The following is a 72089-nucleotide window of genomic DNA, read 5'->3' as shown; positions in this document are numbered from 1 at the left end:
TTGTGTGTGTCTGAATAAGTCCAATGCTATGAATTCTATAATAAATACCAGTTTCAATATATTTAATGACATTTCAAATTATTCATGAATTAATTTTACTGAGAAATTAGAAAGAATTACTAATCTTTCTAAAGGTACTAACAACTAAATTTCAATTTCAGTTTCAGTACAGGTGCCTCAGATTATATTGAGGCTGTTTTCATGCAGAATACCCATATCAGTATGCAATAGACAATAAAAACATGTATATTAGATGCACAGTTCATGTAAGCTGAAAACTGAACACAGTTCATGTAAACTGAAAAAGGACTTCTTAAGTGTTAAATTAAAGTGTTATAAACTTATTGGCTACAGATATAGGCTTACTTATTGTAGGTGGGTGAGTGAGGAAATGTATATCCTATATGTTGTATAAAAGTATAGCAGTAATGCTGGTAAGTCACTTTGGGGATGTCTACTTGTACACCTGAATGCTACAACATGTGTGATGAATTTGACTTTTGTATTTGTCTTTCTTCCTTTTTTTTTCTTATTCTAATGCCAGTTGTTTGTGTAGTTCTATAAATTCAGCATCATGTTATCAGTTACTCACTTTTTATTTCCTTTTTCCCTCCATGCATTCTGATTAGCATACTTTCATTACTGCTCCTTATAATGGAAAATTATGAAAAATGTCTCCCCGTAAGATGTTATTGATTATATAATGAGAAAGAAACACTCATGGCAGGATTGTACTCTTTTGCAATGGTCTTTGTGTTTTTATTTACACTTCTAAAAAGTGAGTACAAAGACACAAAACAAGATCATAGGCAGCTTTGCATTTAATTTACAAATATTTAAATTTCTATTAGAAGTTCCAAGGAGCAGAGTTGGCCATGTAAGTAGTACTGTTATTCGTTTAAATATTTGTTTCCGTTTCTGAGTTGAACTGAAAATGATGGCTTATGTTATAGTTTGAAATGTGAAGAAACAACTGTTTGGTGTATTGTACAGTTTAATTCTCCACACAAGAACTCAAGAAAAAGCTTCAAGGTTCAAGAACCCAGGAAGGTTTGTCTTGCCATGGAGAACACGTCATTAATACAGTTGTGCACTCTCATAATGCTGGTCTCTGTATGCATAGATCAATGCTATACTGGCATTAGTGTACATGTATATATATATATATATATATACACACTAATATATAGTACAGGTCATACTATGCTGGCAATATTACAGATAGTATATGATATTCTGATATAATGGGAACTCAGGTCTGCTTAATTTACACATAATGAGCTAACACTTTTATTCTGTGTAGTCAATTCAATAATACAACAAAGATAAAAGATAAGATTCTTAATAACCATTTGCTTATAGTAACACAAGAAGAAAAATAAAAATATTTTATTTTTTTAAGTAAGATGTTCTTTTTATTGAATATCAGAAAGAAAGTAGAGATCAAATGAGAGAAAGGATAAAAATACATACAATCAAACTGATTATAAGAAAGGGTATGAATTAATTACACTGAAACATATTTCAGTTTGCGGACATCTTCCATCTAAACTAATAAATATTAAATGTGTGCTGAAACTAACATGCGTGTATGAACTTGTCTATGCTTACAAATGGAATAATTTAAACAGGACATGGCAAGGGAATTAGCAAAAATGAAAGAAACAACCACACCTACTCATTTAAAGCATGTAAAACTGAGTAACATTAAAGAGCAGCACTGAGTGAAAGAAAATTGTCTGTGCGTGTGTATAAGCTACTTAAGGTGGTGATATTAAATTAATGTATCACCAACACAGCGTGGATGAGGTGGACCTGGTCAGCTTCCTCTCCCTGTTACAGACTAAGATTTGATCAACGCAGTGATTAAATAAGCACTTCATCTGTTAATCACTTTGTTATTGTAAGAGTTTTGACATTTCTTGTGAATGCAACCTACAACCTTCAGATTTTACAGGAAAAAATCCTTATGGGGTTATAATTTTACCTAAATGGTACACAACACATTTTAGAAATCACAAAGTCTTTTGTGGAAACTTCTGCGGAACTGGAAATTTATCTCAGCAGGAACTTAGTACATGTGGTCTTCACCACCTGTAACATTAGGAACTGAGATTCCAAGTTCAAAGCGTTTCCCTAGCAGTGCAAGGTTTATTTATTTATTTATTTATTTTTCTTCAAGCACATATTTGCAGATTTGTGGTTTTTTTTTTTTTTGAGCATTATAACATAAATTGAGGAAAAAAATGATCAAATGTAAGCAGTCTGGAGATAATAGGCAAAGTAAAATATGTGAGCTTATTTAAAATATCCTACGCCCTATTAACAGGTGAATACTTATATTGCAATTTGAAAACAGTTTTAAGTAATATGACAACTCTATGTACATTCTAGCACATATTGTGAGAGTCTGGAGAGCTACCACATCAAAGAGAAAACCTCAAGCATGTCCTGATGAAAATCAAAATCACCCTAGTATCCCTTTTCCTCTGTGTCCTGACTGACTGGAAGAGAACCTGTGTATGTGGCAGCCCTTTGTATGTCCTTATGCTACATATTTCTCTGTTTGGGCAAGCAACAGGCCAAAAGTGCAGGAATTACTGTGGACACTCAAGCTCAGTGATTAAATGCAGCATTAAACATTACCAATGCCTGCAGAATTGCACAAATTTTATTCAAAAATAAGGAGGATGTGCTGTTAAATATTACTGAAATTATGCCAAGCATAATAATGTTTCTTCTTCAATTTTCACTAAAAATTTCATTCAAGGTTGGTTTCTTCTTTTTATAATTGTACACAGAAAGGAACAGCCAATCTCCATTCAGTATTCAGAGAACCTAATGCCAGAAATAACTGCTACATCATCTGTTCTTTTGACCTTTTTATATCATAGTTTGTGTCTTCTACTGACTATCAGTAGGCCCAGTAATTTGTGTTTTATTAATGCTTAAATATACTTTGAAAAGTCTATGGTCTTTATTTAGGAGCCTGAGTCTTCAAACATTTTTATTTTTATTTTTTAATATGCTGATATTTAAAAATCTTTCATAATGCAGAATATCTGCCAGTTCTCAAATAATTATTGGAGCTTTTAAAGTGTTTCCATTAAAATGTGACCATCAGATTCAAGCACTTTGTTCTAATGCATTACTATTGCTTACAAAAGTAAATATATATATATATTTAATTGACTATGTTTTCTTCACAGTTTCTGTCTGTCAGAGGTTCAAATTAACTCTGCTATGTTGCATTGGAAAATTCTGTTCACTTACTTCTTCTAGAGTAATTCCTACACCAGGACATGAAAAAGACCAAGGTACTCAATACCTCAAAGAAACTCAATAGTTTCTTTCCTATTCTTTCCTTTCTTTCTTTGGTTCTGCATTCAGGAATCACACATCCCTGAGACCAGAGGGAGTCTGAAGCCAGGAAGGCTTACCCTCAGTGGAAGAGTAGCAGGTTATGGAACATTTAAATATTTAAACTGAACATGGGATCAAATGCTGAGGGAGCTGGTTGATGTCATTGTGAAGGCACACTTGATTATCTTTGAAAAATTGTGGCTATTGTGGGAGGTTCCTGAGGCCTGGAAGAAAGCAACTGTTACTGCTATCTTCAGGAAGGGCAAGAAGGAGGATCCAAGGAACTAGAAGCTGGTCAGACTAACCTTGATGCCTGGGAGGATGACTGATCATATAATCCTGGAAGCCATATCCAAATATATTAAGGACAAGAAGGTAACTGGGAGTAGTCAGCATGGATTCATGAAAGAGAAATCCTGCCTGACCAACCTGGTAAACAACTATGATGATGTGACCAGATCGTTGGACAAGGAAGGAAAAATCAACCAACCAACACACACATACACACACACACACACACACACACACACACACACACACACAAAAGATATTGTTTGCTTTGACTTTAGTAAGGATTTTGACAATGTTTCCCACAATATTCTCAGACAAAATGATGAAGTATGCACTAGCTAAGTGGACAGTGAGGTGGACTGAAAACTACCTGAACAGTTAGGCTTAAAGGGTTACAACCAGCTGTACAAAGTCCAGTATCTAGGGGAGTACCTCAGCTGACTACACTGTCTGATGCTCTTTAGCATCTTCATCACTTACCTGGTTGATGGGATAGAGCATACCTGCCACAATTTTGCAGATGACACAAAACTGATAGGAGTGACTGATGCACTCCTAGAGGGTCCTGCTGCCCTTAGAGGGGCATGGACAGGCTGGAGAAATGGGCCAAAGGTCAAAGAGTCCAGAAAAGGGCCACAAAGTTGATTAAGGGCTAGGAGCATCTGACATGCAATCAGAGGCTGAGAGATCTGTGACTTCAGCGTGAAGTATTCCTAGGTGGGATCTTGTTAACGTGTGTAAATAACTGATGTCAGGAAGAAAGACAGTGAAGCTAGGCCAAGCTAGCTCTGTGATGTCCACTTACAGGATAAAACACAATGAACAGAAACTGAAACACATGAGTTTCTCACTTAAACTTAAGAAGAATATTTTTTTGCTCTGGAGGTAGTCAAACACTGGAACAGGTTGTCCAGAAGGATTGTGGAGTCTCCATCCTAGGGGATATTCAAATCCAACTGGACACAGTCCCAAGCAACCTGCTCTAGGTACGAATACTCTGAATATAAACTGAAAACTCAGAATATAGGGGTTGGATCAGATGATCCCTAGAGGTGCCTTTCAACTTCAGCCATTCTGTGATTTTTTTCTGTAAATCATTACTTGACAGGAAATAGTATGACACTACAAGTATAGTTGAATCATATTTTTTCAACAAATGGGCACCTTCTATTTTTATGTAATTTATGTTCTCCTTCACATATGGTTTTGATATGGTCCACGTTAAAGAAAACTTTAAGTCTTCAGGGGTAATTTACCTAGAGTTATAGAACCATAGAATATCCTGAGTTGGAAGGGACCAACAAAGAACATTGAGTCCAACTCCTGACTCCACACAGGACCACCCAAAAATCAGATGACATGTCTGGGAGTGTTGTCCAAATGCTTCTTGAATTCTGCCAGGCTCTGCCCATGACCACTGCCCTGGGAAGCCTGTCCCAGTGCTTGACCACCCTCCGGGTGCAGAACCTTTTCCTAACATCAAGTCTGACCCTCCCCTGTCCCAGCTCCATGCCATTCCCTTGGGTCCTGTTGCTGTTACCAGAGAGATTAGAGAAAAGTTGCTTACCTGACCCTTACTAGCCAGCAATTCCCTTCACAACAGAAAAGGCTGTTTTCTACTAATTTGAAGATGGTGTTCCAGCCCCACATGAAATTGTCACAGAAATGCATGGAGTAGTGCAAAAATGTAAATATTAGACCACATTAGGGTCAGAGTAAGTAACAGGACAGCAACAAATACAATGATGAAGTAGAAGAATAAAAGAGCTTCAAAGCTGGATACAATATAATTCCATTTAAAGTGACAGGAAGAGTAAAAGTGATGTTACTAAAAAGCAAATTTGGAAGTAAAGGTATCTTTTCTTTCTTTCTTTCTTTTTTTTTTTTTTTTTCAAAGCAGGAGACATAATGACCTGGTTTCATCATATCTAATTTAGGAAAATAAGCTGAGACTGCTAGGAAAGGCTAGTAGTAATTGGGAGCAAAGAAATGCATCCTACAAAGGTGAATCCCCTCACCACTAAACCCTTCTGCAGGAAGAAACTTGTGACATTGTGTTCAGGTCTTAATGAGACCTCAGTATCTATAGTGTAGAAGACTCTTGGGCAGTCTTTCAAATCAGCACACAGTAGAATTAAAAGCTTTTCATAACTGTCAGGTAACCTAATAAATCGTCTTCCTTACAGCAGTGTAAGGACTGGATATTAACAAATTTCTGGACACATATATCTCAAAACTATTTATAGAACTGTCCTGGGGCACCTCAGCAATGGAAGCAAAACCTAGTGGTGGCATAGGGCATGTCACATGCAAGTGGAATACGATAGGGGAAAATGGGAGTTTGGTGGGGCATGGGGGATCTGACAGGGTAGGAAGGCTGAGGGCTTCATCACCTGTGTGTGATGAGATAGGGTTGAGATACATGAGTTACTCAGGGAGCTGTGTCAAAGGGAAGAGGAAAGGCCTGCATGGATTCTGGGTCTGGAATAGCTCAGTGACTGTCCAGGCTATGAAGATGGGGAGAGGCTTGGGACAGGATGTGGAAGATTCAGGAAGCTGTACAAAGTGTCAGAGAGGCCCAGAACCTTCTTTTTCTTTTCCATTTTTTTTTTTTTCATTGAAAATTCCTCATTTATCAGATGATTGGATTAAAAATCCGGAACGCCCTTTCCCATATCCTCCCATATGGAGTTATAGAGGGAGGGACAGGTATGCAGTGTAGTACAGTCACTCATTTCCTCTGCTCCTTACAAAGTCTTTTTTACACTGTCCCAGAAGTTTTTCACCATAAACACCTGTGTTTTTTTTTCTCTTTCTTAAAGCTAACTACCTAGTAAGTACTTGCAAAACTTAGAAACATATGCAACTAAAAAAAAAACAGCCATTGGATAAAAATTATCATACATCTACTCTTGTGTGTAAAAAAAATGGTAAGAGATTAAGATTCCTAAACACCAGTGAAGTCACCCATATGACTGCATGGATGCCAGAACATTACATGGCATTCCCTGCAAGCTATGCTGTGTAATACAATACATCTTTATGTACATCACTAAGAATGCATGTAGGACTCAAGACTCCACCTGATTGACTCTGAATACTTAGGTGACGTTGTAACAATTCTACATGCCCACAGAAAAGTAGTACCAAGAGAAGTAAAGTACTGGTGGTACATGTACATAACAAGCTGTTATCTGCATTGGTACCATTATTCTGTTAAATTGTGCTTACAGCAGCTCTGAATGACATTTGATCAAAACACATTGGGCACAGGCACTTTGCCTGTTTACACTATTCCTATTTACACTATTTCCTATTCCTGTTACACTACGTTCGATTTACACTAATTGGATCGACCTAATGACAGTAATATTAACACATTTATGGAAGTTCATACAAGCTAAGAGTAAAAAAACTTAGAAAGCAAGGAACATTTTGTAAGAAGTCAAAACTGTACTTGTGAAATGAAAGGTGTGTCTATTTTGGATCTTTCACACCACCAGTAAATCACAAAATTACCAGTTTAGGAGTGTATGCAACCTACTGTTACAGAATACATGAAATAGAAAACCATCCTGCACAGTTTCAGCAGGACATCAGAATTTTTGTCTCAAAATTCTCTGTTCAGTCATTCTTCTCCTTGAGCTAAAGAGTGATCTGTTTACTTACCCTCATTTCTTTGCCCCCTCAAAACTCCTGGTCCCCTGCACAGAGACTTCCAGATTTTATATTTCTCAGAAATCCTTTGTACGTGTCTGCATATTTTCCTTTTTTTTTTTTTTTTTTTTGTGGGGGCACAAAAGGGAGGAGGCAGGAAGTAAGCCCTTGGCATTTATGTTGTTCTCAATTGGAGGGCATATTCAAGGACATTTTAGAGAATGTCCTTGTAAACTGATTAGATTCTAATATTTATCTGAGAACAAAATTAAGAAGCATGTCATTGTTGCACAGATTTCCCAGTATCAGCCACAGGAACATCATGAATTGTTTCTTTCTTTCTTAACCAAAGATAAATGCTGTAATATAATGCACTTCAAAAGCAGGACTGCCAACCTCTCAATTTGCTACCTTCACCTATGAGAAAAAAAAGACTCCAAAATATATGAATTTCATAGAATGAAAATGTCAAGGCACGGTTGCTGAAGGAAACGCCTTTTTAAGTAAGGAATGCAAATGACTATTTTTAGACTCGGGGCTTGTTTAATGGATGTCATGTGTTCTCATTGCAACTTTTCAGTACTTGAAGGGGGCTTATAAAAATGATGGAGAGCCACTCTTTGCTCAATCAGATATGGACGGGACAAGGGGAAATTATTTTAAACTAAAAGAGGGGAGATTTAGATTAGGGGTAGAAGGAAATTTTTCACTGAGAGGGTGGTGAGGCACTGGAACAGGTTACTCAAAGAGGCTGTGGATGCCCCATCCCTGGATGTGTTCAAGACCACATTAGACGAGGCCTTGGGCAACCTGATGGCGTCCCTGCCTATGGAAGGGGGATTGGAACTAGATGACCTATGAGGTCCCTTCCAACCCTAGCCATTCTATGATTCTATGATTATACTTCTACAACAGCATTACACTTCTACAACACTTATTTTATTTTCTATATATTATTTGCACATCTCTCTTTAATACAGTTATAGATACTCTTCCCTAGAATATTTGTATCTGGCAGAGCACAGAAACAGACCAGATGTTACAGTATTAAATGGAGTAGTACTAGATGTAGTAATAGAATTACAAAACAGTATAGCTACAAAACTAGTACTAGATATAGTAATATTTTCAAAACCTCTTTAGTCATTCTGCTTTCTTCCCTGTGTCTGAAATATTTGTTTATTTTTCTGGCATGTATATAAATGCCTCCAAATTATTATGTTTTGATAGTATTAAGATAATATGTATATATATATATAAGATTTGAACACATGCTTGCATTTTAAGATTCATTTGTAAAACTAATTCTGTAATTTTGTCCAAATAATTGTATAATATAAATAATCAGTTCACACAGAAATGGAAAGGAGAACAAACCAAAACATTCTTGGGCAATTCTGTTTCCAGAGAGAATTCCAAATGTTTTTGTCTCATTTTCATTTTGGCTTTCATTTGTAATTGCTAAGGTATTTTGTTTGTGTGCTTTGTTTTGTTTTTGATATTACCAACATATAAAAAAATTCTGAAATTTCTCTTAGAGAGCTCACTTTCTAGGAAACTTTACCTTAAAGGAAAAGTTTTGACCTGATGATGCAGGAAAGAGAACTGGAGATCATGTCTACAGTTCAATGATATGCACATAGATTATAGTTCTGTGTTCCCCACAAACCAGTCTGAAAGATAGACTAATGTAGTAGAAACATAGCCAAATCTTTTACCAGAAAAATAATAGCATGCAGCTTTGAACCAGAGTCCTTAATTTGCCTGAACAAATTGTATTTGATTCATTAAGTTGAGTTAAACAATAGTTGTTTTGGCAAGCTTTCAATGTCAAACGGTCATTTTAGCCTTTTGTTGTATTTCAACAGTGTTCTTTTGTTTTACTTGTCTGATATATTTTGATCTAAACTCTGTATTGTTAAAATACGTTTTTAGGTTTAGGTCTATGATACTAAATTTTCTTAGCCTTCCCTGCCCACATCATAATTTTGCTATTCTATTACCTTCTTTGTATATTTTTCTATTTTATTGATGTACCATATTAGTTACCATGTTGCTATACTGAGTGTATTGAAAACAAAAAATATTATAAGAGAAGTTTGTAGGTTAAATGTTAATGTTTCAGCTGGAAATTATTCTACAATAATCCACATTCTAAAAGCTCCCTTAACATTATTAATTCTACATTGTATGTCCAAATAAGCATCCACTTAAATGAATGTGTATATCTATAAATGTATATATCTCATGTATATATAGATACACAATACAAATATGTATTGGACATATTTGAGTGAGTCCAAAGGAGGGCCATGAACATCATCAAGCGGCTGGAGCACCTCTCTTACGAACACAGGCTGAGAGAGCTGGGGGTGTTCAGCCTGGAGAAGAGAAGGCCCTATAGCAGCCTTCCAGTGCCCAAAGGGGACCTACAGGAAAGCTGAGGAGGGACTCTGTCTGGGAGTGAAGTACTAGGACAAGGGGGAATGGCTTAACACTAAAAGAGGGTAGATTTAGATCAGATATAAGGAAGAAATTCTTCATTCAGAGACTGGTGAGACACTGGCACAGAATGCCCAGAGAAGCTGTGGATGCACCATCCCTGGAGGTGTTCAAGGTCAGGCTGGATGGGTTTTTGTGCAACCTGGTCTGGTGGGAGGTGTCCTTGTCCATGGCAGGGGGGTTGGAACTGGATGATCTTTGAGGTCCCTTCCAACCCAACCCATTCTGTGATTCTATGAAATTGCACCAGACTAAAAGACAGATGGCTTATGTCCTTAACTTATCTATCTATCTATCTATCTATCTATCTATCTATTTATTTATTATTATTATTATTCTAAGGCATCTAATAAATTTTTAAGCGATGTCCAGAAAACATATAGAGCCATGAACTATGGCTCTCATATTCTGGTTGTAAAAATGTCAGCAAAACATGGCTTACTACTGGGTTAAGGACATACCCTGCCTGATGTGGTACCATCAGCAAATCAGAAAGAAGGTGAAGGTAAAAGGGAAGGTGTGGGAGACAAAGGGAAAGAACAAACAGGAGGTAAGAGTATGATTTAGTCAGTAAAGAATATTAAAGGAAAATGAGCCATATCATTTTACAGAACAGCATAGCAATATTTGTATTATGGCTGTAATATCACATTCACAAAATCCCATTCCCCTGTTTTGGTTGCCTGCTTAATCTGTCCTGTTAGGCTTGACTTTCTGTGGCTTTGGGAGCTAAGAAAACTCTGAGTTGCTCTATCATATCACTATGTTTCACCAAATGAATGCTACAGTTGAAGTCCAGGTGTAAACTCCTGGGCTTTTGCCAGTGACTGCTGCAGGGACAGGTTTTCATACCTGAAGCCATGCAGAGTCCTAACCATCGAGACCTGCACAGCCGGACTTCAAAGAGCAGAGAGCTTAGGCAGCCATCCCCTTGTCTTCCCTAAAACCACAGCTGTGGAACAAGCCCACACCACTACAGCAGCTCTCCACTTCTAGCCTGCTGCCTGCTTCAGCATCTCCTAGCTGGCTGGGAAGCAAATAAATAATAGTTCCTCTGAGGGTAACAACAAGGGACAGGAGATCAGAAAAAAAAAAGGCAGCAACGAAGGGCAGGAGATCAAAACAAAGGCCAGCAACAAAGGGCGTACTGCAGAAAGCAACCAGGTACCTTGGTCAGCCTCAGGGCTGGCCTTGCAGCACAGCCCACCATCACATTTAGTTTTGGCAGCCTGAGCATCCCAGGGCAGGACTGCAAAAAACCTTCTAAAGTAACATAAAGAAGAGTACCTGCTTTTCTCAGGAGCCAGTCATGAAAACAGCAATTTGTAAACTTATCTCTCTGCACAAAACTGGCAACAAAGTATTTGTTAATAATTACATTAATGAAACAATGTAGTGTCATATATGTAAGACAGGATTAGTAGTGATCCAAAACTTCAGCATTAAGTAGAAAGAGGTATCTGCACATTAAAGATGAAAAATATCAATATCAGATGTGAAATAGATAAAATATTATTATCTGACATACGCAATATATATTTGGTCAAAATTATATAAAAATAATCAAAACTATGCAAAATCTGTCTTTGGTGTTCAAAGCAAAGCTGTGTTTGCCTCAAAATGCAGTAGAGCATTGCAGAGACCCATTTGTATTGTAAACTCTAATTAGCTAACCGTCATCACAGTGAAAAACACCATTACAGTCTGTAGTTACAATATTAGTTGCAGAAGAATCTATTAGAAACTGTATTTCATCTAACCTTACTTGCTTTTCCACTGTAGGACATCAGAAAATTCCTGAAATTTGTTATTAAAAATTTAGATTTTTAGCATAAAGCCATGTCTCAGGGCATATTCTCTGTATTAAGGGAGAGAGAAAATGTTGTTTTGGCCTCTGACACCATAAAGATTGAGAGCATGAAATAATCTTAAATGATCCAAAGAAATAAAATATCACGCATTATTTAAAAAAAAATATGCAAAAAATAAAGGAAGAATTCCAAAACAAGGCTTTATGATACTGGAATCTGAGGGAAAATTGATTTCTGCTTCTAAATCCAATGCCTGATGATATCTTATTCCTGCCTGTTGCTAATCTTTAATACATTCCAGTCTACAAAGGAAGGGAATTATAAATCCTCTGCAGTCAAAGTTGTGCATCAAAATTTGTAAAAGTTTCTTCCTGTCTCATGCAAAAACGAAGCAAATACAAGATCCATGGGATTAATTGGGAATAATAATAAATCAAGTGCAACAAATACTGCCAGAATATTAAAAGCAAGTAACTGTCCGTAAAACACTTCATAAACTTCACAATCATCATACTTAACCCATTAAGGTTTCTTGCCTGCTTTACTTCATTTGAAAAACATCTTAAGTTTCAGTCATTTAGTAGTTACAGACCTTGTACAACCAATGTCTTTCATAAGTTTATTATGGGTAAACATTTCTCTCCAGCTCCAATGTTTATCCAGATGAAGTTTTAAAAGAAATCTTAACAGCTCTAAAACTTCCACTTTGATAACATAAATAGACTTTGAACCTTCTGAAATACCTTCTCCTATTTTATATTAGTCTTTCAAATTCAATTCAAATTTATATTATTCTATGAGCATAGATGTAAGAACTTAACATGACATTTTTAAAGAACGTCTTGATAATATTATGTACCATAATACTATAATTCCCTGTTTTTTACTGGAAATAGTTCATCTTAAAATGACCTCCTGATATTCTAGATAAAATAGTCCTCCTGAGACCTGCCAGTAAATCTAGTGCCCACTCTTGAAGTGCCAACTTTGGTTGATAAGCCTTCAATTTAGAATAAAAATTCTGTATTTAGTTTCTATGTGCATTACTTTCTCTTATGTCATTTTTATCTTTCTTCTGTAATTCCAGTTCACAATGTGTGAACCACCTGTTCCTATCATCACTGGCAGGATTTTTCAAGTGTTGCATCATACATACCATAGATTATTAATGCAAACAATCTAATTTTATTATTATCATCATCATCATTATTTTAAAGCAATGTTATGAATAAAAATATTAAGCAAAACTGGTTCTTGAAAAATATCATTGCTCTCCTCTGTTCATCTGGACAACTCTCTTTTCAGTGTATCTCATCATAGTCTTCCCTTTAGCTATCATGTTAATCATTAAACATTCCTCGTTTTAATTTCCACTTTAATTTCTCTTCCTTTGATATTAATTTTAATTGCTTTGAATCAATGTTTTGCTTTAATCTAGGTTACTAAATGATGTACCACTATGCTGACCCCATCTAAATGACATCAAAGAAAGATATATTATTACATGTCATAATTTACTTTTACCAAAATCACTTTGAATTTACATTATTTAATCTCCACGTTCTTGACTACTCTTCCGATAGCCCACTTTTTCTTTTCAGATATGTCTATCATACTTACTGTTCTTTAATGGGAATAAGTAAAGTATCACTCCTCAGGCTGTAGGTTCTTTTAAAATCACTGCTACTGGACATTGTCCAGGATGTTCAGATTTCACACAACACATGCTTATTTTTGTATTCAGTATGCATGTGACAATATCTGTTTCCTATCTCTGTTGTATAATCTTTCCTTAATCCTACATATAATTTCTCCTATTAAAACTGGAGCAAAGCATTGTGATCTGTGGTGTATACTGTCCCTTAATCTCTACTTGATCCTCAGGATATGGCCCTGCTTGTGTGAATAGTATCATGCTAAGAAACCTTATTATTTCCATCAGTGTCTTCAGAATACATCTTCCAGACAGACATTTTACTATTCTCACTGTACTTTTATATTTGTTCACTTTCCAGCTGAAGACCATAACCTTCTCATTTCTGTAAATACCCTGATTTCTAATAGTGTCTTGTAAGTAACAGGAAATTGCCACTCAAGCCCAGGCTATTGGAATTTTCTCTTCATGTGATACTCTCTCTTTCACATTTCAATCCATGCATGCCTCTTAGTTGCTTTGCAGTGTCAAAGTTTGGTCTTCTGAAAACTGAAGCTTTATTTATCCTCCTGTTTGCCTACCCTGTACTTGAAACTACTGTGGCAGTTTTGAACCAGTCTGTGATCACTCAGCCCAAGACTCCTTTCTCAAACAGCTTTTCTCCCTGCTTACTCCCTGATCTAATATCAAGATTCACAACTTTTAAAGTAAACATAGCCTGGCGGTATTTACAGTTCATTGATACTTTAGTAATGAAATCTGTTTGGTATTTCCTAACAATATGTGACCTGCTATCATAGTATTATTGCTTACTACTGTAATCTGTTAGCATTTGGGCTCAGAACTGTATCCAGGATGATTAAAATTTCCTATAACTCAGACTAGTATGTATTTTTTTTTTTATAGTTCCACAGAGGTTTCTACCCATACTCAGATTGGAATAGGATATTATAAAAACTCTCTGTTGCATTAAGGAATGATCTTATTCTTATAAAATAACCTCTTCTCTGAGTGTTTTCTACCTAATAATTCTCTTACATGCAGTGAATATGGATACAGAAAATTTCAGTTATGATACCTGACATGAGTAAAAAGGAATCATAGGATTAGTAAACACAGTACATTAAAAAAATGTGTGATGAATAATACTCAAGCAACTCCCATCAGCCCCTCCTATGCAGTTTTATTACACATCTTTGATGTAAGTCTAAATGAAGCCATGCAGAACAAATAATTCCTGTTTAAAAAAAAAAAAAGTTTGACGACCTGTTTTCATTCTGCTATGCTTCAATTTTTTTTTTCCACTTAGATATACTACTTCCTTAAATAATTTTCTTAGCATGTAACTAGGCAAATCGAGAAGTAAGCATGATACACAAATAAATCCATACTTTGTATATGTCTTAGGAGTCTCAAAAAGTAAGAAATCCCATTTGTGTCTTAACACTCTCATCTTTGTGAAATCTCTAGGAAAGTTCAGCAGACATATTTTATGAGATGAGAGAAAATTAAACTGCTCTACCACATCCCATTGAAAGTCCATGAAATTCATTCTATCTCCAGCAGCAGAATGTAACTGACATTTATGGAGATAGTATAAGTAAAGCATGTGTAGTGTGGTCTTTTCCTTGTACGCTCTCCATCTCTGCCAAACAGTATTTCAAAGTCAGTGTCCCTAGCAACCACCAATGTTCCATGTTATTTTTTCTTATTCTTTTCCTGATAGATATGTGGTTTTGTCCTCCATAATATGACACAGCTCTGAATGGCACCATTTGATTATTTGCTGTGCAAACAGTGCCTGCTTTCATTTGTTTTATTTTGATCGCCTGATCATTTCATTCAATACCTTCCAAATTTTCAGCTTGTAAGAAACTGTGACTAATCCTTCCCTTTTTTTCTCTATATGTCATTTGTGAAACTGCAGATCTGTCTCCTCTTCCACCCACTGCCTCCCACAGCTCCCATTTTTATTTCCATTCTTGGTATTTTTTCTGCCTCTAGTAGCTGCTTTTTGAGACGTCTTGAAGAGTATAGAGTATTCAAAGTGTAAATCCATGTATTTATGCTGTGACATATTGTGATTTCTATTTTGAGTTCTTTCTTCCTTTCCCAATAATTTCTTAAGATTCCACTCATTTTTCAAATGCTCCTGAATAATAGCTTAAGATTTTCTGAGAAACAACAGTAAGTTTCACAGTGAGGCGTTTCTGTGCTGAAAGCTATTTATGCTTTTTTTCCTGCAGTTTGGGACAGAGTGTGTACACTTCTGGAAAACAAATACTTTGATAATAGTGAAGATTATTTTGTTATAAATAGCATTAGTTCTTATGATAGCTACTATTTGTCTTTGACTGTCTACATCATACCATCTAAATATCTAAATTAATTTGATTTGGACCAATGTTCTGATATAATTTAGAAGAAGCTACTTGTAACATTAATTCTTTATTTCCTTTTCTTCTTGGTTTTGGCCTGACCATGAGGGAAAAACAAACAAACAAACAAACCAAACAAAAAAACACCCAGCCACCTTGATTATTCCTTTTATTGTCACTTGGAGGTAGATTGGAAGAATTGGAAGTGTTCCTCACTTCCAACTGAACTGAGCTTCAAAACATGGGAGACACTATTCTTCTGGAATTTCACTTGAAGTTTTTTATCCAAGTATTAGATACGTCCATGTAATTTTAAGTAAATTAATCATGCGTTATCTTTATTTAAGCTTATTTTATTAATACAAAAACTATTTAATTTAGAAATGTATACATTTCTAAAAAGATTTTTTACTTATAGATCTGGAAGAAGAGGTATTTAAATGGTAAATAAATTATGTAGCTTTTGTTTGAAAAATCACAATGATTTTTAAACAAATATGATTACTTCCCAGTTCCAAAAAAATGCAGGTGAAAATCAAGATCTGCTGTGACAATGGGTATGCTCAAGATCATAAAAAGTACACCTTTTGTTAGGCAAATAGTGTTTTTTGTGTAAGAATAATAATGAGAAGTGCAAACAAGAAAAGTTAGTTTAAGCACAGAAGCTGCATTTTATTATTCTGAGATATAAAGCTGATATAACTTAAAATTTAGACAAACTTTTAGCAATTTCAAAATAGATTTCATCTAAACTTTCGGAGGGTTTGCGTTTTATTATAAGAAAAAGATGAGTGTAAAAGCATGGGACTGTAGGCTCCAGAGAGTGACTCCCTTCAATCTATTCAATCTTCTGTGAGAATGACTAATGTGTAAAGCTTCAGACCACTGATAGTAATTATTCTCTAAATTAAGGATGAGCTCTGTCCAATCTTCTTTGATGATTAAGAAAGCCAAATTTTCAAAGCTAATTATTTTCTTAGTTAGGGTCATTGTTGTTTATTGTTCAGACACCTTTAGGGTAATTAGCATGCCTGACCTAAATTAAGAACACTTAGCACATTTTGTTGACTATGCACAATAACAGATACCACCCCCCCCACCACCACCACCCCTGACTGAAATATACTGGACCTCTCTCTCCTGTGGTGTTCCACAGCAGAGGCAAATTTCACATTCAAGAATGCTTCCAACATGAACATTTGACTGCAGGTCCTAGCTTATGTGGCTAGCCAATTTCACTGTGTCGCTGCAAAGGGTAAAGTGACCTCTGTGCTCTCCCAGTCCTTTGTTTCTCCAAGCACTGAAAGCTGACCACAGTCAGCCATGAAACTATTCTAAACTACATTAAGATTTAATGAGAACCGGCTTGCTCCTCTGGCCCAATGGTCTGCGGCCTTCATCAGCAGAAAGTAGCTGGTATTTGGCGAAAGAGTAGAAAGCAGAGCATATTGAATGTTTCTCACGTGATACATACCCATCTAGCTTCCAACAATCATGACTTTCTGAACCAAAGGTGGCACTGCTTTTAATACCCATGGTCTAATTAATTTTCTACTTGGACTGTGAAAAACAGTAAGCAGTCCTTCCAAACTTATCTTCCCTGTATCTTTACCAATTGTATACAACATCATATTCACTTCTGAGACAAAGAATACTGTTCTACTTAGTCTTTATAACTGCAATATTTTCTTGTTGTTTTCTTGTTTATACCTTTTCAGGTTCTAGTACTCTTTTTATGAAATGGATAACTAGAATTGCAAACTATTTTCAGTATATAAATGTACCTGTGGTCACAGAGAATATATAAAAGAACATAAACATTTCTCTTGTGTCTTTCCAAATAATTCCTTCTGTTTTATTTTATTTTGATTGACATTGGTCACTGAGCTCAGGGTATTTCCAGAGAACTACCCAAAATATATTCTTAGTGAATTTGAAATTTCAGTTATCAATTTATCACCTGTTCATTCAGTACAGTAATATTCTTCTGTAACTTTGTGTAGTCAGCCTGGTATTAGGCAGTCATTAATATGGCTAATTTTCTACTGTTACTGTGTTACCGTTAATTTCCTTTTCCACATTGTTTATGAATATGTAGAAAAGCTCAGGTTCCACCTGACAATGTTTTCCTACTGCCTGAACCTAATTCTTCTTTTCTCCATTTTAAACCAACTACTATTCATAGGAAGACTTTTCCTCTTATTGCAATTTTCACTTGCATGTTTAGTGATGGGTTTTATCAAACTTTTTGAACCCTCCAGTGCTAATTAGGTAAAACTTAGCAATCCACTTACTGGTATTAAATTCTGTTTTACTTGTGAGATATGTCTTTCCTCTACAAAAGTCATTCTGATTATTCTCCCCTATTTTATATATATCCATGTGACTACTGAGTCTACCCTTTAATAAGTATTCCCCAAGCAGCAAGAGGAGCTCCAAGCAATTCAAATTACATTATATCTTTTTTCCCCTCTTTTTTTTTTTTTCTTCAAATCTATGACTCATAATGCTACTAAAGTGCTAAAGTTCGACTTCACTGTCAGAGGAGTCATCCTGAAGTAATGTGATTGTTTGCAGACATCTGTATCTGTAGGGCCTCTGTGTCCAAAGTAGCTTGAAATGAGGATCGCCTTTCCCCTCGTGTTCTTGTTCTTTGACTCTAGCCCTAAGAATGCACTCAGGGAGCTTTAAATACAAGCACGTCCATGCATATCCATGGTCAAAAGCTCTGCAGAGGAAGAAAGGTAATTCAGCACTCCAGCTGAATGCTGGATTCCTCACGTTCAAACCAAAGCCTTGAAATGTGTCCATAAACTCACAGACACTTAGCAAATGGGGCAAGGATTTACTGCAGTTACGCAATACAGTTCTTCTGCTGGGCAGGTCAGCCCATTTTCATATAACCTTTCTACTGCACAAATGCTTCCTGGAGATGAAGAAGGAATGAATGACTCTGCAAATGCTGTGACAAAAAGACATTTACTCCCTTGGGTGGATTTTCCAACTGGATTTTTGAACAGCAGAGCAACTTTGACATTACCGACACTGAGAAAGGCTCCTGATTTTCAGGGAGAAGCTCTCAGAATTACAGGAGCACATGAATGGCCATGTTGTGACAGGCCCAAAGTCCTACCCAGCCCAGCTGTGCTTTCTCCAGCAGTGGCTGTAAGATGATGCTGAAGAAGAGTAAGGAGGCAGTCATATATGACATTTCCAACAGCTTTGAGCTAAGGTTACCATGATCCACCTCATTGCTAGTTCTGCTAGTATCTCTCCTGCCAGTATTTGTTTGCTCTTCCCTTGAACTCCAGCAAACATCTGACAACCACAGCAGGAGCTATATGTCCAGTGTGTTACTGCAAGGGCAGAACTGTATACGGCAGTGTGAAAACAAGAGTGCTATGAAGCCAGGCCAGAGTTTTAAGGCTGTTAATTAGGGTTTTGGAAAAGACAGTCTGGGTCATCCGACTCCAGGTACTTACTCTGATAGATGTGGGTTTGTCCCACACTGACACTAAAGAAAGAATTGAAAGCTCAAGAAACTAATTTCTGACCACAAGGCTAGTATTCCCAATTACTATGTTTGGAAATAATTGCAGGTCCAGACACATTCATTCCCTTTCTATGTCCACAATTACTTGAATGGAGCATAATAAATTAAAATGTTTAGCAATCTTCACAGCCTAGCACTTCCCACCTAGCTGCAAAACCCGCCATGGAAAAGTGAATGGCTGTGTTCAGTGCTCTGGATTCCAGGGGGCTGCCAGCTCTTATTGTGTGCTTATAGGAATGCCTGGGGTGGGGATGCACCAGGTGACACTGAAGGCCAGGGACACAAGGTTGATTCTAAAGACAGATCAGGCATTACCAGTTCTCACACACAAAATTAAAATAAATGAATAAATGAAAACATCACAGACATTTTTTTCCCTGCTTCCTCTGAGTCTGTATGATGGAGCCTGGTGCAATGCTGTGTGTTTATGGTGCAACCATCTGCAAGGCCAGGCTGCAACGTCAACGTGCCATGCCATGGGATACTGCAGCACAAAGTTGTAAGCATCATGCATTGGCTATCACAGCACCCCACACCCACGGAACTGTTGTAATCCACCTCACACCTGGGATACACTTGTTTGTAACCAATCCATAGGCATGTACCCTATGGATAACCCACACGACTAAAGGGGAACAATACTGCTGTTTCAGCCATTCCAGCACTTCTCAACCTCCTGATGGTTATGTCCCTCCATACCTTCTTGCCACGTTATCAGTGGTCTCTTACACTTCCTGACTCTATCAGGTCATCGATCCCCCTCATTTAGCTTGAATCAGTGAGAAACTGTAAGGTGCAAAGGCCGTATAAAGATTTTTTTTTTTTTGATTCTCAATTGTGCATTTGAATGTAAAAAAAAAAAAGTATTCATACATTTCTATTGATCCACCTAATCTCCTTCTTGAAGTGCTTTATTACTGGTAGATTAATAATAATAACAAAAAGAAACACAACTTCCTGCTCAGGCTGACAAGTCTTCAAATCCATACTGCTTGGAAAGCAGTGTGCAACCAAATTTCTTTCATTCATCTGAAACTAGGTGAAAAAAATGGTGAAAATAGGTGATCCTGCTCGGCAGGGGGGTTGGGCTAGATGATATTCAGAGGTTCCTTCCAACCTCGGCCATTCTGTGAAACTGCCGCTCAGAAAAGACGCCTGCAAGCCTGCAACAGGTGAGCTCACCTGGTTTGAAAGAGATAGGGAAAAAAAAAAAAAAAAAAAAAAAGATAGGGAGAGAGATGAAAGCCAAATCCGCCCGGAAAGAAAAAAGTTAACCGCCTGGCAATCCTCAAGCAGCCCTGCCGGGAGCCACTTGCGCGCAATCTGCGCACAACTTGCAACCCGAGTTTCCCCGAGGCGCGTCTCCGCGCTGCTCCGCGGCCAGGCGGGGCCAAGCGCGGAGGGAAGAAAGGAAGGGAAGGGAAGGGAAGGGAAGGGAATGGGCGCGGACAAAGCCGCGTAACGCCGCGCAGGTAGGCGGGCGGGGCCGGGCGGGGTGTCCCAGCGCCGTGCCCGGGACGGGCATTACCCAAAGAGAAGGAGGGAGGGATACAAAAAAAAAAAAAAGGTAATTAAAGTCGCCGCTGCCGCGCGCGGTCCCACCCTCCCCACCGGCCGGCTCCTCTGCCAGACGGGAGGGGACCGAGGGAGACGGCTTTCCGCGCAGACACACCGCCGCCGCCGAGCACTCCTCGCCCCGCCGCGCAGCGCAGCGCAGCCCAGCATGGCCCCCGCCGTCCCCAGCCTCGTCCTCGGCCTCCTGGTGAGTGGGTCAGGGGCTCGCACGGGGCTTTGCGACGATTCCGGCTCTGAAAGCCCCTTGCAGGCTTGGGATGGGGCTGGGGTTCCCGTCGGAAGGGGGGAGGCGCTGGGGCCGCGGTGTGGTGCGATGGAACCGGGCTGCGGTTGCAGGCACTGGTGCGGCGGTTCGTGGGGGGGAAAGCTGAGCACGGCCCGGTTTGGTTCGAGTGTCCGTCCCCCCCCGCCTCCTCCGGGACCCCCAGCGCCCCGCCGGCACCTTCCCCTGCCTGCCTTCCCCCTGCTCTGCGTGGGTTGGTGTGCAGGAACCGGCTGCCGACAGGCTGATGCCAGAGAGAGAGCGGCGGAGTTAATTTTTATTTCGTTTTTATTACTGTCTTTCTTTTATGGATGAGTGGAATTAATTCCCCCCCCCCCTTCCCCTTTATTATCACTGCGTTCTTAGAACGAAGGCAGAGAGTACTTTGAGCTCAGGAAAAAAAATAAATCAGTAGCATTGAATCACTGATTTTATTATTTTTGTGTCATTAGATATGTACATTTTAATGAGTGTTACTATTCCAGATGTGGTATGCATTCTTGCCTTGCTAAGTTATTCATAATAAAACCCAAAGAAACCAAAATGAGCTTATTCATTCATCTAATTAAAAAGAAGACAAAATTCCCCTGTCAAGTAGGGGGGAAAAAAGCCTGCACACACCCAAACCTAAAAAAAACCTAAGGTGTCTTAATATAAAGTGAATGGACATCGCAACTTATTTTTACCTTGCATCTCCTTATATCTTGATATTCACAAATACCCACTACTTAAGTTTGTTTAACTCCAGTAGCTCTTCATACTGACATCAGACTACCTTGGCATTACTGATTCAGGAAATATCTTAGAACAGTGTAGTGAAGTTGTATGACTTTAATAGTTTATAGATTTATACAGTAGCTATCAGGAGAGAAGGTTTTATTAAGTATCTTTCAATAAGGAAAATGCCTTCGAAGACATAAGCAAGGATGTTTAAAGTGTTTTGTGTATACATGTTTTTATCTGTGTATATATACGTAAGAAACAGTATAAACTGCTTTTATTATGCAGACACAGCATTTAAATTGCTTTAATGCAATCATTACACTCCACATTTAAACTCAATCTTTTACCTGATCTTAGTTTTTGTAAAGATTGCTAATGCCCTTAAAGATTTTATTTTTATTTAAGTATTAATAAGTTATTTTCAGAATTTCCATTAGCTATTTATTTTTTTATACCTTTAATCCTAAAAAGATGTGCAAAATAAAGTTGAATTTCCTTTTTGCTAGACTTTCATCCTGAAAGAATAAATGTGCTTAAAAGGATGAATATATTTATTTACATTTTCTGTTTATTTGTTTAATTGGCTGTGTGATTTTTGGATTAAAAATTTAAACATATGGATAAAAACTAGACAGAAGGTGTATATCCACACATGCGGAATCTGAGGTCAAGACTAAATTAGTCTGTGCTGAGGAGTATCTTTGTACTTCTATGACTCTTATAAGAAGTTCTGGTTATCTGGATAATGCATCATTTGAATTTTGAGGAGGACCCCGTTTTGTAACTGGTTTTATGGGAGTGGACTGCTGTCATGCACAGTGTTTTATTTATGTCATATCTAATTGCTGAAGCTAGATTTAACCAGTTTAGAATGTACTTTGAAGATGCAAAGCGATACGTAAGTGCAAGTGTCGTCATGTGGTCTTAATAAGACACTTGTCCCTTTAATGTTAGGCATCGGCAAGGTTTTTCCAGATGGAATTAGATGGGTTGAACCTTAACGCTCCGGGGCTTTAGACCTAAATTGACCAGGAGTGCTATTGGAGGAAGCACATTGTGGAGTTGTACTTTATGTTTACAGGAAAGTAGTAGTGTAGGCGACATCTTGTCTAAGAAAAGTCTCACTGCTGTCAGTGCTGCCGCGATTTTAGAAAAAAACACCATTGTGTTGCATGGTACCTGTCTTTTTGGCTGAAAGGTGCTTTCTGGATCTTTTCTCTAGCTCCTCTTTCAAAAAAACAAACAACAACAAAACAACGACAAACAAAACAAAGGCAGCTTCAGTAACAGTAGTTATTATTCAAAATATCATGTAATTATTTCTTTTTCCTAACTTTGTTATTTGTTTTCTAGGTATTGAGTTTATGCTGTGATGCTTGCAAGAAAGTCATTTTTCATGTTCCTTCTGCATTAGAGGCTGGCACATTAGTTGGCAGAGGTGAGAAACTGCAGGATGCCCATCGTAACAATAAAGGATTGTACCTTTTCTGGAGAGGCTGTTCACAGTAGAAGAGTTTTTTTGTTTTTTTTTTTCTTGTTTAATGGAATGAATGGATGACTGGACAGGCAGTTAAATAGCTGGATCAGCTTTTTTATGAAGGATACGCCCTGTATTTGTTACGGGTTTGAACACTGACTCTTTGCATCCATTTGACTTTTGCATAAACAGCTATCGTCAGCTTGCAGTATGTGCTTTAAAACTAGAATGACAGAGTTTAATGTTCTCAAAGTTCGGAGTTCTTAAGCTTAGTATTTAAATACGTGGCTTAATATTCCAAAGTGTACCTATAAACCACAGAGTCATATGAAGAAGTCAATAAGTCATTTGTATAATGGGAAAGGAAAAACTAAGACAACCCACATAACCAAAGAACCCAGAAGCTGCTGCTGTGTTACCAGTGTGAAATACGGCTGTGACTTCTCAGCTGTGGTGGGGTGCTCGGGGCACACGAGGAGACAAGCTGGAAAGGTATCCTGCATGCACACCAGTCTGGGAGAGTGCTCCTGGCTGGCTGGGTTGGTCTGTCTCAGTTAAGTTGATAGAGAGGCAAAGGGGACGCCAAAAAACACTCAATCTCATTTTTTTTTCTGGTCTTTGAAAGGCAGTTTTTAAAGTCAAGGTGGGGGAGCTGTTGTGTCCTGTGCTGCCTGAGACTGAATTTGAGGCTGCGGAGGTACCCTGTGTCAGTCTCAGGAGAGCAGAAGTGCATGCCGCAAATTCCTACAGAAAGAACAAAACCAGTAGATTTGTAATTATTCATAATACAAGTGGTTAGAAAATTTAGCTCTAAAACTGAAAGCTCATTGACCTTCCTGTTAAACTTTAAAGGTTACAGATGTTTAAGTTTTTGCATATTCTCAATATTTCTCTGTTTAAATAAATGAAAATTTTATATAAAGTAAAACTTCTTATTACAGTGTTATGAAAGAAATTGTGTGACACTGGACTTAAACTTTCCAAATATTTAATGAAGGCTATATAGCTTGAATGGCATTCCTTAAACATTTATTGAGAAAGGGTAATACATTTTGCATTGATATCAGGGATCACAGCATGACAACGAAATGACTCATGATTTTTCTTGTTGTTAAGAGATTTTATATGTTTCTGTCTTATGCGATATAGACAAGAGACTGTAAAGAAAAAGATCCCACAAAGCTATGACATACTGAGCATAATGTTGACTCACATAATGATTGCAAACAAAATTTCCATTCTGGTATTTTTGGAAATACAGTGCTCTAATGTGCAGCAGTGCTATAATATGCACCTTAAAGTGAGGGGGTGATAATTCTGTGCAATACTAAATTATTATTTTTTTTTTCACAGATTGGCAAGGGAGAGGAGTCACTGCTACAATACTATAGGAAGTCTATTAAATGTTTAACTGTGCAGTTAAAAGAAGGGCTTAAGAAGAGGGAGAAAGGAGAAAAAAAAAAGCCATATTTAAAGTGATACTTCCCATCAGTCTTTGCATTGTTGAAAGATAAATGACATTTCTTTTATTAAAAATATCATCTGCATACATAGGGTGAAATTTTGAATCTAACCTGGAATCACTTGGCTTTTGTGCCCAATTTTTTTTTTTTTGTAGCAAGACCCAGTATACTACGATACCATTGAAGAAGTATTGAAGTATCTAGTACATAGTTCTCTTTATTTTAAAGCCTTTTGGTTTTGTACATACACACACGCACAGAGCATTTTGGAATTTATTAAGAGAAGAAAAAAGATATTTGACTTGGAAAACATGACACTAACACCTCCATGTACTCTGCAAGGGTGATTTGTGTATAGTTTGGACCTCTGGCCTGCATCTTTTTTAGGGTGCCAAATAATTATTACTTAGTGCAATAGCGTGACGGTGCTGTTGCAGTTCATTATGATTATCCTGATTTTGCCCCCCCCCCCCCCCCTCAAACCGTAGTGAAGAATTACACTCTTCAGTCAAACCAGTGAGAAGTGTATTAAAATTTATTCAAGCCACAAGTTTATAGCAAATGCAATAAAAATACTGAAGAAAAAAAAAAAAGGAAGCATGCTGACCTTACTTGGTACTTCCTGTCAACCCTGTGGGACTCTGTCATGCATATATTTTAAAAATGTCAATCATTTGTTCTAGAGTTAGTCTGTATCTCTCTGATCAGTCTGCCTCATAATTTAAAGGCCTTTGTCCTCCCAAGACTTCTAAATCACATAGAACCAGTCAGTGCTTTCCTCCTGAGGGCAAAGCTTCCAAGAAGTAATAGCTCCATTGGGAATTTGCATTAATTAATCATCTTCACTGATTTTGTGGGGCATGGAGCACAAGACAAATATAATACCTACTGATCCACTAATGAGCGTGTCTGCAGTGCTTATTGCATTTAAACGTATAAGTTTATCTCTGATGCTTCAAGAATTCCACCAGTGGAAATTCAAGTAAACTTGGTCAAGTCTGAGTGCATATTTGGGTACAAGAATCTATATTTGTGGTGCTTACTTAACGAATGACCTAATTTAGAAAAGCTCCAAATGCCAGTAAATGTCATTTTAAGTTTTAATTAGTGAATGATTTTTCACTTCGAGAGGTATGTTATCGTTACATTTATTGTTTACGTCTCTTTTCTTACAGTTAATTTGAACGAGTGCCTTCAGTCTGCAGAACGTATCAGTTCCAGTGATGGGAACTTCAAAGTTCTGGAAGATGGCTCTGTATATACCACATCTGCTGTTTCTTTCTCTGATGAGAAAAGGACTTTTACCATATTACTTAAAGATATTCAAAAACATGTAGAAAAGAAAATACATGTTGATTTGGTGACAGATGAAAAAAAGGTGGGCTTCTAATTCCAAGGTCCCTTCCTTATTTGGGTGCAGTTTTACAGAGGAGTACAGTTTGACACTGGGTAGCTGTAGATGAATTTTTAGAATTCAGGCAGAGTAGTCTTCTGTAGTTTTTTTTTTTTTTTTTTTTTTTTTTTGTAGCAGTTGTGATTACAGTGTGGGTTAAATCAACAGACTTCCATTCTGAAATGGGAGATGCTATCAAGGAGCTTAATCTGGAATGCCAAGAATTTTAAAAGCCATATTTGAGGCATCCAAGCAGATTTTATTTGTGCAAATTATTACAATGAATGAAAATCCTCTTAGAATGCTACAGGAGGAATGAAGATCTTGGAAAAACAAATGGTCAGTGGGGAAAAATGGTGGGGAGATGGAAAAAGCAAGGACAAGAGTTGAGTAAAAATGTACACCGTTGAGTATATTCATGTATCTTTATCTTCTAGACCCAGGCACAGAAGACCAGGCAGGCTAGAGATACAGTTCTAAAGCGAACCAAAAGAAGGTGGGGCCCTATTCCATCTGTTATGATGGAGAACTCACTTGGACCTTTCCCACTACAAATTCAACAGGTATATTTTAGATGGATCCTACTTCTATGGCACAAGCTACTTTTCTATGTGACTGTTATGATATATGAAGAATGAAGTGAGCTCTCTTCTATTCTCCACTGATGCCATTCTTGCTATTACACCCATCTTGTTCTGTCCATTATATATCTTCTGATCTCATACATTAAATAACTTGTGATCGTAGTAGTTGGGATAAACTGGAAATGTGTAAAAGTTGTAACAAGGAGGAGGCATACTATGAGAAGAGAGCTATTATGCATGGAGATCAATGAAGTGTGTAATTTAAAGAAAAAAAAATCTCAAAACAGTGCTTAGAAAAAGATTGCATAGACATGGGGGGTAAAATTTTACCTACTTGTCTATATCCTTTTTTGGCATTTGTGATGTATACCTGTAGAATTTAAGACTTAGTTTGGCCTATGCTATTAGGAAAAGTTCTTACAGTAAGAAAACAAGTAGGCGTAAAAGAGAAATGCAAGAACTACAGTTATCATGGATGCATCTAGCCTTCACTAGATTACAGAGTGGCTGGTAGCAGATGTGTAGAGACAAGTGTAATAACAGAGTCTGTACAGAGCAATCATTCTACTAATCTTATCTTCCTAACTTCTGGCATTTGGTAGGTAAGGAAAGTATTTGGGGAGGGGGTTGTTTACAAGTAGATAACTGCTGATGTTACCTCCTCAGTGCCTGTAACGAGATGCAAAGAGGTTATCTGAATTGGCATGTCCCTGGACTGTGCTATAGGTTGTTTTCCTTTTCTTTATTTCTTCCTTAATTTTTCTTCAGTAATTATAAGCCATATTCTCAGTGAGTGCACTGAAACCAAAATCTTTTGAACAGAGACAAAATAAGAAGCTGTCTGTATCTGAATGTGCTTTGTACGTGCAGCATTCTAGAGAAAGTAGATTTTAAAATTAGATTTTTCTATGCACACTCTTGTTTCTTTAATTGTTCAATAATGCTGAACAATTTCTAAATTTGAATTAATTATCCCTTCTCATGCACCCGTATTATAAAGGAATGCAGTCACAAGGCGAGCTGTTCTATTCTGTGAAGCTTAAGATGATAAAGAAGTAGAAGTAAATTAAGTTTTAATTTTTGTTTTTGAAAAGTTCATGCTTCTGCTATGTGTGATCATGAAAAGGCAGAATAATGTATGAGAATGATGCTGACATTTTCCTTTGCGCTTAAAAATTCATTCTTCGTAGGTCCAGTCAGACACTGCTCAGAACTACACCATTTATTATTCTGCAAGTGGACCGGGAATTGATCAAGATCCAAAGGGTTTGTTTTACATAGAAAGAGAAACTGGAAATATCTTTGCTACTCGTGCAGTAGACCGTGAACAGTATCCAAGCTTCCAGGTACAGGCCTAAATTGTGTTAAGTATAATTTTTTTTTCCTGTCATGCACATGTTTGAAAGTTGGATTATGGAGGAGAAAGAAAGCAGACTAGATCTACAGTTAGCTGTCTGTTTAGAGTAGTATCTCTGGCCTTTGAGAGAGGAAACCAGTGACAAATATCTGGTTATGTAGATCTTGAGAGGAGTTTTGCTTTTCACTGCTTAAAGTCTAATTGCAACAGTAATGGCAGTGAGCTACTGCGTTTACATCACTTCTGGGAAGAATATGAAGTTATCCCAGAGTTTTTCAGGGAGGGCAGAAAAGGTCTGCATAAGAAACAGATCACAAACTCCAGCCAGCTGTATTTTTCGAGCCTGTTTTTCTCAAGCTGCTGTCTTTGCATTTTATTAACAAGGTACACTGCTCTCTCTACTGGCTGAGAAGTGCAAGAAGGCAGCTAGTAAAAATAAACAGCTTCTGAATAGTGAGGTAACTTGCAATACCTGTTATTGCATTTCATCAAAGTATGACAATTTATTACTATTCTTGATTTTATTCTAAATAGTAGTAATTGCATCTAAATTTTTGGTAGCGCTGATGTTGTTTCATAGACACCTCAAAAAATTGTGTTCAGGAGACTTGGAAAATATGTTTGACAAAGTTGGGGGGGGAAAAGGGAAAGTGATTCAAATACTTCTAGTAAGGTGAAAGATTGGGAAGCAGTTACAGTTTTTGTGCAGTTGTCATCATTACATACTGGTCACTTCCCCTTCCATGTGGCTGAAGAGTCTTGTTTTGAGAATTGTGTGCATGACACTATTTCATTTTGTTGACTCCTCCACTGAACTGAACGTATAATAATACCAAATGGTGTTCAAGTATGAAGTGAACTACTGAATTTCTGTTTTACAGATCATTTGCTTTGCAAGCACTCCAGATGGTTATTCACCAGAGGTACCACTTGTGCATACAATCAGGATAGAGGATGACAATGATAATGCTCCATATTTTACACAGGACGTCTTTGAGTTTTGTGTCCCTGAGAACTCCAAGCCTGGTAAGAATTGTTTCAAACCGGTGAACACATTTACTGTTACTCAGCTCAGTTAAGTACCAATGTGATACTGACATTTTTCAGTGGGATTTCCTGAGTAGTGTTTCTTTACAGTGGAGGCTGAATTTTCAAAGGGCAGCCTACGATTTCTTAACTATTAGAGATTTCAGAATGTCATCTCAATAATAGTGAAAAATAATGTGTAAAACAAATGCTTTAAAATGGAGATGATTCGGTGTTCTTAAAGCAGTTTAAGAAATTCAAAACATTTCATTTTATCCAGAATTGCTGTTCTGCATTAAATGTTTAGATCACAAAGAACAAAACAGTTTTCAGGAAACTTATCTGTTAAAAACTATGTTGGCAGTATTCTAAGGTCTAAAACACTTTTGATTAAGCCTACAGTGTGTGTCCAATGTGTTGAATTAAGGTAGGATGTTTCCTGGTTAGGGAGGGGAAGATAACACATGAAAGGCTTGTTTCTGCCTGTACCCATGGACAGGTAGGGATTTGCCTGTTGCTGACTTCACATGTCAGTTTAACAGAGGAGAAAAGTGGCGAGACAGGTGGGGTGTACAGAACAAGTAATGGAAAAACAGTGTTTTACCATTCCTCACCATCTCTTAGACTAGGGGTGCAGAGTGAAGAGGGGTCTAACTTGCTTTACAGAGGAGGCAAACTGCCTTCACATTCACGCCCAAAGCACCAGTTGCTTTTCTTTCTGTGAGCTACTCCACTTTTGATTGAGTGAGTTACGGTTTCAAAATGAGGTCTAGAACCACTCGGGCTGGGGATGCAGGAGAGCAGCAAGCCCCAAGGGGCGGTGCTGCAGTTTGGACTGCGTCAGAGATCACTGAACTTCCTCCTCACCTTCCCTGGCAGCTCCTTTTCATCCGTATTTGGGATGTTCAGTTAGAAGTCATTGACAGAAACTCTCGCTGAAATCAAGGCTTCTAATATTTCTCTTGATTATTCTTTCTGTTCATTTGACAGATGCGGTACTATTTAGACATAAATATCTGTTCAAATAATTTTTGCCTATTTATAGATTTTTCTGGAATTTAAAATTGCTATGTTGTATTCACAGGTGTAATTGTTGGAACAGTGACTGCAGAAGACAGAGATGAGCCTTTCACTCTGCATACTCTGTTGAGATACCGCATTGTGTCACAAAACCCACCAATAATCCCAGCATTTTCATTACATGGTGAAACAGGTGTCATTACTGTACTGTCACCACAGCTGGATCGGGAGGTGATTTTTCTTGAAGCTTATTTAGTTGTGAACACTAGTGCACACAGATAACTTCAAAATGAATTCCTGTCATGGGAATCATCAGATAAAACGTTTCTGTTACCGTTTGTGTTTCTCTCTCTGAGGAGCTTCCAAAGCTTACAACAGAGCTGGTCCAAAATCTTTCTGCATTTCTACTGTTTTCTAGCTAAACTTGGCAAGGGGACTGTCTGCTAATCCTGTTTGACACCAAGCATCTGTCTCTGGATTCCTACTCTTTCTCTGTTCATGAATCCCATGGCTGATGTTTCCTCCCAGTCAAGATCCACTTGAGGTGTTCCTTGGTTATTTACAGGGTAGATGATCCATCTTTTCTAGAAGTAGTCTGTTATTCTGCAATATCTGAATGATAAATCTGAACAATAATACAGTGTTTCTCAAAACATATGCACAAACCATTTATTGTTATCAGATAACTTTCAAGTAAGAAGATAGAGGAGATTTTAGTTTTTATCATGTTCAATGTTTTTTGGATAAAAGGTCATGTGAGTGTTTACATTAGAAACGGCACGTGTAATTCAAAACAATATTTCTTGGATAAGACATAGTAGAAAATGGGTGCAGGCACATATTTTTTAGGATAAAAATAATTGTATTCTGGAACACTTAGTCATTTCATGGCCAAAAATTCGCCTTAATGGTGAGTTGCAAAATTGTATGCTCAGGGGTACATTACTAAGCTTCTTTAGCAAGAGAAAAATGCCATGAATGAATATCACCATGACTGCTAGGGTCACAGAGACTACTGAGGGAAAGAAAACTTCAAAAATGAGTCCGCTACCTGTCTTTTAAAGATAAACTTATGAAATGGAACAGGAGCTTTCTTTTCTCCACCCAGGAAACCTAGTGCTACTTCCAGTTATTCAGAACTGGATTTACTCTCTTGACTTTCAAACTCCCTCTTTTGTGTCCAGCTCCATCTTCCCTAGGTTGTTCAGGTATTTGTAAGGCTAAGGAAAATCATTCTGCTGTTGCCATTCTAGTCACTGATTTGAGTGGGCTGCTTATCAGTGGTCCTGTAGGAACTGCTGAGGGCACCCTCCCTCTACATAATGTATCCCAAACAAAGGCTGGTTGCAGGAATGTTCATTGAAATAACAGGGTGGCGAAGCTTAATGAAAAGCAGTCATGGGCTGAAGCACTTTATAAGTTGGAAATCCAAGAGAAAACTGCCACTCCAATAGGGAGGGCTAGAGAAGAGGGATTGGGAGGGTGGATTAGGGGATGAAAGCACATCATCTGTGTATTCCAAAACATCAGATACTGGAAAACAAAGGTGTCTGTGGCCATTGTGGGGATACTGGGTATAGCTTACAAGTTACTGACAGGTGTGAACTCAGTGCTGCTTAGCCACTGAAAAATATTTTACTTTTTTTCCTTTTCGAAGTATAGGAAAATAGCTCCAAAGCAAACTCATATTTTGTAGGGGACAGCGATGAGTTTGGAGCAGAGCTGGGGAACAGGAATAAAACATTTATTGCTGTGTGCAACTGATTAAAAAAAAAAAAAACATGTCAAACTTCTGTATGCTTTTATTCTTTTCAGCTGGTGTCCACATACACTTTACTTATTGAAGTGAGAGATATGGGAGGTCAACCTTTTGGTTTGTGCACTACAGGAACAGCTGTCATTAAAATTGAAGATACAAATGACAATGCACCAACTTTTAAACAGATACAAGTAAGTTTTCATAAATTAAGTGCATGTAAAGAGTAAAATATATAAAAAACATACCACCTTTCTAATATCCCCATGGGCACTCCCTCAAGTATGATGCCTAGTGCCCTGAGACAGTTCATGCCAACACAAAACTTTGTGAACATGGTTGTTGTGTTATTTGGTAGTTAGACCTATTGCTATATTAGTTGTTGTGAGTCAACGGCTTTATTGGGAGAAAACAAACATTATTAATTCGTTTGCTTCTGCAATATGTTATCTTAGGAATCCTGTAACTTAACCATTTTTGGGGAGGGGACAGATTCACTCTGAAGCATTCCATGAGCCAGTTATCTTTGACCAGCTTTTGGCTAATTGTGTGTTGTTAGTGTCAGTGAAGTAGATGCAAGGATTTCACTGAGAATTTCTTTGTTATTCTAACTTTTTTCTATACATGAATAGTATTTGAACCACTTCTTTTTCAACAATAGCTATAAATCAGCCTTGTGTCTTTGCTTACTGCAGCCATCTAAATTATCTTCCCTTCGTTCACATTTTAACTTAAAAATTGCTAGCTCTTTTTTTTTTTTTTTTCTGTCCCCGAGGAAACAAGGGCCTAGGTTAAATGCCTAATTGCTAGGTTAATTTCTATATTTCTATTTTTAGGACAAATTATATCTCAATAAGCATATATACAGCTAAAGTGCTGTGGGACACTGGTATGAACCATAACCCATGGCCTCTTCTTAATGCTGTGCCTTGATGACGTTGTACACAAATTAGCATCTGCAGCTGATTTTAAACAAGTGAGCTGTGCTAATTTACCATTCCTGGAAGGAGAATTCCAGGCTTCATTATGTCATTGATAGCTGGGAAGTGAAAGAGAGCTATGCTGCCTGGATAGAGTTCCTGTTTCAGTCAGGGTATAAGGGAAGTATGGGGGAAATACAGTAATACATTGAAATGTACAAAGTCAACATGCTAGCTTGGTAAATTGGCTCCTTAGGTTTAACTGCAGGATTGTGGTCTAAAGGTTTAAATACAGTTGTCTTCACTCTTGAATTGTAGAATGGCATTTTCTGATTTAAGTTGATTTTTCGTTCTTTTGATACTTCCAAGTATGAAACACAAGTGGAGGAAAACAAAGTGAATGTAGAAATACTGAGAGTTTCTGTTCTTGATCTTGATGAACTTGGTGCACCTGGCTCCACAGCTGTATATGAAATTATAAGAGGAAATGATGATCGTTCTTTTGAAATTACAACAGACAGAAACACAAATGAAGGAATACTCTGTGTTGTTAAGGTAAGTGAAAATGGGACTGCTAGAGCAAAATTTGTGTCTTCAGGTGTTACTTTTTAAAACCAATAACCTAGAACTAATTTTTATTCAAAAAATATCTCTGTCAGGCATATCATGCTTTACTCCTATTCTGAACTCTATTCTAAACGCGCTACAAATGAGGATCATGTGTAATACATAACTGACAGAATTTGCATAGCTCATCTTCCAGACTATTCCTCTTTGTGTTCAGAAATCAAAAGTCTCCCTTTGCTTTATCATCCAGCTGAGCTTGGTGCTTTTTCCTGATTCTGCAGTTTGAATTGTTGAGACTTAGGGATGTAACTGAAGAATTTTTCACAGGTGAGATTTTAACAGAAGTGGGAGCATGGCTGAAGAGGGGAGTGAGGAGCACCTCCTCCAGCCTTGTTCTTTCTGGGAGTTGATTAAACTTATTACCTTGGCTTAAAACTATCCATGCTTTATTTTGCATGAGTTTAGGTAGTGAGTTTAGGTTTGCTTTTCTGGGTTGCAAAGGAGTCCATGTATGTGTAAGAAGTTACTCTTGTACCTGGTACTTTGCAGCTGTAAGATAGAAGGACCACTCTACCTGGAGTCCAGCACATCCTTTTTGTCTTTTAGTGCCTCTTTTTCATTATCTGTTAAAACTGTGTGATAGCAGGTATCTTCTAAGGAGCAGAGAAAATTAATATTAACATTTGAACATGTAAGTCAGAAGGCTAAGCTACTAATACACTACTATTATTACTGCTAATATACTACTGCTACTATTACTACTACTAATATAATAATCCAGTTGAAATTTCATGTATTTAGTGTAACTCTATAGTAGACCAGAGAGTATTGTAACATCAGGCTATAAATAGGTTTACTGGCATAAGATGTCCTTGGAGGTAGTGTCTGGAGAATTACATATGTAGATACCGACTGATGAGCCCCAGAAGTTAAGACACATTTCAAGTGGGTGAACTCTTATTAGGAAATAAATGTAGGTGCTAACAAGAAAAGTAGTGACTTGTGCTGGAAAGAAGATATTCATAGCCTAAAATAATGGTCAGTTAGGTATGGGAGGAAAAAGTCTCAGGCCACACTTAATTTTTATGTAAATTCCATTTGTGATTCACTAGCAGAGTATTCATCTGAAAAATATATAGTGATGCTGCTTACCTTATTAGGGATAGTTCCTCAGGTCCTTTTCTTTGGCTAATTTAGAACTTTGGGGTTTCTTTGCTTGTTTAAATCTTATCTCTTTACTGTGTCTCAAGCTGGATGTTCCAGAAGCTGTTGTCTTTTGTAAATGAATGCCATACAGTTTTACCTATTTAATAACTGTTCTGTGGAAACACTGCCCATCTTAGTATTAGCTTGAAACAAGGAAAAACACACACAAAAAACCTGTGTTTCAGGGTCTGGACTATGAAGGCGCCAAGCAAAGGATCCTTGTGATTGCGGTCAACAATGAGGCACCCTACATGCTGGCACCACATTCACAACAAGTTGTCCAGAGCACCAGCACTGTTGTAGTGAATGTCTTAGATGTGGATGAGGGGCCCGTGTTTAAACCCTGTTTCTTCCGCATGGACGCTAGCGAATGTGATGAGGTTGGGACAAGTATTGGGAAATACCTAGCAGAAGATCCAGAAACTGGAAATAGTGAAGGCATCTGGTATGAAACAATGTTATCTCTAGTTTATTTGGAGTAAAGCATGGAGGGATACAAGAAGGGGGAATGTTGATGCCATGTGTGTGTGAACATAAATACCTGTATCTATGTGTGTATGTGTATATAGGTATAAATATATGCATGTGTATGTATTTGAGATTCTTACCTAAACACACAAAAAAAAAATACTCTTAACAGCTACAAGATAGCACCTGGACAGTGTAATTGGATCAACATAGATGAAAAATCAGGTGAAGTCAGAACCATTAAAGCCTTGGACCGAGATCTAGGAGAAATGAAACGAGGTCAATGCAATATCACAGTCCTCGCAATAGACAGAAGTGAGTACTAAATGTTGTCTCTGTTATATTTAGCCTGTAAAAGATGTTTATGTGCAATTTTAACTTAGGGGCAACTATACTGGTACAGGTGAGAGGTGCATCCAGTGCATTGTCTTGCCTTTGGGATGACTATCAAATGCTTAGGGAATATTATACAGCAGGGCATACATACCGAGAATTTGCCCTGTTTTCTTATATTTTCGCGTTATCTGCTCCTACTTAAAGAGGGGTTTTAGTAACATGGTTGTATTCCTTTCATTTCCTGACTAAATTTTTGTTTTAACTGATGGCATGTGACAGCCATGAAGTTGACAACAGAGAAAGTAGAGAGAATTTTTCAAAAATAAGTTATCCTTGAAACTCTGTTTTCTCCTCTTCTTGGTGTCTTGTTTCTGGAGACCTTAAATTAAAAGAAACTGTAAGAAAAGCTGTATTCGCTGCTATGTGGTACTGTGCTCTTTTCCTCAGTAGGTAGTCTATGTTCTGTAACACTGTTCATTATTGCTGAGGTGCAGAGCTCTTACAAATTACTCTCATTATAAGGAAGAGTTGCACAGTCAGGTTCTTATTCTGAAACAGATTTTGGTCCTGACTTAAAGTGAGTGTTTATTCTTTCTGATCAATTTGGGTATATGTGCTTATTGCAAGAAAAGACATGGTTTTGCCTAAACATCATGTAGTCAAGATGACTAAATACACTTTTCACATCTAAATGCAAAAAATGTAGCAAATAGATTATCGAACTTTTAATTTTAAAATATGATTAAAAAATAGATTGCCTTTATAAGTCCAGTGGCAGGATTTATTTTTAGCCCTTCTGTGCTAAAGCAGGATTGTATTCCTTTTATTTCCTGACTAATTTTTTGAATACATTTAGAGCAGTTGGAATAAAGAACAGACCTTGAAGTAGCTTTACAGTTGTATTATTCAACTCTGTCCAAAGCTTGGATATTAAAATTAAGTGTATATTACAACAACTAAATTGTTTAGAGTGTCTCTTGTATCTAAAATGTATGATATGTGTCTGCAATTAGGCATTTCTAGAGTCAGTTTTAAAAAGCTGTTTTGATGTAATTTCACTGTAATGTAAATACTAGCATTGAGCATTCCTATATTGGAAAAAATCAAACTAGGAGGGAGAGTCCATTCAGTTCTTACATGTAGACTTCGATGTTGATGTCGTTCATGGGTGAATGCTGCTACTGCATGGTGACAGAAGGAAGAGAACAGAAAAGACATGGTGTTTTTTTTGTTTGCCAAAGTGTTTGCCTTCCCAGGGGAAGGGGAAGTAGGCTGTAGGGAAAGTGTAATGTATTTTCTCCTTCCAGGAGTAAAAATGCTGGAGTCTTTACCTTTCTGCTGTTGACTCTCAGTTTGGCTTAGCCTCCTTGACCCTGTATTTTTAGGGTCCTTGTCCTGAAGGAGGATAAGACTCCTTTTAGACAGTATGCGTGCCCACATAGATATGTAAGAACAATAAAGTATGTTCTGTCCACGTACACAAGTTGTGGAGCTTTGGAACCTTTTCCTTCTGTATAGCTCTTTCTCTTTGTACCAATACACATTGGTGCATTTAACTGTGACCATATTACACTGCTGAAAGTAAATGATTTTCAAAGCAAGTCAAGGAGTTTCAGTTTGGGATCCTGAACTGCATAAAAGCACGCACTTCATGAACATGCAGCTGCAGACTTTCTTTTAGCTGCTTTGTCTTTTCTGTTTCTTTTCCTTCCTTTAGTCATTGTTGCAGAGTTTTGCTTGAGGACAACACATGAATAGGAGGAAACAGGCTGCAGCACTTTCTTCCCTGTCACCTGAAAAGATGAGTTCCTTCCTAAACAAATACAAGAACTCTGCAGAAGCAGCCAAAAGAAAGCTATGAGAAGTTCTTACCTGCTTTTGGCTAAATCAGTAGTTTCTTTCCACCTTAATTCTTAACCTGGATATTACAGTTGATGATAGTCATGAAAATTGGGACTAGAAATAAATAAATGAATGAATGTTTGACTATTTTACCATTTAATTCTTTTATTTTATAGATGGCAAAACAGGCACAGGAACTCTGCAAGTTGTCATCCAGCCTTGCAACAGGAATTTTCCACGAATAATTAAAACTGATTATATAATGTGCAGAGACAGAAAACCTATCTGCCTCACTGCAGAGGATGGTGATATTGCTTCTTACAGCATGCCTTTTGTATATCGCGTGACTGACCGTAACTTGGCTTCCTCGTGGAAGATAACACGACACAACGGTATGAGACTTCCTCCTCAGTTAGCTGTAGGTTGCCAGAGGCAGCTGTGGGACATCTGCATTGGGTGGACTGGGAGATCCCTTGATAAATGCACATTGGAAACTGGTCGGTAGAGCTGATGAGGTAGACTTGATCATCTATAACAGTCCCTCAGTTTCATTTGCTGTATGAGAGATCAAAAGTATAACATGAATAAAAGGAAAACACTAAAGGGGTCTTAGCTGTCCTGGGTTTGCAAAAGTTAGCAGGGTGGTACTGTTGGCATCACAGAGGCAAGGAGAAAGCTACTATATTCTGCCTCTTGTAGCATAAAAAAGAATTTGTCCTCAGCTTACCTGGGTCAGAAATCAGCTGCTGTCTAAAATTGTGATGTAAAAAGATTGTGTGTGAGAACAAAAATCAGTGTATTAAATTAGATAAACACCTCTGGAATAGAAAGTATACATTCATACTTTCATAACTTGTACAGAATTTAACAATGAAATAGCCAAATGAAAGTACAGCTTTTTTGAGGCTGCTGTTATAGTGAAGGACTGGGAAATGGAAACTTTACCTCAAATTGATTAGAGCCATTTTTTTTCCTCACTACTGCTGACAGCCAGCACGTTTTAGGTGAAACAGAGATGGATTAAAAAACAAACAAACAAAAACAAAAATACAACACAACAACAACCCCCAAACATTATTATCTCTCTTAATATGCTTATGTTAATTTTAAGTATTTTCGTAGAAATAGATGAAGGATTTGCTAGAAAAGAAGTAACTGTTCCCTAAAATTCGCTGATACAAAAAGTTATAGCTGGTAGTGGTTTCCTGGTGGGTGCTAGATGATGTCATCAAGAGCAGCATATATATTTGCTACCATGTTGTCATATGTAGATAATTAGCCTGAAAAGGATCCGATTCTGAAGTGTCTAGACAAACATGCACTAGTGAAAGGCAAAAGACAGCGAAGTCTGAGACTGAAGACATCTGAAAGTTTCAAGGTTTATACTAGGCAAATTTAAAAAAAAAAAAAAAAAAAAAAAGAGAAATTAAAAGGGACGTACAATTTCATGTAACTCAACATAAAATAACCATTATGTACAAGATCATTGTACATAATAATTGATGTATGTATTTTTACAAATTATATATTTTCCCCTTTAACAATGACCAGTGACCAGGTATTTTACTAAGAAGAGCAGCACACGAAATGGATTTCACTTCCCATTGGATATAGCAACAGAGCTAAAGAATGGAAGGGGATATGCATTGTTCCAATCACACTGCTGGAAGTGCTTCCAATAAATGTCATTGACAGTCTTTTTTAGTAAATGTAATTGGAGTTTCAGGCATTGTTAACAGTATATTTATTTTTGTCTTTTTTACAGAGAAGTCTGTGTATCTTTCACCAAGGGGTGATATTCCATTTGGAATATACACTATTCCTGTAACTGTGTCTGATAGATCAGGAAAGCAAGGAGTCACCCAAATAAGAGTTAACTACTGTAACTGTGTTGTTCCAAGTGAATGTGAAAGGATGGCTTTTGCCTCCAGCAGTGTTACTCTTGGTGTATGGGCCATCCTTGCTATGATCTTAGGATCATTACTCTTGCTGTGTAAGTATACTTTTTATTTTAATGTTGAGTGCAAAACACTTCATTTTTACAATTACCTGAGGATGCCCAATTCAAACTTGATTCATATAATCATAGAATGGCTTAGGTTGGAAAGGACCTTAACGATCACCTAGTTCTGCCATGGGCAGGGCACCCTCTGCCATGGGCAGGGATGCCACCCACTGGGTGGTATTGGGTGGTGGGCTGACCAGGGCCCCATCCAACCTGGCTCTGAACACCTCCAGGGATGGGGCATCCACAGCTTCTCTGGAGAGCCAGTTCAGTGCCTCACCACCCTCTTGAGTGAAGTATTATGGATTGTCTTTTTTAAAGATACTTCATGCTTAAGCATTTAAAAAGACTAATATAACAAAATTAGTTTTCAAACAAAATTAGATACCATTTTGAGGTAAAGTTCAGAGTATCTTCCTCCCTTATTTCCTCTCCAGTAATCCTGATTACAATCTGTGGTTGTTGTGGCTCTGGGGTAATGCGCAGGCATGTGACTGACGATTGTGCCAATCACAACTTAATCATTTCAAATACAGAAGCTCCAGGAGAAGAAGTGATGGTAAGTTGTCTGTTTCTTTCAATGTAGAAAGACATAATGAAGATTCTTGGTTTGCAAATATATGATTTAGTGAAGGAAATATGGAATGAACACAAGAATCATTGATGTGCTTTGCTATTTTACAAGACTTTGAAAGCTCTTACCTTAGGCAATCGTTTGTACTGTATATATATTTAAAGATATCCTGTGGTTGTTATTCTAGGACCCTCAGCTGTTAATAATAATTCTGAACTTTAACTGATTGGTTGGAAGTTTCAGGTGGATATTTTAATTGGTCTTGTAATTTTCAACAGTGAGATGGAAGCTTACTCTTTGGCCCATGTTGAATATGTGCTCATAGCAAAACATTGTTGCTGTTCCTTGGAGAAGAAATTTTTAATTTAGCCAATAATTACCTTAGGTCTCACAAGTACGATTTCTACTTTTCCCCAAAAAAATAAACCCAAGGATAGTTGATTTTTGAGTCAGTGGCAAAAGTATTGAACAGTCCACATTTACAAAATATGTTCTTGCTTTTGGTGACTAAACTATTTCAAGATTCAGTCTGTTATGAACATAGTCCAGCCCAGGTCTGCATTCATATACAAGGACTTACCTCTTCATAATTTTTCCCTTCTCTGTCCCTCACTCCTTGGCTTTTGCTTCCTCAGAAAAAGGATACTTTAAGAAACATTGAGTTTGCTTACGTTAGAAACCAAGACAAACTATCCTAATTATGACAAATGTCAAATTTGTTATTGCCTATGAAGCATAAAATGTAGTGCTGTTATAAATTGATGCATAATCTTTAATTTATATGATCCCATACTAGTTTTTCCATTTTTCATCTGGTATGCAGACTTAACGTAGAATAAAATAGAATGAAATTTATGAATATGACTATATATCTGGTTTAATGGGTCACAGGTTGTTGACTTTAGAAACCAAGTGTTATTTTGTGATATTTTGAGAAACTAACATGTATGGATTGTAGTGCGTCTTTTGTCAGGATAAAGATTCAGTTGTTGGATCTCGTATCATATCTAATTGCAGATTATTGTTTTCTACTTGTCCTAATGTCCCTCTCCAAAGACTACCCATTGATTTTTATGTATAAAGTGGTAAGGATGGCTTTTTGTTCAAAATGTCACTGTGCAAGACTAAAAACTTGAGTTTTCTGTATTGACAGTTCCCAATTGCTGAATTTTACAAATGCAATAGAAATAAAAACAAATGAAAGGTTTCTCCACTATCACTCTTTTTATTTTATTTTACTTTATTTTTTTTTAGGATCACAATATAATTCCTCTACAAAATACAACTGATCAAGTAGGATGTGGAATAAAAACAGGAGATCAACAAACATTTGAAATGGTAAAAGGAAGAGGTCATACCCTGGAATCAGTCAGGGGAGGTGGACATCAGACTCTGGGATCAGTCAAAGAAGGAGGAGGAGGACAACCTGTGATGGACACATGTAGATACTCTTACTCAGAATGGCATAATTTCACACACCCTCGTTTAGGTGAAGTAAGTATTCTGACTCTAAGTTTGTTGGAGTGTAGGTTATGATCAGTGTATGCAGACTTCTCAAGGAAGACATGTTTTTGGGCTAGAAAGGTGTTTTTTTTGTGTGTTGTTTGCTGTTTTTTTCTTTTTATTCTCTACCTCTCATTTTGGAATATGACTTTCAAAAAGTCATCCTTTAAATATTTTGAGACTTAAGCATAAACAACTTTCTCTTGGCTTAAACTGTAAGCAGTATGCTATTTTACACTAGAGTATTTACTTTCATTAATAATATTAGCCTTACTCAAGTTTTTGTGAGTTTAGTTTGCTTTTATTCTAACTGCTTGCTCTGTACTAATTTAAGACCTTATATTTATCTTAGTGATGTAGGAATGTATGTACAGCATTAGAAATGTAGTTACCCCATGATTTGGAGATCAGAAACTCTACTTACCTAACTAGTTACATGTAAGCCAGTCATTCAATTTTGAGTGGATTTTAGTTGTCTGACAGGCTATTTAAACAGGTTCTTCCTCTATTGTTGTTACATATGTGATTAGTAGAAATGATTTCTTTATTAAATATTTATATTCTATAGTCTTAATGATATAGACCAATCATGTGCATTTTTTGTATATAGGAATCCATTAGAGGACACACTCTGATTAAAAATTAATCAATGAAAGGTAAATCAAAAGAAATTATTTTTATGCAATATGTTTAGGATAACAATTTAAGAAAATAATAAGCTGTGTTCTCTTCCTATGCAGAAGGTGCACCTATGCAGACAGGATGAAGAACAGAAGCATTCTGAAGATTATCTCCTTACATATAACTATGAAGGAAAAGGATCCTTGGCTGGTTCTGTAGGCTGCTGCAGTGATCAGCATGAAGAAGAGGCACTTGACTTCTTAGATCAGCTGGAACCTAAGTTTAGGACATTGGCAGAAACATGTGTTAAAAGATAAATGTGCCTTTCGCAGTGCTGAAAAAAAAACTGTAAATAAGTCCTACTTTTGTGATACTGGGTATTTTGGAATTGAATGCAACAGATTCTTCCACTGTTTGTTTTCTGGGGGAGAGGTTTATCAAAACTAATTTAGAGTGGTGAGAGTGTAAGTAACTCTTACGTTAAATGTATAGTAGATTTTTTTAGTCTCTACTATACACATTCCATCAAAAGTAAGGGATTCAAACCATTTTTTCTTTAGACTATGTTCATATAGTAATGCTAGTTTCTTTTTAGATTACATTTTCTGTTCTTTGTGATTGCTTAAAATGCAGAACTTAGTGCTGTTTATGATTGATTCAGCCTCAAAATTTTACTGTATTTGGCTTTGGAGAAGGAAAGCTTTTTTCACTCACTGTTTCTTTGTTTTCTTTTAATTCTGTAGAAATAAAACCAAAAATATTACTGGTGGATATCAAATACCTTGTTAATTTTCAACATAGATGAATGAAATGTATATGAGATATTTCTCATTTTTCACACAAAAGATAACCAATGATTACATTATAAAATTTTATATTTTGATTGAAAATTAAATATATATATATTGTATATATGTAAAATATTATTCAAAAATATATTTTTCTCCTAATGGGTTGCTACCCATCAAACTTGCTATCCTAAGGGATTTATGGCATCAACACATAGGATATCAGCATTGTATGCGAGTATATATTTTTCTTATAAGGAAATGAGAGATGAAAAAAATCAAGAAACAGGGGTAACTATTGTACTTTACATGAATACAAGACAAATCTCATGTTTACTTGACATAAGTTTGTACCTCAGTTTCTTGTGAGTTTTAACATGGTATCATTACAGAAATGAACATTGCCAAGAGTTTTGTCCAGCATAGCTACCACTACCTTTTTTACTTCTTTAGCTGCGGATGTCATGAGACTTTCTTTCCATAAGTAGAACTGACAGAAGATAGAGCCCAAATGGATTGAGCATGTACTGCATAATAACATGTTTCAAAGATAGCTCTATTTGAGACACATAAATAACACCAGGATAAAACGTCTCTTTTAAGCATATTATGTGGTGGTTGTAGAGGTATGCATTTTCACAGATCTCTGGCAGAAATCATCTGAATCCCATTTGTTGTTTTACTAGATCAAGCATACATATACACTATATATATATACAAAACTCTGTAATATGTATTGCAAATGACAGTAGTGTGACCTGATTATTGTCATAAGCTATTTCTGGAATTCAGCCTCTGCTTCCCAAGTTTTGTATGTTTTTAATATTTGCACTCCTGGTTAAGTACTCCATCCTCTGCACTCTGGGAATTCTCTTGTGCCTTAAAAGAACGTCTTCCTGCCTATGAGAAAGACAAACTTGTGCAATCACTTATTTCTGTATCTGTATTTCTGCTTTTAGGATTTGCTTTGTAAACGTAAGCCTTTGGGAGATACTCGTAAAAATTTACTGTAGCTTATTCTGTGTAAGACGAATTATTTTGTAACAACAAAGAGTCTCGCTACCCTCAAGTTCAGTGCACAGCTGTTGCTGACTTCCAGTGATTGAAGTTGATTCCAGATTATAGTCAGTGAAAACCCGTAACAGTATAAAAAGTTAGTTATATTAAAACCTTCTTCCTTACACTGTAAATGGGCTTATGGTAAGATAAATCGTGGTTATTAACGTTAAATGTATTTTATTTTATTATTTGAAACTGGAAATGAACTACTTTCACTGCCAGCGAGTGGTAAGAGTGATGGTCACCAAGAGCAAAATTTTAGATGAGAAATAAGGTGTTCTAACTTACATTCTGAAAAAATATTAACACTATTTCCATGGACACTATTCTTTATCACTAACATAAATGAGTTTTGCTGTATGTTTAGGCAGACCTGTGGCTGGTGCAAGTCAGGATGGCCTTGCTGATGTCAGTGGAGCTGTGCTGATTCATTCTGGGTGAAGATCTGTCCCCTACTGATTTCCTTAGTTCTTTCTTGTCTTGTATCTTCAGTTATTGGCTATACACTTTTTAAGGTAATGTTGATATCCTTTTTTCTCCCTTTTTATTATTATTATTTTTTTAGTTATAAACATCGTGTAATTCAGAAGGACCTAAGATAAATAACAGAAATGCACTCCTTTTGAAAATTATTTGGGGGTGGTATAGAGAAACCTCTAGAAATACGGTTTCTTTCCTTATACTAGTAGTGCTATTTGAAAGGAATAGACTACATTAATTTGAGCTTTAACGGGCTATTTTAAGTAGATGATTGCCAGCTTTCCAGCTCTGGAGTTGCAGTAATTTATTGAAAGCAAAATAATGTTTTCTACTGGAATTTACATTAGATATATTTTCTTTTTTTTCTTTTACATTTCAACAATCATAATTAGTTATATTCATTTTTTGTCCATTTTTAAACAAAGCACAAAGTTGGAATAACCCACTTGTCTGTCTTAAAAATTAATTACCTATTTTTGTAAAACTAAGAGTAGAAAGGTAATTGAGATGCTTTAAAAAGTGAGCTGTAAAAATACTTTCTGTGTTATCTTCTAATCATGTGAATGGAAACTTGGCATAAATCATTACAGTTTATAAATCCTAAGTACCAAATAAGATTTGTATAAAACTTACATTTTGAAATATTTCACTTGTATGATTCACTGTTTGTTGTCTTGAATCACCTTAAAAATTGTGAAAATTTGTTCTCTTCAACTAGATCACATCCAAATCATCTAGTTGTGTAAACAATATCTTAACATCATGTTCTAGGAATATTTTGTACAACAGTGATTAATAATTTTTTTCAAAATAAAAGGAACTTCTACAAAAACTGTTCATTTCTTGTACGTGAATTAGTCGATGAAGATAAACGTGCAGCTTTCTGCAGTAGATTGGATTTTTAAATTTTCATGTGTTTTTATGATGTTATACTACTGTAACACTAGGAGTATTTGTCCTTGCAGCATGAGTAGTAATGAATTTCAGCTGTCCAGTTGTTTTGGGGGGCTTTCTTAATGCTTATAAAATCACGGAACACAGGGTGAATTCAAGATCATGAAGTGTTAGTGTTGTCATCTCACTGATGAATTGCAAAAATACATAGTGCCTGTTTTCAAAACCTCTTCAGATAATCTAATGGCAGCAGATAACCCATACTTTAAGGTTCAGCCATTCTAAAGGTATAGGGTATTAATATTGTAGGTTTTGTCTGACCAGTGGTCGGTCAGCTTTTGTTACCTGGATTCAGGGGAAAGGATTCCCAGCATGGTATAGGTTAGAAGGGGACTCTGGAGGTCACCTGGTCCAATCCTTCCTGCTCAAACAGCACCACCATAGAGCTGCTTTCCAGGACAATGTCCAGATGGCTTCTGAGTATCTGCAGTGATGGAGACTCCACAAAATCCCTGAGTAACGTGGGCTAGTGCTCGATCACAAGTGTCTGCTGATGTTCAGAGGGAGCCTCTGGTATTTCAGTTTGGGCCATTGCCTCCTGTCTTTGTTACTGAACACCACTGAAAAGAGCTTGACTTCTTTGCACACTCCCTTCAGGTATTTATGTCTATTGGTAAGATCCCCCCAATACTTTTCTTTTTAGGCTAAATAGGCCCATCTCTCTCAGCCTTTCCTCACAGGAAAGGTACTCCAGTACCTTCATCATCTCTGTGACCCTAAGTTGGACTCTCCAAGATGTCCATGTATCTGCTGTAATGGGGAGCCTGGAACTGGACCTGGCACCACAGGTGGGGCTTCACCAGTGCTGAGTAGAAGGGAATGATCACCTCCCTCAACCTGTTAGCAATACTCTTTTAATACTGCCCAGTGTACTGTGAACCTTCTTTGTGGAAAGGGCACATTGCTGTCTCATGTTCAAATTGGGTGTCCACCAGAACACCCAGCTATTTTTCTGCAAAGTTGATTTCTAGCTGGTTGGGCCCCAGTGTGTGGTGGTGCCTGGCACTGTTTCTCCCGTTTCAGGATTCTGTACTTCTCCTTAATAAATTTTATAAGGTTCCTCTCAACCCATTTCTCCAGCCTCTCCAGGCCCCTCTTAATGGCAGCACAACTTTCTCATGCACCACTCACTCCTTGCAGTTTTGTGTCATTAGCAAACTTGCTAAGGGTATGCTCTGTCCCATCATTCAGATCTTTAATGAAGATGCTGAACAGGACTGGAACCAGTATTGATCCCTGGGGTATGCTGCTAGTTACTGGACTTCAACTAGACTTTGAACCACTGATCACTGTCCTCTGGACCCAGTAGTCCAGCCAGTTTTCAATCCACCTCAATATCTGCTCATCCAGTCCATACTTCATGAGCATCATCAGCTTCTCCCTGAGGGTCTTAAGGGAGACAGTATCAAAAGTCTTACCAAAGACAACACAAACAATATCTGCTGCTGCCCCCTCCTCTATCAAGCCAATCATTTAATAGTAGAAGTTCATCAAATTGGTCAAGCATGAGTTCCCCTTGGTGAATCTATACTGACTGCTTCTGGTAACTTGTTTTTTGTGTGCCTAGAGATGGTTTGCAGGATTAGGTACTCCATCACCTTCACAAGGTTCAAGGTGAGGCTGATCGACTGGTAGTTCCCTGGGTTGTCCTTGCTCTTTTCTTAAGATAGGAGTTACATTTGCTTTCTTCCAGTGCTCAGGCACTTCTAGTCATCACAATCAGTCAATGGATACTAAGAATAGCCTTTCAATGACATGTCAGCTCCCTCAGCACTCCTGAACGCATATTGTCAGGGTCCCAGGACTTGTGTGTCTTGTGCTTGCTGAAGTGTTTCCTAATGTCATCCTCTGTCATAAAGGGTACATCTTTCTCACTCCAGATTTCCCTCTGGGACCTGGGATTCCTGAAGACCAGCCTTGCTAGTACAGACTGAGGCAAAGGAGGGATACTGTACCTCAGCCTTTTGCATGTCCTGTGTCACCAGGGCCTCTGACTCATTCGGCAAATGGTCCACATTTTCCCTATTTTTCCTTTTGTCATCTCTGGACTTAAAGAAGACCTTTTTTGTTGTCTTTGACTTCACCTACCAGATTCAATTCCATTAGGGCTTTGACTTTCCTAACTACGTGTCTGCATGCTCAGTCAGTGTCTTTGTATTCATCCCAGGTTAACTGTCTTTGCTTCCACTTTCTGTATGCCTCCTTTTTGTATTTTTTTTTTTTTTCTAGGAGCTCCTTGTTTATCCATACAGGCCTCCGGTTGTCTTTGCCTGCCTTCCTACTCACTGGAATGGACTTGGATGGGTAATCTTTGAATATGAATCCAGCTTTCCTGAACCCCTCTTCCCTCCAGGGCCTTATCCCATGCATGGGACTCTACCAAGTAGATTGTTGAAGAAGCCAAAGTCTACTCTCTTGAAGTGCAGGGTTATGTTCTTGCCTTCTACCCTCCTGTCAGGATGCTAAAGTCCACCATCTCATGGTCGCTGCAGGCAACACCTGTAAGGGGACGGGGAGTGTGGGTACACAGACAGTCTGCAGTGGGTCTTTACGTGCTGGCACTCCATGATACATCACTGAGCAGCAAGGCCTGAAACGGAGTTGGGTTATTTAAATTGATGCTACACCTAAGCACCACAATGTAAATGGTGTATCCTACAGATAGCTGCATCTTGTTTTTTTTTTTTTTTTTTTTTTCCCTTTTTGTCTTTTCTTTTTTTCCCTTTATTTAATGATTTTCCTTGGAGGGGAAGGGGCAAATATTTCTTTTATCAGAAGGCTATTAAAGAAGGTGTTGTTCTTGCTCTTTTAATCCTATTCAGTGTCCTTTGAATGCATGCAAGGCAAGGGTTGGTTCTTTACTTTTTATTTTTATTCAAAACATTGTGTTACTAGAACAGTGAGGTACCTGACATGAGAAGGGGACCAACCTGTCTAATGCACTTAAGACTTACACTGAAAAAAGGCTACCATGAAATGCATCTTGTGTCATGGGTTTTGCTTTGTTTTTACAGTACTAACAGATATTCTTTCTTAGAGGAGAGTTTGTGATTTCCCATGAAGTATTGTTGATTTCCACACAAATATTTATTAACTATTATCCTTCAGTATATCTATTGGACTATAAATCATGCGGCACTTCAAGTGGAACAACATGAATATTCACTTAAACCTCTGAAATCTGTAATGTCTTCAGACAAATTTGTGGCATTAAATACCAAACACAGACACGCACACACAAAGTTTATATGTATGTCAGATTTTCCAGATTAAAAACTGCCCATATAACATTGCTGGTGAGCAAAACTAAGCAAGGAGATGTACGGAAGCAATATGTTGTTTTGTACAGTTTTCAAACATCTGCTGGTCTTCTATTAGCTGGAATACACTGAAAACTCTGTACACAATGGCTTTCCATCAGCAAGTGCCTTAAAGAAATCTGCAATCCCAAAGTACTAGCTTCAAACAACTCCCAGAATAATTTGTTCTGTTCTCTGAGCACAGACTCCTCATGCTAATTTAGGACTTGTCCTCTTTAGCTTTAGCCTCTAGATTCCCTTCTTACCCTAGTTCTCTCTTCCCCCTTGCTTTCTTTGTTCTCAGCTCTCGCCTGGGGACATGCCTCTTTGTATATATTAGTATAATCTCTTATCTCCCAAAAGGGCTTGTCCTTTTTATATGCCAAACATTTCTGTTGCAGTTTACCCTCTCTTCTTCTACTTGTGTTCCAGTTCAGCTCCTGTGCTATCTGCATTTGTGTGGGCTACCTGCACACCAGGAAAGGCAGTGCAGGGACTTTAAGCAAACAACAAGTAATTTAGCATAAGCAAATGAAGTAATTATCCTGCAGTGAATGTATAGTTAGCAGAGATTTAGACTACTAAGAGAGTTTTGGCCTTGATTCATTTAAACTAGAGACAAAGGCTTCTCATTGGTTGGATGAATCTCACCTGTGTATCTAACTTCAGTTATAAGGCCCATAGTTACAGTGACAATTGAAAGGAAAAAGCCCTGGTCAACCTCAAAGACTATTACATGAAATATGCTTCACAAATCATCCTTTACATACTACCCATCAGAAATGAACAAGTTACCTGCAGAATGGAAATCAGACATTATTTGATCAAATATGACAGACATGACCATGCTCTATCCAATATCCAAACACACAACTCTTAGCAAATTAATCCCTAGTAGATAAGCAAGATTTTATTAAAAAAATTACAGATATCAGAACTTTTGAACAGGTTGACTGTGTGTGTGAGGAGACAGTTTTTATTTATTTATTTTTAATTATCACTTTCTAAGAAAGCATTATATTTTTGAACTAAAAGTAATTAGGCTCTTAGGGAAAAACAACAACAAACAAACGAACAACAACAACAACAACAAAAAAAACTTCCATCTGAACCCAACAATTTACATTTTCAAGGCACACAATCTTCATCTGCTTCAGTGGCTGAAAGCATTCTTGGGCAAACAAGGAAACATTGTGCAATTCTTTAAGTACAGGTAGCTTTGCTGGATAACCCTGTAATTAAGCCATTTCAAATAACTACAACCAAGCCACTACAAACTTATCACATAAATGTTTTAACAGATCAAATAGATCCATAAAGACCAAAGTCTTTCTTCCCACTTTAAAGAGGCTATAATTTTACCAGATCAAGGAGTATGTGACGAAGTTTTATGCTCCACCTCTGCTCTGGAACACAAAAGCAGCTGGCAACTTTTCCTTGCCACCCTAACACATGTTTTTTGTAATATAACTTGGGTTTTGTTTTGTGCACAGCTCAATCCATCACTACATCAGCAACAAAAAAGGGGAAAAAAACATACAACACTAACATGCAGCAAACACAGAAAGCCTTTAGATGATAAACAAAGGATACACAATTTTCCCATGCCACTATTAAATTCTCTAGTAACACAAAAGGGCCTTTGCTGATGATCAGTGGCTGTATATGTCACTGAAAGTAATTTTTTAGTTGTTTCTTCACAACTTGAAATAACCTGATGACAGTGACAACTACAGAGTCAACAGTGCTTCAAAAAGCCAGGAAGCATTTATACAACACAATCTTTTACACTTTAAAAATGATGAAGGAAATAGAAACATAAAAATGAAAATTTGAAGATCATAACATTATGTGAGGTAACATAATGAGACAGCTATTCACTCTGCAGTGTTAGCATTATTGTTTTTATCTATCCTAAAGAAATTATATGGGAGAAAGATACATATTGATAAAGATGAAGCTTTGTGTGCAGTATAGATTCAGTACAAAAAAGACAACTATTTCTCTAACTAATTATGTTCTTCTACCTTATGATATTGTTTCTTAAGACAGCTATATTCAATCTTATTTTTTTTGTGTACTGATGACTGTATAGCATGGATCACACCAGTCTGTAATGTGATTATCAGGAAAAAAGAAAGCCTGGTTTTCTTACCAGAAAAAATGGTGACCAGATGATGTTACAAATAGACGTGTATGTGTTCATTTATAAGTCTTGCTCATAATTAAATGGTCAGGTGTAAACACTGAGTGTTGCCTAACCATTCTCCTTGAAATTATATCATTTTGCCAAAGTTTATTTTGATTTCTGTTTGGATTGATGCCCTTCGTTTGTTATTTTATTTTCCTGTATCAGAATAAAATATAAAAACAACAAGAAAGATCTCTGAGCCATCGCTTTTGGAAAAACATGCATTTCTTTCCAATCAAATGCTTACAAAAGTGCTCCTAACTACTCCTTACTCATCTATTCAAATAGGAAGTGTGTGAGAGAACAGGCCAATTGAAACTCTCATTCAAGTATGACCTGTTGGCAGGAATGAGAGTTTCTAGCAGCAATATCTGGCTCATTTCTTGCATCCTTCCCTGCAGCAAGGGTGTGCATCTCCACACCATTCTCAGCTCGGTGTCCTGGCAAGCTATCCCTGGCTGCTGAGCCACAGCGGGAGGTGCAAAGTCCAGGAGAACATGCCAGGCCTGCATTGTGTTTCTGGAAATAGGTTTTCAGAGAAGAGCAATGCTGCCCAAGGAAGAGCATGGCCAGCCAGCAATGCATTGTATGCCTGCCAGAAATGCAGCACTATATTTTCTGAAATTCAGTAAAGTTACAGCAAGACTGGAACTCCTTTCTGAATGTCATTTGACACTAAAGTCTCATTTGAGTAAACCACAATTCCACTCTTATGACAAACACAAATTTTGGAATGTGTTTTCTATGCCTTCCTATTTTTTTTTTTTTTTTTGGGGGGGGGGGGGGGCGGGGGAGAGATATACATACACACACATCTTAATACCTATGCAAAAGAGGAAGAAAATAGGTAGACAGGATGAAACCTGCTTGATGTGAGTTTAGCAGGGAGGATGAACCTCCCTGCAAGCATTTGGCAAGCTGAGTAGTTCTAAGCCATTTGCTTGTGTTAGAAAGAAAGCAGAGGAGGCATTGTAACAAAATAAACTACAATTTGAGTAGTTGTTACTGCGGTGGAAAAGCACAATTTGATTTAAAGAGATAATCCATCTAAACAACTGATCCTGGAAGCAGCGGTTGTTTCCCACTGTAGCCTCGTAACAAGGTGTCAGGCAGTGACTATCAGTTTCACACGCATTTATGTACATAAAGATCTGTGGGTACAGAGACTTGATTGACCGAAAACTCTCCGTCCTTTTAATTTGTGCATGAAACTTAGTGGAGCACTGCTATTGTTTACAAGGACCACAGCTACAACTGCCAGCTGGTTTCATTAATGGTAGGAACATGATTAGAATAGAAACACCATGAAAGCCAGTCTTAAAGAAAAGAAACAACATTGCTTAGACATTGATCAAATCACAGTGTATCAATGTGTTATGCTGCACTGAAATTTAGATAAAAGATAAACATATTAATTGACTCTTTTCAGTATTGTATTGTAATAACAATTGATTGTCAACACATCCATCTTGGAAAATGTAGAATATTTATTTTCTGTCTGTGCCCTGTACTGTGATGAACATTGCAACATAAATAGGCAAATCATTCTACATTTATGCCTTAACAAGCATTTCCATACAATTTGATTTAAAGAGAATGAGTCAGAGAGAACACTGATAAATAAGCATCATAACGAGAAAAAAGAAAAAACTTTTTGCACAAGTAAAATGTGGAACAAGTTAATTATTGCAGGAAAAAGCTGAAGTGAAGTAGAAGTAAAGTATGGAAATTATTTTTCTTCTGCATAAATCTGTTTGGTTACAAACAATCCCTCCCTTTTTAAATCTCATTTAAAATCCAGCAGCTAGGCCATTGCAAGACAGCACTGGAAACTGCTAGCATAAGGTGCATTTTCAAGTATCTCCTTGCTCGCTCCACAACAAGGAGACCAGAGCCTGGAAGACTAATCCAGAAGGGTCTGTAGGAATCTCAGGCTACATCTATGTTATCAAATAACATCACACACTAATACTGATTCATCAGGTTAAAGCACTTGGTACTGAGGCTTCTGCTTATACGTTGAAGATGGTCAGGGTGGTTTCAGGTGACCTCAGTAAAGATTTAGCCTGGTTGCTTGACCTGAATGTACCCTTTCCTGTGATTAGTTACTATTCAAAGGCTGCTCTCTAGTTGAAGCTTCCTATCGCCATTAGGGCCATTAGGGGTGATGAGCATGTTTGATGAACACAGAGAGCAGGGCTTTGGATTGAGTTTCCTCCTAAACAAATCCAGTCTGTTGGTACCAAAACTGGTCTGAGAACTGCATCAGTATGCAGTAAGTGGGGATGACTGGGACATTCACTTCAAAATGCTCCGGAGCAAAATGTCGACGTAGATACTGCTCCTGTGACTGTGCCACTGTTGCCCAATGTAGGAACTCTATGACCCAGCAACTTGTCTAAGGAACGAAAGATCTGGTATCTACTATAAACCATTTTCTTCTGCCTGACACAGCAAGAAGTTATCTCTACATGAATATTGCACAGAATCATAGAACCATAGAATGCTTTGGGTTGGAAGGGACCTAAAAGATCATCTAGTTCCAACCCCCCTATCATGGGCAGGGTCACCTACCACTAGACCAAGTTTCTCAGGACCCCATCCAACCTGGTCTTGAACACTTCCGGGAATGAGGCATCCACAACTTTTCTGAGTAACCGGTTCCAGTGCTTCACTACCCTCATAGAAAGGAATTTCTTCCTTATATCTAATTTAAATCTAACCTCTTCTAGTTTAAAGCGATTCCCCCTTGTCCTATCCCTACACTCCCTAAAAAAGAGTCCCTCCTCAGCTTTCCTGTAGGCCCCCATTGGGTACTGGAAGGCTGCTTTAAGGTCTCCTCAGGGCCTTCTCTTCTCCAGGCTGAACAAACCCAACTTCATAGGAGAGGTGCTCCAGACCTCTGATAATCCCTTTGACCCTCCTCTGGATTCATGGAAAGATTCATGTCCTTCTTGTGGTGGGGGTCCCAGAGATGAATACAGTACTCTATATGGGGTCTCACAAAAGCAGAGTAGGGGGAGAGAATCACCTCCCTTGGCCTGCTGGTCACACTTCTTCTGATGCTGACTAGGATACAGTTGGCTTCCTGAGCTGCAAATGTACATCGCCAGTTCACGTCCAATTTTTCAACCATCGTACCCACTTCTCCTCAGGGCTGCTCTCAATCCATTCTCATCCCATTTCTGTTTGGAATAGCACTTAATGAGGTGCGAGACCTTGCACTTGGCCTTGTTGAACTTCATGATGCTCACAGGGGTCCAAGCCTGTCCAGGTCCCTCTGGATGGCATCCCCTCCTTGCAGCATTGACCACACTACCCACCTTGTTGTTGTCACCAAACTTTCTGAGGGTGCTCTCAAAGTCCATGTCGCTGACAAAGATGAGGGATGCCACTCATCACTGGTCTCCACCTGGAGACTGGTTCTTCAAGGGATTCTTGCGACATTTCATTAAATTTAGAGTGGCTACATGGTGATTTAATATTTTTCTAGTTGCCTTCAGCAACAGCTACCATATTTATCTGTGGCTTCTACATAGAAAGACAGGTTCATTGCAGTAAAGCAGAATGGAAATGGGTTTAATACTATAAAATGAACAAGTGACAAATTGTTGATATCATTTAAGTCAAGGTCATATCTACCCCAGGCTATGAAACTCAAATGCACATGGAAAACAGGATTTGTTTTTCTGGATCAACTTGTCAGTCTATAGCTGTGCAGGAACTGGTAAACAACTTACTAGGGAAGCACAGAAAACTTTTGATGACATTGTAGGTGCAGAATCTGGAGCAACTGATAGCATCATATGAAGAATGAAGAGAATATTAAAAGCAGTTAAGATCAAGGCAGAAGGCACGTATCAAAAGTGGTTAGCTTAAATGTAAGTGATGGTCATGTGAATATGGGTTGTTCTAAACAATTTTCAAGCCGTTTTTTTTTTTTTAAAGTAATATTATACTGAGCACATCTTTGAGTATATATATATATATATATATCACTTTATATACATCACTTTTTATATATATATAATCCTTACAATTATTCACATTTATGGAAGGAACTTAATCTTGTTCATGTTCTGAAATAAAACCTCAATTTCTCAAAGCAGTATTTCTAATTAGTTTTTCTTTTATATTTTAATGACACTCCCATTTCCTTTCCAGGCAAACACAGGAAAGAAAAAAGCTATGAGAGAGAATGAGCAGAGAAAACATGTATTTCAGCAACTTCTTCAAAATGCTAAAATTTCTAGCTGAAGAAAATTTCTGAAAAAAAGGGAAGAGAAGAGAAATACATTTAAAAGTATTGCTTCTACCTATACACCCATCAGAAGATGTACAAATATCTGATTTACATTGACTTGATTTTCAGTCTCTATTTTGGTAATGCAACCTGTTTTAAAAAGGAAGCTGAGCTTCATAAAGCTGCTCATGAGGTTTCCTACTTCACTGGAATTACTATCATCACTATTACTGAATACTGTTCTGCTGCTACAAGGCAGTTTCCTCTTACTGTCCAAACATGTTTTACCAACATGATTTAATTTGTTCTCATCAAAATTGCTATGACAATAAAGATTCTCAAAGAACAACAATTGCGAAATTTCTCTCTACAATAACTCAGGCATGGACAAGCTTGAACATAACTACAATAGAAGAAGAGAGATGTTGAGCAATTAAAGATGACTCCCGCCACATGAGACACTCAGTAAAACTATTTTGCCAAAATAGGAAAGACTCTTTAGTTTACTTTCCTGGAAATTAATATTGCCCCCTGAGGCAACTGGACCAACATAGTAGTCAGAAAAATGATATTTGAAATGAAGATTAAACTATAAGGAAAAATTAAACTCTTCAAAGTGAGTAATCTATTACAGGACACCCGACTATAAATGTGATTGGTGAATGCCTGGAAGCAGGAGTTCAGAAGCTGAGGTGTGGATCTTTAGCTTGCTTAGCTACATGTCATCAACATAATCTGTTTCTTGTGAAAGCTCTTTGTTCTTCCATTGAATCTTCTTTTTCATCATCCTATTTCTTCTACTCACCTTGATGAGTGAGACAAACAAACATATAGTCCATGGGATCAGAATAGACATAGTTCAGTATAAATTCCCCTGACACACACACAGCATGGACATTGGGTCCTCAGCATTAATGTGCTTGTGCTACACATCTGTTCCTATTCTTCACTGTTCTATGCAGACGGAGCGGCTGTATCACAATTTTTTCATTGCACTTTATATCATCTGCCCTCCCAAATGCTTTATGATGTTCATGGAAAATAATAAGATTGTAGTATAGTAGTTACCAGAGGAGAAGCAAAGACTAGAAATAAAAGAAACATTAGGAAAAACAACCCTTGGGGCTAAGTAATAATCCTTGAGGTTCCACAGAAAAGTGAACCAAAATGGACTGCACAGACTTTGCTCCAGTCTAAGATAGAAACGGAGGCAGGAGCAAGTTGGCAGTACTTCTCTTAAGTTTTATGCCCTTTCAGGCCTGAAGCATTCATCTCTTGGGCTAACTGCCAAAGCATCTGCATCAGTCAGTAAGAACAGGAGGATAAAGTACCAGGAGCAATTTCACTTGGTGCAAACCACAGATCCCACAGCAGATATGACAGGTGTCAGTTCTGCTGTCAGCTGTGAAGAAAGGCCTTTTTGCAGGGACAAAATAATGTGGGTTGGGTTTGCTCTCAGATTACTGGAACCTCACCAGCTTCATGGATTTAGTGAGAAATAATGTTCAGTTTTACAGCTGCCAGTCACCTTTTCACAGTCACACACCCACCTTAAACAGCAAAACCACAAGCTGTTCTGTGGTATGAACATATAATTTATAGATCATCTGTACTTTACTTAGGGTAATTATGCATTCACAACAAGCTATGATTTTAGGCATATCACATCATTCTCATATATTAAATAATTTTTCTTTGCTTTTTGCAGATGTGCACAGAAGGTTTATTCTATTAATATTTATTTTAATATAAGCCAGTTGAGGACTACAGCAAAATTGTAGTTTATTCCATAAATTCAGGAAAAGCACATAGTCCAGCTCATCTTTAGTATAAGGAAACACACCTATGCATCCTTTCAAATACAAATAATATTTTACAGCCACTAAATCTCACTTATTCAAAAATAAATAAATAAATAATAATAAAAATACTTTTGCTATAAGATTCTATTCTATTTGCTTCATGCCAACGTAGCCTTTATTTAAACCTGAGGAACCATAATATATTTTACTTTGTGTTTATAACAACACTATGTGGATATATACACAAAATACTATTGTTAGTATTGACAAACTCTGCTTTCCAATGGTCTCAGTAAATGATTAATCCAAAATCAGCAGATAAAAACTATTCATATGGTGTAATATGTATTCATATGGTGTAAACAATTTTAAATAAAGAAAATGTGATAGAACAGCAAAAGGGTTGAATAAACATTTACAAGTTACAATGTAAAGTTACAAGTTAAAATGTAAATGTTACAACATTTACATTTACAACTGTAAATATATTTACACTTGTTGAAAAACTGGTTGAAATAGCATTGCTTTTGGTTTGCCTGTTCATGTTGAAACTTCACTTTATTGTTCTTAGATCTATTAAATCTCCTTTTGCAAGCATCCCCTCTCATCCCAATACAATCAATATAAACATTAGAATCTGTTTTGGTAGGCACTGAAATTGCTTTTGAAGGTTTCAGTATTTAGATGCTAACACTTTTAAAAACAGCTCTCAATTAAAATATACTTACAACTTTTTAATGCCTCTTTTTATAGTCTAGACAAAAGTCTTACACACACAAAAAAAAAAATATATATATACATTTATCTTCAAAGAATTCTGGAATATAATTCAGAATTAGCACATTAACATATTTTTGGCATTTTTTTCATGTAATGTTTCTACTATAATCACAGCCACCCATTTCTTCTGATATGTAGTAGATCACAGAGGATATTGCTGTTTCACTAATGGATAATTTTAATAGTCCTTTGGGCTGAAGAAAGATAGCAGAAACCCTAAAAAACAAAACAAACAAAAAAACCCCACTGATTGAAGAAGAAACAAAGATTAAAAAAATACTGAACAATATTCTACAAATGTTAATAGAGTCCTATTACTCTCAAATGCCCAAATAGCTAGGAGATTTTTGTTTTTGACATTTTATAAATGTCAAATTATAAAGTTCTCATTCACAGGACCCCAAGGCAGCTTATAAAACTCAAACATCATTTCATCTACCATCATTGAAGCATAGCTATTTCTGATTTCCAGTGAAGAAGCTAAAAAAGTAGTAATGTAATACTGCAAATACTTATTGGCAGAAAATACCTCTACGTGTATTTGAAGGTAGGAAGGAAATGTTGGCTAAATTTTATCCCTCTAACTAGAATGCTTCTTTTAATTTGTATAAAATTATCCTAAATTGTCAAGGACAATGTCTCCAGCTATCGCATCTGTGACTTAAAATAGGATGGTATGGTGTGTCCTGATCAGTTATGTTATTTTCTATAACTCAAAGTATTCATTGTAGCTCTCACATCTGTGCAGAAGTACACCAGCACTTGTGACATGTGACTGATAATACGTGCACGTCTTCAGAAAGTCTGTCAGAGCCTAATGAAAACTGGATAAAAGAAACACCACATCATGTTAGAATGAACAGTGGATGACTATTAACAAACAGAAATGAATTGGATCATTAGCATTATTAAGCTATATATCCAAATGACATTTTATATCATAATTCTTAGTATACTCATACTGCGTGTAGACTAACAACAGGAAAATGTAAGATAGACAGGAAATTGTTCAAAGGACAGAGGTCAAACTATGAAAGGAAACACCCTACAAAGCAGAGCCACACTGATCACTAAGGGCACAAAGACAACAGCTCCTGTGGTGGGGAGCAGTGCCCCACTGTGGTTGACACTGCTGCTGACACTGCTTGGTTGCACTGGTCCCAGTGAACACTTTGCCCAGTCCAGCCCTCACCATGGGCTCATTTTTTCTGGGGAATGGGAAGGGAAAGCCTCCTTTTCTCCTCTTCCTGTCAGGGAGACATGCAGGGAAGCAGCCTGAGCATATTTCAGGCAGGAGCTCTTCAGTGAGCTCTGCTCTCTACTTGGTGTCTGGGAAGTAGCCGCAGGTTTGGGGACCACTTTTAAGTGTCCCTTAGCTGACAGGAGAGAGAAAAGGTGGCTTGAATCTTACAGAGCTCACTCTGTCTGTTCCTTGTGCACAGGCCAACAGGAGTACCTGAGGGGCCAGAGTAACTCTACTTCCCCTTCATTAAACCCCAGGACATAAGGCATCATCTTTCTGGGATCTTGTAGTGGGTTTACGTGGCAAAGTTTTGGTAGTGTGGGGACTGCAGGGGTGGCTTCTGTGAGAAGAATTCAGAAGCTGACCCCTGTTAAATAAGGGCCAATTTTAACCAGCTCCAAAGAGACGCACTGCTGCCTAGAGCCAAGCCAGTAAGTGATTTTGTTTGTACCTCTGAGAGCATATTTAAGAAAAGGAAAAAAATGCTGTTCAGCAGAAACTGGGTGAGTGAGTTCAAAACAGCCCTGCAGACCCCAAGGTAAGCAAAGGAAGGGCAGGAGGTGCTCCAGACACAGAGCTGAAGTTCCTCTGGGGCCTGTGGAGAGGCCCCTGGTGGAGCAGGCTGTCCCCCTGCAGCCCATGGGTCCCACATAGAGCAGATCTCCACGCTGCAGCCTGTGGAGGAGCCCCCAGTGGAGCAGGTGCATATGGCCTGGAGGAGGCTGCGGCCCATGGAGAGCCCCCGCAGGAGCAGGCCCCGGGCCGGAGCTGCAGCCCATGGAGAGGAGCCCATGCAGGAGCAGGGGATCGTGGGGCAGGGGGTAGAGCTGCCACTAGTGGGGGACACGTGCTGGAGCAGCTTGCTCCTGACTGATGGACCCCATGGTTCAGGCTGGATATCAGGAAAAGATTCTTCACCCTGAGGGTGGTCAGGCCTGGAACAGGCTCCCCTGGGCAGTGGTCACAGCCCTGAACCTGCCAGAGTTCAAGAAGCATTTGGACAACACTCTCAGACAACATTTTTTTTTGTGTGTCTTCCTTCAGGGACTCAGGAGCTGGACTCGATGATCCTTGTGGGTCCCTTCCAACTCAGTTATTCTGTGATTCAAACCATGCAATGCGCAATATGAGATAAACTAGACAAGTCAGAAAAACCCATCAGAAGTAGCTAGATAGTTTCAGAAGTTAGCTGTGTATAAATAACTGTACTTCAAGTCAGAGGTGTTCTTGCTTTGCAGAAGATTGCCAAGCACCTGATTCTGCACAGAAATAAAAGGCGTTCTTGTGGATTCCAACAGTGTGCTTATTGGCTAGACACAGCAGGCATGAACTTAAGGATAACATCAGTGCTTCTCACGTTTGTCTTTCTTTTTTTTCAGTTACTGCAAGATCACTGGATTAGCAGTGTAGCACATCAGGAGAGAGAAAGCTTCAGTATTCATCTCATTGACCTTCAGTGCAGTTGTTTTGCCCTGTTCTTGCTATACACACCATTCTCCCTTGAACATGTCCATATCCCAGAATTTCTGTTACACTGGTGGTGTAACTTCTCAGGGCATGACGGGAAGGGGCAGTCCAAAGCTTGTATTAAAGCTGATCTCCAACTCTCTCCTCAATGCACATTTTTGACTGCAGCATTATATTTGGAAAGTTTCATTCTTGCTGTTATATATGGAGTGGTAATTCGTGTCGAGAAAATCGTTGATTTTAATAAAGAAGGGGGAGATTTGGGAGTGTGGCCATGGGGGTCGGAAAGCCCCATGGTTGCTGACAACATCAGACTCTTAAGGAAAAGGCCAACAGGAATGTAAAAGAGTTCAGAGGGAACAAAGAGGGGTGATTCAGGAGACAACACGCAGTCTCAGGTTTCTTGTTCTCCAACCATTGAGGCATGGAAGTTTCTGGATATTTGCTGTTGTTGTTATATGCAAAGTTGTTTGACCAATGAAAAGTTGTTTTGAAAAGAACTGAAAAGAACTGCTGTGGAGAGAAGGGTATAAGAGGGCTCTCAAGATTTTTTTAAAAAAAAAAAAAAAAAAAAAAAAGCACAACACGATGAAGACATGTCATCAATAAAGAAGCAGGAAAAAGGAGTGAAGAGGAACAGGCTGGCAGAATGGAGACCAGGACGGGAACAGGCACTTTGATCGTCTCATGAAGATAGGTTCGGCCAAACTTGGCAAACCGCTCATAGAAGCTTGTACAGAAGGTCACTGGAAATTGGCACACCAGAGCTGCGAAGAAGCTCAAGCTGAGAGAAGCGGACCCATGCACATAGCTGCCCCGCACTGGTAAGCAGTTGTGCATTATGGGGAATCATACATTTTTAGAAACAAAGACTGTCCTGGTAACCTTAAAGCTTATTCTCCTTATTAACAATCAGACAATTTATGATCCTGAAATATGGGACCAAACTGAGGTCAAGGCGTGGGACTCTGCAACTAAAAACAACAAGGTTGCAGTGGAATTGCTTGGCACCTGGAAAGCCATCTCTGAGGCCTTAAAGATCCATGTGGGGCCACAATCACAAACGTGTGGTTTGCCAGACAGTGAGGGAGCTGTGGGTTCCTCTACTGATCCAACTGCTATGCCATTGGCCCCTCTGGTGCTACAGCCATGGAAGACTTTTGCTGTTATGCCCCCTAGTGACCTGGATGTGCCTTTTGACCCAGGCCCTATTGGCCTTGAAAAGGAGATGGATATGCTTTTCTTCGATCCAGGAAGAATGGGATACATAAGGCCTGAAGGCCGAGTTGCTTGACAACTTAAGACATATTGTTCAAAAGGAATGGAAAATGGAGACTTGTTAAGTCATGGAACTTAAAGGATTGTTTGTTACCTTTTCTGATTGTATAGGCATACTTGGGTTTAGTATGTAAAAGCAATGTTCTATGTATTCAGAATATTTGATGTTCATGTGTGCGTGTTGGTGGAGCATAGACTTCCCGCATACCCAGCACTGTTTATTTGCCTTTTATACCTTTTATAAATATTACTAAATCCAGATTGAGTTGAGACTTCATTTATAACATTGCTATGGTTGTTCCTAACAAGCGGCTGCTTCAGAGACTCAAAGCTTCTCTTGTCAGATCAAACACTAACACAATAGGCTGCAATGTGCACAAATGAGTTGGTACCAGTTAGTAGCCTTCTAAAGGTATAATGATTTATGTAAGCAATTTCCTATTTGAAGAGAAACATAAAAAACATATTGGGATATCAATAAAAACACAGCTGTATGATAAAACATGAATGGTCAGGCTCCTCTCACCCCTGGAAGACACAAACAAAACTTACAGAAAAGAGCATGTAATGGTCTTAGTCAGTGCTCCCTCACATGGACCTGGTATAAAATACTTGACAGCCTTCTGGAAGAAGAAAGAATAAGCCTAGTGAGTGTGACCAGACCACAGTTATAGAATCCAGGAAAGTAATTACAACTGTTTATTTCTGTATTGGATCCTTTTCAAGCTGGGTAGGCCCTTATTTTTTGAAAAAAATATTTTTGTCTATTGACAAAGAGATCCATTAGAAAATGTAGCCTGTTTTAGTTGGTTGAGAGAGTATGCAGCACAACATTATGTGTGTCAGCATCTGAGCCAGCGTCCACTGAAGTTCCTGGGCAGCTTCAGCAAGATTCCCTTCCTGAGGCCATTCTTCAAAATCTTTCATCTCATTAAGCCTATGCACTTAATGCCACAGTGCAGGACAGCATCTTTGTCCAAGATGGCGTTTCATGCTCCACTATCTGCCTTTCTAAGGGAAAAGGTATCCACAGTGGAAGTGTTTTTAAACCAGGGAAGCACAGAAGCGTAATACAGTATAGGCTCTCCCTCTCATGAGGCACTGATTTCAGTTAGGACAAATAGAACTTAAACACCTTACTGCAATCTAGAAAAAGCTTTGTCTGGTTCTATTGTGTGTTTTGCATCACCCTAACATACAGGATCAGTGACTACAGAATCAGATTCTTGATTACATGCTTTTTAAATACAACTTTCAGTATTTCCCAGAACTAAGTACTATTAACTGATGATATAACCTGTGATACCAGTCATTTTTCATGATAACATTATCTTATTTGAATTCATGTATGTCTTTAAAATAGTTTTTGAGCATATAGATGATAATCTCTCAATCTGTAAGTGATAGTCTTTCAACCCAGAGAACATTGTAAAATGCCAATAACTGTCAGTGTCTGATCTCTGACCAGGTTCTCTCAGATATATCATTCACAGAGAATGTAATCAGTGATACCAAGTTTACCCTTTAGAAGAATTTTTTTTTTTTTTTTTTCCTATTTGGGAGAGTGGCAAAGTAATATACTACAATCACTATACAAACACAATACAGCAATCAAAATACATAGTTATACCCTAGCACAAATATGATTCCTGTTACTGGTCACTATATATACTCACCATCATGATGCCAGTCATTCCAGTCATCAACAATACATCCCTAGAACTGAAGCCTGCTGTTACACTGCCCTACACAGAATGCTTTTTTTCATTTAGTTTTTATACTGTTTGATGGGCTGAGCCGCATATTTACTGCCCCTATACTCAGGGAGACATTCATATTCTCCTAACCACCTCAAGGAGAAACATTTACACCTGTAGCTGATCCATTCAATTGTTCATAGCTGTTCACCTGAAACAAAGGTTCCCCTCTGCTCCCCTTTGTATTGGTAAAGTCAGCGTCATTGCAACAGCTGTGGTCAGTTACACCCTGAGTTATTGTGATGTGATTATTCATGTTCACATCCCCCTTTCCCATGCCCACTGAGTCTTCCTCCACTGTAGGTATTTATTTGGTGAATTACATCACAGCTGTGGAGGTTTAATCAATCAAAGTTATACACAGCTGATGATGCATTTTCAGGTGATGGGCAGATATAAATTATCTTCCATTCGCTAATTTCTATTTATTAGCTTCCACATCTATATCTATTGATTAATTTCCATGTCATATTTTTCAGATGAATCACACAAATGCCACATTTCACTATTTACATGTTTATGCATTTTCAGTTAGAGACTGTAAAGGTATTCAGTGAATGTACTTATAGTAATAGAGCTCAACTGTGGGTTCTTCTGGCACAACAAATTGCTCAGTTAATTATTTTACTTTCTCTGTTTTCTTCCTTGTGGTTCGTTTGTTCTAGAGAACAAGAGCACAGAAGAAAATCCTATTAATTATAGCCATGTCAGCCATTCTGCTTCTGGCAGTGGGGAACACAGCAATGAGAAGAGGTAAAAAGTAAAAGGAGTGTATTTTTAACAATAATAATAATAAAAAAAAAAAAACCACAACACCACCATGGATTTTCCTCCTGTATTTATTGTTACACTTCTGTGACAAGCAATTTCATATAAAAGTTCTGACCTTTACCTCCAAATATTGTCTATGTAAAAATTCAACTAAATCTGTTGATTTATTGAAGTCAACAGAAAATTATATTACATCTCATCTCATTGCTAGTTTACTTTACAATAGTTTTCTTCCATTTGCTTGACTTACAATTTGTGAAATGCTGTTGTATGCAAGTCTTAAGTAAGGGTTAGTTATGCATTGTGAGGGATATTTTTGCTTACCATTTATTTTTTATATGAAGGTTAATTGTTCACGATTTGAAACATATCTTTTTTTTTTTTTTTTTTAAAAAAAAAAAAAAAAAGAATCTTCTTTCCCCTTAAATGTATGGCTATACTTGTTGACTGAATTTTCAGTTTGACTTATTTAAACATTATTAGGGAACTTTTATTTAAATCTAGTTTGATGATTTGTAGTTGCCTATCAACTGTGAAATCAATTTTTACTTGCTCTGTTTCTGTGTGTTAATGATGGATGCATCCAATGACAATGGAGAAATCCATCAAAACACAAAAGGCAGCAACAGAAAAATATCATCACTGGATACTTTCACTTCTGTTTGAAAACAAAGCTTTAAAAGTCATATCAGTTCAGTCTACAACAGAATATAGCTATTCCCATAACTAAATAATTAAACATTTTAATTTCACATGGATTTTCTAAGGTCTTGCTTAGTCTAACTTCTACATGTTGCCAAGATATAAGACAGAACTTATTGGAAAAGAACTTGTTTTCTAAGAAAGATTTTCTACAGGTACATAGAAGGAGAGCATCCTGTCCATTAAGGGTATCTGGTCAAGGTGTAATGAATTAATATCTTTAAAGATCACTAATGGAAAATTATGATATGGCTTTGGAATACACTACAAAATGTCTGTCATCTGTTCTAAGGTTGGAATGATCCTCCTTAGAGGTAAGTATTTGTGTGAGTCAGTACAGGTAGGTGGCAGGAACAACCACAGACTAATGTAAAAATGCAAAGAATAGGTTTATTCTCATTACCTCACCAACTGGGGGATCCCCAAAGAAGCACCCAAGTGGAGGCACACAAGTAGGGATGCAGGAACCACTAAAGAGCATCCATTCTAGGAGATCACAGGCCTGCTGGTTTTGCCTGTTTTTATCAAGGGTTCATGCAGGAGCAGTTTCACCATACTGTGATCTATGGCAGGATCACCATACTGTGATCCCCGTTGTGCTTATTTGATCTTCTCTGTACCAAGGCCAGGAGCTCAAGCATGTCCAATAGTGTGCATTCAAGTCCACTGAACATTATCTATGCACAGATGTGCTATTTGCCAAACACACAGAGCACAAAGAGAAGCAGGTATAATTTATATGTTTTTCTACATTGCTGCTCCCCAGACTTTAAGCATTCCTGGCTGCAAGGTCACTGAGCATATTTACAATCATCCTTACCAGTCTTCTGTTTTTAACCCATTCCTCCCAACAGTATTCTTTGTATTTAATTATGCATCTCTTTAATCAAATATTACTTGCATCTAAACTTTCTTTGGTCAAGGACAGAGTGCTCCTTTTGGAAGAAATAAAGGGAAGTTGTTAGGAGAAGGTAGCCTTAAGTTGTCCTTAGGTGACTTGTGACAATATATGGATAAAAGGATTTAGGGTACTTCATCAGAAAAGACCACCGAGGACCATCAAGGACCCCCAAAGAAAAGAAAACATGCTCAGAAGAGCCTGAAAATGAGCCAAGAATGGTGCAATACAATTATACAACCCATGTAGATTACCATGAAAAGATATTCAATAGATAGAATATGCATGAATACAATGTATAAATGTAGCAAGGAAGCTGGCATTGGGTGTGCTTAATTTGAGGAGAATCCACAGAGCACCCAGGCTTCAGTGAAAACAATATCTCTCTGGAGCATATGAATTGGATTTTTGGATAATTGCACATTAGGTAAAAGGATCCACTTTTTCATATAAGTTTTTGGTGACCCAGATGGGACAGCTGTAAAGCCTTACCAGGATCAACTTACCAGCTGCTGGAAGGGAGACTCTGCTCTCCAGACTCCAGTGCGCACTGACCTTTTGATCGGGGACTCTGACTATTCTCTCTGAGCCACAGTGGGTAAGCGACACAACGGTGCAATGCTTGTAGGAGATGTTGCTTATCTTGGTTAATTGGTAATCATATGTACTTGACTGTGACAACTGGAGTATATGGTATGTGTATATATGCATGCACAGGTAAATTTGGGGAATAGGTATTGTGATGATATGAAATTTTGGTTGAAAATATTCTTTTTGAATAAAGATAGGGGGTTCCAAGGATCTGTAATATCCCCTCAGTCCCCTTTGGGTTGTGTTTTAAAACATTGGAATGAGTTTTGAGGGGATCCCCTGACAAAAAGAAAAATAATTGAATATTGTAATCTTTGGTGGCTGATGTACAAACTGGACAAAGAAGAAAAGTAGCCTGAAAACAAGACTTTGATTTATATGCAGCTGATTATTTATTTATTTATTTATTTATTTATGTATTTATTTTTATTTTGTCGAAGGTTAGGTAAATGGGATGAGGTACCTTATGTGGATGTATTCTTTACTTTGAATAATGATCATGAGACTCAAAAGAAATGTATATTATTGACTTCAGATTCTAATGTAATGATAATGATGGATGATATAAAGAAGCCTTCACAGTGTTGTTCCACATGCGGCATAGGAAAAGATGTGTGAAGCTACAGGATGAAGAAAAGGATGTTTGGATGCTGGTGGCTCCTGATGGAGAGAGTGTTTCTAGTGGCTTAGATGAGGGTAATGCAACCTTTAGCCTAGTGTCAGGAAAGACTCAAGCACAACAGCATCCTGTAATCTCAGCCAGTTTTCGTCTGACAGTAGGGCCAGATGGATCACTATTTTACGTAAAAGTACCATTTACAACATCAGACCTAATGAACTGGAGGGAATCTGGAGGGTCCTATTGGGATAATCCTGATAAAATGATCCCTTAGAATCGTTTTATAAAATGATCCTATTGATCCTTTAGGATGATTATTGAAAATCATAACCCAGGTTGGCAGGATATTCAAGTACTGTTGGCTAATTTATTCAGTCCAGAAGAGAAGAGAAAGGCTTCTCAGGTTTCTTGACAGGATGAGGGGGAATAAGCTAAAGTTGCGCCAGGGGGGATTTAGGTTGGATATTAGGAAAAACTTCTTTACTGAAAGGGTTGCTAGGCATTGGAATGGGCTGCCCATGGAAGTGGTTGAGTTACCATCCCTGGAGGTTTTAAAAGATGTTTAGATGTAGAGCTTAGTGATATGGTTTAGTGGATGACTGGCTAGTGTTAGGTCAGAGGTTGGACTAGGTGATCTTGGAGGTCTCTTCCAACCTAGACAATTCTGTGATTCTGTTAAGGAAAAAGCAGGAAAAGAGACTAAGAAGCAGAATGCTAGAGATGGTCAGGGGCAATTTATGCCAACACAGGAACCCAACTGGAACCCAAATACAAATGCAGGGAAATTAATGATTAAGCAATATCAGCAGCTAATCTTGCATGTAATTAAGTATGGAATATCTCGACCAAAGAACCTTGCCAAGTTATACCAAGAGGTGCAAGGTAAAACTGAGGATCTGTCTGCTTTTTATGAATGATTGTGCTGGGTGGCTTGAAATGGACAGATCTGAACCCAAAGGATGAGGCTCATAGCATGACCTCTATCACTTTACTTGTGGGGTAATCAGCACCTGATATTAGAAGAAAGTTCCAGAAGGTAGATGGGGTGTCAGGGATGACCATATCTCAATTGATTGAGATTTATATAAAGTATACAACTACAGGGAGGAGATCGTAAAGAAAGAGAATGAACAGAAGAAACTAAGAACAAGGAAACAAAATGCAACAATATTGGCAGCTGCTTATGTAAGGGCTCAAGCACCATTTAGGGATCAAGGCTTGAGGGAGATGGCAGAACAAGGAAGAGGTTGAGGAATAGGAAAGAGATCAGATGTTAGGATCTCCCTGACAAAAAAACAGCACATCTATTGTAAGTAGAAGGGACACTGGAAAAATGAATATCCAAAAAGACAGTCTAATTAGGTTCCAACTACAGTAATGATACCTGGAGAAATAATTGCAATTGTAGAAAGGGACTCAGACTGACAGGGACACAGCTTGACAGTGACCCCAGGCATTGTGCTGGGTCCCAGAAGATGGACAAGAGTGGTCTGGGGTTGGAGGACACAGCCATGATCATGTTCCTCTTTAGCTCCCTTCAAGGATTTAAACAACATAAGTCACAATTTTTCACACAAAAATCAGAAAACTGACATTAACATAAATAAAATATTTTATAGAAAAAGAAATACATATCAATGTCCCTTGTTTTGGCAGTCCCTTCTGGAAAACTAGTTTGTAGAAAGTCTTTATGTTCTCATATTACCGTGTTTGTAAAGAAGTACTGTGATGGATCATAAGAGACAGGTCAGCCAAAAAGCTTATATCCCAGATGAGTCAAACAACACTGGATCATGAATTTTCTCAAGCTTTGAGACTGTGCATCTGAAATACTCTGCCTACACCTCCAAATTATTTTAAGACAAAAAGATGTTAATATTTGTCTGAAAACCTAAATATATTTCATAGGTTTAAGAGCAAGTGCCGGGTCCTGCACCTGGGACGGGGAAACCCTGGCTGCACGTACAGACTGGGCGATGAGACGCTGGAGAGCAGCCTAGAAGAGAGGGATCTGGGGGTCGTGGTAGACAGCAAGTTCAATATGAGCCAGCAGTGTGCCCTGGCAGCCAGGAGGGCCAACCGTGTCCTGGGGTGCATCAAGCACGGCATCGCTAGTAGGTCGAGGGAGGTGATTGTCCCGCTTTACTCTGCGCTGGTGCGGCCTCACATCGAGTACTGTGTGCAGTTCTGGGCACCACAGTATAAAAAGGACATGAAACTGTTGGAGAGTGTGCAGAGGAGGGCTACGAAGATGGTGAAAGGCCTGGAGGGGAAGACGTACGAGGAACGGCTGAGGGCACTGGGCCTGTTCAGCCTGGAGAAGAGGAGGCTGAGGGGAGACCTCATCGCAGTCTACAACTTCCTCGTAAGGGGGTGTCGAGAGGCAGGAGACCTTTTCTCCATTAACACTAGCGACAGGACCCGCAGGAACGGGGTTAAGCTGAAGCAGGGGAAGTTTAGGCTTGACATCAGGAGGGGGTTCTTCACAGAGAGAGTGGTTGCACACTGGAACAGGCTCCCCAGGGAAGTGGTCACTGCACCGAGCCTGACTGAATTTAAGAAGAGATTGGACTGTGCACTTAGTCACATGGTCTGAACTTTTGGGTAGACCTGTGCGGTGTCAAGAGTTGGACTTGATGATCCTTAAGGGTCCCTTCCAACTCAGGATATTCTATGATTCTATACTAAGGTAAAAAATATTTTCATTTTTCTGGGAAAGCAGATCATCTCTGTTGACATTTCTGAGTAGTTTGTCTATAGTATAATCTTTACTGATCTTTCTTCTAAAAACTTCTGAAGCTTTATTTTGAATCCATATATATATATTTATATATATATATATATACACCCTTATCATCTTTAGGGAGATATTTCAGAGATTTTCTTTATTTTGCATGAAGAATCATTTCCTTTTGTTTTGATTTTGTTCACACTAAATTTGATTTGGTGGCTCCATTCCTGACTGGAATTAAATAAAGAACAGCCATTCATATTTTTTCCTCGCAAAGTAAACACCTTAAGTTATCTCCTTTACAGGACAAAGACTCTGCTTATTCAATCATTCTTTGTGTGAAAACTACAGTAGAGCTTTTATCAGTTTCATTCTCTTCATTATATTTTTTTTCCAAGTTTTATTTTATATACATATATATATATATATATTTAATGAGAAGAATTACATACTGGTCAAGATTTTCACAATAATATACAGTGGCATAATGATTTTTTTTTTTATATATATACTCTATTCTTTTCTCAACTTCATAGTCAGAGGTTTTGTTGGTTTTGGGTGTTTGTTTTGTTTTGTTGTCTGTTCCTTTTCTTCTTCTGCAAAGTATTGAGGTAATATTTTGTAAATCCCCAAATCTCACATTCAAGCTTATACCCCACTGCTTTATAGATGAAGGTAGGATTACTTTGCCCTATGCATTTAAATTCATATTAAGTATATGAATACATGTATTGATACACTATAAATACATATATAAATACAGTTCTTCTGTGGGATTTGCCCAGTGTTATTGGATACTGAAACTTCATTCCCTTAGAAAATGCACCAGAATTCTTTGTCCTTAGAGCCTTCAACCTGATTTAAGCTTTGTTTCAGATCTGCTATTGATACTGTATTAGCTTGTACTGCACAGCAATGGTTGCATTCCAAGACATTTTTTAAAATTATTTTTGAACTCATCTTTTTAAGCAACTTAAAGTAATTTAATTGGCACTTAAAAAATTAAAACCTAAACTACTGAAGATACAACATCAGTTCAGCAAGACCGCAGATCTGTGGTATTTATGAGATAAGTTATGATTCTATGATTTATTAAACACTCAGTACAATGGATAATATTTATATAATGTACTTCAAGTTCACAAAATCTTAAATAGTAGTTCTTTTGAGTTGGTATGCCTATTCCTATTTAAAAACTATTATGTGAAATATATATTTTTTAATTATAACAACAACAACAACAAATATTTGTTCAACTATTCACAATAAATGAAATAATAAAGAAAATAAGATCAATAAGAGCAATAAAGGAAAACCATCAAATATCACAGGATGTTTGATCACTTACAAAGAAAAACAAGACAAAAAAGATAAAAAGGCTTCTTTTTTACTATATAGATGAGAAACAATGCTAGACCTTAACATGCACAAAGAGAAAGATGAAATGATGCATCTAGATGATATCACTGAAAAGCAGCATGATAAATTATTTTTTGTCCCTGTTTCTTGAGAAAAGTTGCACAGAGTAATAAATATAATCTATCTGGGATGATGGCATTTTAACCAGAGAATCAATAACCCTGTAGGCTCAAATTACCAACAATACGATCAAATTACCAACAATATGATAAAATGCACCACACAAATGTGGTGCATTTTACACTACAGAAGTGACACTTTCATCTAATAAGACAGGTATTGGGTATTGAAAAATTCTCAAAATCAAAACTTCGTCCTTTGTAACCATAATGAATGATCTTATTTATTTATTTATTTATTTATTTTTATTTTCCTTTTCCTTTTTTTTTTTTGTTCCTTTTCCTTTTTTCTTTTTCTTCTTTTCTGAGTAGTAGGCCAAAGTCAAATTGAATTTCCAGACAAAACATTTCTAGTGAGTAAGTTATCTAAGGAGCAATCATGCTTCAAAGGCAATAGAACACAATAGAGGTAATTGGCCTTCAGAAACAGGTGTCCCAATAATTCTATTTCTGTAACACAAGGAAGCAAACAATTAGGTATTTATGGCCTGACATGAAGGCACCCATGTCACAGCTTTCCACCTGAAGTGAAAGGCATCCACCTGATGAAGAAATCCCATCCATCTTGAAGAATGCTTCTCTGAGTAATAGAATTCAGGATGAATGGCTCAATGGTGATTCTATCTCCATTCATTGCTTCCCTATTTATAAAGTCCATTATCTGTTGTTTGAGGGAAAATGCCATTCCTCCCTTTTGCTCTTCTACACACTTCTCAGACCCTGTTTCCCAGTTTTTATTCAAGAGTCTGTAAGAAGTCAGCTCCTCAGCAGAGGTATTTATTTATACCACACTCTGCAAAGAAGGTGTATTTTGACAAGCTCCAAAGACATATTTGCAGATGCCATACCAATAACCTTGTGAGCTTGTCAGCCCTGGAAACCTTTATCATCAACATAAAGAAAGTAAAGTTACAGAGTAGAGTTTAAAGAAGCAAGTTAAATAATTGTTTATTTGTCTATAAAGTTGGAAAACCTGGAGGCAATAGGACATGCTAGAAGAATCATATTCTG

The 72089-nt window shown here is 37.7% G+C and overlaps 1 protein-coding gene and 1 long non-coding RNA gene across 3 annotated transcripts; one reads left to right on the top strand and one right to left on the bottom strand.

Annotated features, from left to right (window-relative positions):
* The first annotated feature begins 20684 nt into the window (after nt 1-20684).
* LOC101801046 (desmocollin-2) lies at nt 20685-45046 on the top strand. Of its 2 annotated transcripts, XM_027452184.3 has the most exons (17): nt 20685-20971; nt 23123-23207; nt 25885-26087; nt 26540-26665; nt 27877-28032; nt 28925-29069; nt 30154-30320; nt 31905-32039; nt 33135-33320; nt 34724-34983; nt 35179-35321; nt 37361-37576; nt 38950-39177; nt 39627-39748; nt 41018-41257; nt 41877-41922; nt 42007-42145. In XM_027452184.3, the coding sequence occupies exons 1-16, from the start codon at nt 20933-20935 to the stop codon at nt 41910-41912; spliced, it is 2487 nt and encodes an 828-aa protein (XP_027307985.1). In that variant the 5' UTR covers nt 20685-20932; the 3' UTR covers nt 41913-41922; nt 42007-42145. The 2 variants fall into 2 exon arrangements, with proteins under 2 accessions (XP_027307985.1, XP_027307984.1); XM_027452183.3 differs by lacking the exon at nt 41877-41922 and having other exon boundaries at nt 20686-20971; nt 42007-45046.
* Nucleotides 45047-56617: 11571 nt separating this feature from the next.
* LOC110352003 (uncharacterized) lies at nt 56618-63377 on the bottom strand. Its single transcript, XR_002400293.4, has 3 exons — nt 63148-63377; nt 62024-62094; nt 56618-57699 (listed from the first exon to the last, which is right to left on the bottom strand). It is a non-coding gene; the product is annotated as an uncharacterized lncRNA (long non-coding RNA).
* Nucleotides 63378-72089: the final 8712 nt, after the last annotated feature.

This window comes from Anas platyrhynchos, chromosome 2, assembly GCF_047663525.1.
Source record: "Anas platyrhynchos isolate ZD024472 breed Pekin duck chromosome 2, IASCAAS_PekinDuck_T2T, whole genome shotgun sequence".
NCBI lineage: Eukaryota > Metazoa > Chordata > Aves > Anseriformes > Anatidae > Anas > Anas platyrhynchos.
This window is presented reverse-complemented; position numbering and strand designations above follow the sequence as displayed.

Bases quoted from the DNA above. Each gene is read 5' to 3' on its own strand.
- LOC101801046 (XM_027452183.3), top strand. From the start codon at position 20,933: ATGGCCCCCGCCGTCCCCAGCCTCGTCCTCGGCCTCCTG. The intron at 29,070-30,153 runs GTAAGAATTGTT...TTGTATTCACAG, and splicing joins CCCTGAGAACTCCAAGCCTG to GTGTAATTGTTGGAACAGTG. The intron at 41,258-42,006 runs GTAAGTATTCTG...CTTCCTATGCAG, and splicing joins CACACCCTCGTTTAGGTGAA to AAGGTGCACCTATGCAGACA.